At 44.5% G+C, this 72,089-nt stretch overlaps 1 protein-coding gene across 1 annotated transcript; it reads right to left on the bottom strand.

Moving 5' to 3' along the window:
- Window positions 1-19,617: 19,617 nt before the first annotated feature.
- fignl2 (fidgetin like 2) lies at window positions 19,618-68,147 on the bottom strand. Its single transcript, XM_061665166.1, has 3 exons — window positions 68,053-68,147; window positions 66,879-67,019; window positions 19,618-21,653 (listed from the first exon to the last, which is right to left on the bottom strand). The coding sequence occupies exons 2-3, from the start codon at window positions 66,901-66,903 to the stop codon at window positions 19,618-19,620; spliced, it is 2,061 nt and encodes a 686-aa protein (XP_061521150.1). The 5' UTR covers window positions 66,904-67,019; window positions 68,053-68,147.
- Window positions 68,148-72,089: the final 3,942 nt, after the last annotated feature.

The raw sequence follows: 72,089 nt of genomic DNA, 5'->3' as shown, positions 1-72,089 counted from the left end.
CGAGGTGGTACAAGAAGTGGCTGCTCCTTGGGATCGAGTCCAAGTTGCACATCAGCCACCACCCGATGTTGTCGGGGCAGGTCGAGCGTGCTAACCGCACAGTGGTGAGTCTCTTAAAATAATTTGTGACCTCAAACCACAAAGACTGGGATATAAAACTCATTGATACTGATGGCCATCAGAGCCACCCCACACGAGTCCACAGGAGTGTCTCCTTTTGAAATGGCACTACCTCTGCACTTGTTGTACCAACCTGGTGAGGCCAACATAGCCACCGCCTATACAACTCACCAATACATGAACGACCTACACGCCCATTTAAAGGATATCTCCGCCTTTGCCCAGCAACACCTGGGGAAAAGTGCAGAAGGCCAGAAGGCGTATTATGACCAGTAAATCTCACAGGATGAATTCCAAATAGGAGACAAGGTGTGGTATTACCTGTTTGCACAACCAGGCAACACTAACCAGAAAACCCTCCATCCCATATCTCATATATTCTTTCCCCAGTGGGCGGGACCCTACCAAATTGTGAACAGACCTTCGCCCGTTGCTTACCAAATTCAAATGAACAAAGACTGTAACGGCACGCTTTTAAAGTGGGTTCATCGCAATCAAATAAGGAGACATCGTCCCATGGTCCCTGGTGAGGAACCACTGAGTCCTCTCACTGGAATCCCGACGGTCCCAACGACAAGGGACCAGTAGATCCGGTCCCACAGGGATGCTAAATTGTCACAATCGAGGTTTGCAACACCAAATGTGATCAAGACCTGGACACATGATTTTAAAACTGGTTGTCCTCAGAGGTCCAACCTCAAGGTTTGGAACCTTTGAATCTAGACACCAGACCGACCCAAGTCAGTAAAGTCACCTACCTGTTCTTCTTTTGTTGCCAGGGAAAAAGGCTCCTGCTGCTTAGCCTCACGCTGTATCTGCTCACCATTACTTCACAACCAGAAATTATTTGGACGGGACCCACCTCTGGAATCGCCTTGAAAGACGAACTGGGGCTGCTTATCACCAACTGTTGGAGTATTCCTCCGCCTCTAACCGCGAGAAGTGTACTTGAAACACGTCAGGAATGCCACCAAAACTAATTTCCTCGGAGCTACTTCGTCCAGCAAAAATATCAACCATGCTGCCTCCGACACTACACACATGCTCTAACAATTAGAGAAACTTGCTGTCACTCAGGCCAACGTCAGTGGAATCTCCAGATGCTCAAAACATTTTGTCGGAGGCCTACTCATGGCTGCCGCGTCACTTGGCACATTGTTTAGCATAGGAACCTCCACAGTTAACGACATTATCTTAAATACTGTGAAGAAACAAATTGGGGAACTCCAAAGCAAAATTCCTACCATCCAATGCAGCATGGATAGACAAACCGCGAACCTCCAGTCCTTAGGCGAGACACTCCAGGGCACTATCCTGATCCTCAACATTCAACAGTGTCATCCTGAACCAAACTAGACAGAGCATAAGTAAACTGCTGTCGGTGGTCCAAATGGACTACGCTCACACACAGATTGTTACCACATTGATGAATGACGTGTTACGTGAAATATCTTCATCCATAGACAATTTAGCAATGGGTAGAATTCCTCCATACTTGGTACCCCTGAGCTTCGTCGAAAGCATCCTTTCTAAAGCTCTAGCAAGCCCCATTAGTCCTGTCTAACCCCACTTGGCTTTCTCTCTTGGGAGTTCCACCGTCTTGTATATCAACCCTGAGTTCTGAGAAATAGCCTTCCTTGTTACTCTCCCAATTATCGACTCTCGCAACATCTCTTGCTTAAAAGATGGAATTAACCTTGGCATCTGGCAGGGCGACACTTACGTCCGAGTCACTACTCCTGCAGTAGTCGCCTATCATGATAGTAATCCTGATCTGTATCTGGCACCAAATTTGCACAAGTGCATCCTCACAAAAGACATCCATTACTTGCGTCCCAGTAAGCCGTTCATTGGAGCTGTAGTGGATGGGATTTGTGTCCTCAAGTCCATGAAGGATGGGTCACGGCGTAGAGCAGAAGCTACACCTCGCTACCAGGTCACTACTACTCTCACAGAAATTGTTGGTACCAAATGGCTAGTCAACACACCAGCCCTAAGCGCAACTCTGAGTTACAACCACCACAAGTAGACTCACCCTGCCCAATCAAACCACGTGGCTCGACATCCACAAAGATCCCGATTTTGAGACTAACAAATTATCCCTTAACTTCAGCACATGGGAACAAAGTGGTATTGACCGCCTACATCACTTATTAAAAACTAATGCATTCATTTAATGTCAAAGCTCTTTGACTTTGTACACCTGTACAGCACTTCTGGTCAGTAGTTACACAGAAACTCTCCTCAGCTTTGAACTGTAGGATCCTAATTTCTCCTAATCTTTGTCTATTGTGTGATCTAAAAAGTATAGACCTACCAAAGAAACAAGCTCAACCGATACTTGTAATTTTAGCAATCGCTAAAAAACAATACTGTTAAACTGGAAAGATAAACGAGTCACCGACATCAACCAATGGAAAAATTATATACTATACTCATAGAGTATAGTATATAACACTAGAAAATATCTCTGCTAAAGGTAATAACCAAATAGATAACGTTAAGGAAAAACTGGTAACCTTTCACTAAAATGGTAAACTTTTATCCTTGATTCTTGTCTGCCTTGGAAATAATGTCACACCGAAAGGTAATGTGACTAGGGTTGGGCATCATTTGAATTTGAGCGATTCCAGTCCCGATTCCGGTTCCTCATTTCGATTCCGGTTCCAAACAATTCTCGATTCTGATTCTTTTCGGGGGCTAGGTCAAAAAAAAGTTTGATGGATTAAACAAAGGGTGTCCAAATTATGAACATCCATTTCTTTAGAAGCCTGCAGCATAGACTAAAATTAACATTTGACTGGGGGTTCTTTATAAACAGTATCAATATCAAACCTGTGAACTAAAAGGCAATGTGTGTGGAACTAACTCAATCGACTTAATATTCTTAAATCAATGTTTCAGTGAACAGTTAAATATAGCATTGTTAAAATAGTTATTTGGGACTGTTTTATCACGTCAAATGGTTTATATGTGCAAGTTGTAACTTGAGTTCCTGTTTTAAGCTTGTAGCCTTTTATTTTGAAGGGTACGCACTGGAACCCAGCATTTTGGCACGAAAAGTAACTTCACACAACACCAGTGAATTTTGAATATGAAAGTTAACCGAGACAGTAAGAAAAATAGTAATGAATGGAACCAAATCATATACAACGTTGATTCCTTTACCTACCCACCGATGAGGCACAAAGTTAGTGTTTATGTGAATTTTGTCCCAATTTATTGCGATGGAAAGTTTCTAGTTTGACCTTTGTTGAAGTTGTAGCTCAATGTTAAGCTTTTTTTTCTGATATCGGCTCTTACGTTGGTTTGAAGACAAAAATAAACGTGAAACGCTAACCCGTATCAGCTCTCGGTCCCTGGGTGCCGGTGAGGTGCCTGCTGGCCCCATTCCGCAGGAGTGTAGCCTCATACTTCACGAACTCTTCGCATTTTGTTTCACATTCGGCACATTCATATCTCATTTAGGGGGCTGACCCGATACATGATGATGCGAACGCCGGGTTGGGTCCTGCCAAATCTCTGCTGGTCTCTGGTCTGTTGGCTCCCCTTCTCTGCCCAGCCAGTCCTTCAGTTTTTATGCATCATACACCCGACAGTGTCCGGCTGGGGAGGACAGTCGGCCAGTTGCCTTTCTCCTTCTGATTTTAATGCACCACGTACATTCGCACATCCTTTGGGGATCTGGTTGGCCTGGGTGGAGGTGTCGGTTGCGGGTCATAATTGTCCCGTGACCGTCTTGACTCACCACCACCAGTCTCCCTAATTTTAATGCATGACACCCCACCACACATGATCACAGTGCAGTGATCACAGTACATGGTTGCCAGTCGGGTACCTGATAACCATAGTAATAGGGTGCGTGGTGGGTATTCATCATCTTGGCTTGACTCCTGCCCCCCTTTCTGCTGTCGGGCCACGGGGAGATGATGGTCCCCCAGCCTTCCTCTCGTCTCTCCTGGCACCCTCACGTCAATGTAGTCTGACCCCCTTGTCCCCTCCCTTGTGGGCTGGTGAGGTCACTTTGGTTGGGCTGGGGGACTGCCTTGGGTCCTTGGGATTGGGTGCCATGCCCCGAGCTGATTTCCCCACGGGACAGGCGTGCTTGCACAGCCACCCCTTGTGGGTGGAGGGGGCCGGGCACAGCAACTCCATACACCAGTTGACTAACATGCATGTGATATGGTGTATATTCACTAATAAGTTCCATTGACAAGCTACAAGCTTGCATTGCTCATGCTGGGACAACTAACAATAACACAGGTTGTATTAAATTATCAACTCACAGGTTCTTACAGGTGTTTAGACACTATAAAAGGATTCCACCACATCACGCATCAGTAGAGCTGCCTTGCTCATCTCCCACGTCCTGTCCTACCCAACCCTTTTCCGTCCTCTCCCATCTTGTCCTATTGGTTAACTGGTCCATCTCCTCACTGGGTGCCCCGCGCCCCTCGTCCATATAGATCGTGATTTGACTTCGTAATGTTACTTGTAGTCAAATATCTAGACTAACTATCGTTCTGCTGTGGTTGACACCCCTATTCCCTGTATCAGTTCTCTTCCTCTGTCTATCCCCTACAACCCTTTTCTGTCTGGCTGCATTTTCAATAAACATCAGAATAATTAAAAAATATTAATAAATAAAACAGTGGGAGTGTTTCAAACGCCCCTGTTGTACAACAAAACTGTTCCAGCACAAAAGGCATACAGATCCACCATTCTGCATGGCTATGCAGCTGAACAGGACAGGTTAAAAAAACAAACAAGAAGTAATATGATACAACATCACAATATCAATAGTTTGCGATCGCAGTTTGGAAATCATGGAAATAACCAAAGCATTAAGTGGTGAGCAATATTGACAAACTCTGTTTAATATTTCTGTGATACTCTTCTCTTTAAAATAGTATTTTTCTGAGGTAGACCGTGACAGTTCAAGAACATTATCATTTCCAAATAACAGCAACATCAAAAAAGACATGAAATAAATACTTTCATGTACAATATGCCGCAAAAAAAAAAATGAGGTAGAAGTTGTTACAGAAATTATACAAGAACAACGTTACAGATCCGAACAAAGTGTAAAAAGTGAAAACAGTTTTTTTTTCGGACAAAATACTCTTGTTACGAGTCATGGTGAATATTTGTGAATAATCACAATTTTGACTTTGAGTTCACTTTGCAGTATGCAGGCTGGTCACTGTGCTTGAACTGGTGTGGTGGGTGGACTGAAACATAAATCATAGCACTTTCAGGGAAGGCGAAGGGTGCCATGGTACGGGGGAAGAAGATATGACACCGCATAGCCACTGTGCCTTGTCGCTAATGAGACTGCATTGAGAGAGAAAAAAATGATGGCGGAAAGGAGGGGACAGAAGGAAAAATATTACATAATTCTCATTGGGTGAAAAGGGATATGACCAAATGTATTGGGACACCTGACGTTGAAAATGGAGGAAACGCTGATTTTACCTCATCCCAAAGAGGGAGGTGACGGTTCTTGGGTTCCTCTACACCAAACTCATCTAAACATGCCTGATAAAATAACCAAAGCTCTTGCTTCAACATTTAGTTGTCCAAAATCTTTACTGCGAGGGGTGGAGGGAGGTGTCTTGCCCAGTTTGTGATTGGCTGTTGATTATAAGTGATAATAATAATTGATTTGGTGGTGTGTCCCAAGACTTTTGTCCATTCATTGTACGAAGTAGTCCAGGGTGTTCCCCTCTTCTCTTCCCAAAAGTCATCTTTAAATTAATTTAATTGAAGACATCTAAATTGAGCGGCCTGGTGGATGATTGGTTAGCACATCTGCCTCACAGTTCTGAGTAAAATCCGGCCTCGCCTGTGTGGAGTTCCCATGTTCATCCCCGTGCCTGCGTGGGTTTTCTCCGGGTACTCCGGTTTCCTCCCACATCCCAAAAACATGCTTGGTAGGTTGATTGAAGACTCTAAATTGCCAGTAGATGTGAATGTGAGCGTGAATGGTTGTTTGTTTATATGTGCCCTTCGATTGGCTGGCGATCAGTTCGGGGTGTACCCCGCCTCTCGCTCAAAGATAGCTGGGATAGGCTCCAACACGCTCGCGACCTGAGTGAGGATAAGCGGTAAAGAAAATGGATGGATGGACATCTAAATTGTCCATAGGTGTGAATGTGAGTGGCTGTTTGTCTATATGTGCTCTGAGACTGGCGAACAGTCTAGGGTGTACTGCACCTCTCTTGCCCAAAATCAGCTTAGGTTAACAAAAGACAAAATCTTCCATAGATGTATACTCCGGTTTCCTCTCACATCCCAAAAACATGTGTGGTAGGTTGATTGAAGACTCTAAATAGCCTGTAGGTCTGAATGTGATTTTGAATGTCTTTATACGCCCTGCAATTGGCTGACAACTAGCCTAGGGTGTATGCCACCTGCAAAGTCATCTGGGGTAGACTCCAGCTTACCCGCAACCCTAATGAGGACAAGCGCAATAAAAAATGTATTCATGGATGACTATCAGGCCCCTCTGAGAGTAAACATAACAGCGATGAAGTGTAATGCTCTATTTATGTTGGCTTCACTTTAAAGAAAGACACACTCTAAAAACACTTTTACATTGGACTTTTCTGAAAGCTACACAATCTTACTGTTTCATTAATTAATTCACAAGCGTAAGTGTATTTAACTTCTTTACCAAAGTGAAATTAAACTGTTTGAATTAGCTGAAGTTCTAAATTGATATCACAAATTGAATTGACTAACAGCTATAGCCATTACACACAATCAAGTCAATTTCTTTGTCTAACCATAACTAAATGTAATTTGTTTATAAAAGCTTAATAAATTGGTTGAATTAGTTGAAATTTCAAATTCAGTTAAGCTGATTCGTTTCACTCCACTTAAGTACCCTCACAATTGGTTTAAATCAACGATTAAATTGACAACACCCATGCGTTAATTTGAATCTGATCAAATAATTTATGTGTGTAAAATTTGACGGTCAACAATTTTATTACACATTCGCGAACACATTTAAAGCTACATGATAAACCCTCACACCATAATTTGCAAATGCTATTTAATTGTTTAACAATTAATTACCCTGCTTGTACTGTCCATCTATCTCGAATTAGACGCACCGCTTAAACGAACTTACAAGACTAACAATCCTGTTGCGTACAACGTAGAGCTACTGCACACGCAATGCAATTATGGTGGAACTTTCAGAAAGCCCCAGCCAATATGACAATCTTGACACGTTAGAAGAGCTCGTGACCAATCGAACAAAAGAACTCATCACGGGCTATGCAGAATCAGTCAAAGATGCTAGCCTTGAAGTCCTTTAAACATCACACATTAGACCGACCGTCAAATGACCAAATACTTGAAGTGCGGGCCGAACACCAGAAAGCAACTCTTCCGCTGCGTCAAGCTTCCGGTGACATCCAGTGGCTCACCGAACGTACCGAAACGCTCAAAGCAGAACGCTCCAAAGAGATGGAACAGTCCTACAAGCTCAAGACACAGATGGTGGTCCAACAACGGCTCTGGGACCAAGGGAATGAGTTAGCCCATCTCCGGCGAGAGCTACAATTAACTCGAGAGCTGTCCGTCAACTCCCTAGTTCATCCCATCACTCCGGCCCCTGCTACAGACAGCCGGGCGGGGGCCCTCCCTCGCCAGAGGCGTCACAGAGCCCTACAAAACATTTCCAACCTTTGGGGGACACCGGGTGACCCCCTCACGTCAGCGTCCCTTTTTGACTCACCCCTGACTCTCCCTGGACCCAGCGTCGCTCCAGCTATGACTCTAAAAGACTTAGAAAGGTTGCGCGTAACATTTCGAGGTTCGAACCTAAACCAAACATGTCACACGACACAGCCGCGTACCTTAGAGACCTGAATTTCACCTTAAACAATTCCCTTTTGCTACCACTGATGACTGACTGTACCTTATTAAAGTTACATCTAACCGAGAAGTAAGTAGCTTAATTGAACTACAACCAGTGCTGGCCGCTCTCTGTCAAGCATTGTCTCAAGAATTTGATGATCCAAAGGCCGCAACCGGCTTATCTGCAACCCTCACCGTTAACCAGGGGAGATTTGAGACCCCACAAGCTTATTAGTGCCGATTGAGTAAAGCGTCCTTCGGAAATTTAAACTAACCAAATATGGAAGAGGACCAAAATTTCACCCTCCCTCTAAAGCACAAGACTCAAGTGTCTTCTTCACAAATGAACCGCCGCAGATGGAATTAGAGGGAGCTACGTGTGACACGCGTGCAACCCACACACAACGTTCTGGCGATGTTAAAGCCGACAACCAAAATAAATCGTTTAATCCAAACAACCAATCTCGGCCCGCGTATATCAATGGTCCCCGTAATCAACCGCTATCCATCCATCCATCCATTTTCTGAGCCGCTTCTCCTCACTAAGGTCGCGGGCGTGCTGGAGCCTATCCCAGCTATCATCGGGCAGGAGGCGGGGTACACCCTGAACTAGTTGCCAGCCAATCGCAGGGCACATACAAACAAACAACCATTCGCACTCACATTCACACCTACGGGCAATTTAGAGTTGTCAATCAACCTACCATGCATGTTTTTTTTGGGATGAGGGAGGAAACCGGAGTGCCCGGAGAAAACCCGCGCACCCACGGGGAGAACATGCAAACTCCACACAGGCGGGGCCGGGGATTGAACCCCGGTCCTCAGAACTGTGAGGCAGACACTCTAACCAGTCGTACACCATGCCGCCCAACAACACCAATCCAATGAAAATGGAAAATCGTGGAATGACCGTAACTCTAATTTGCGCCAAAAATACACATCAAAACAGGGTACATGCAACGACCAGCCTAAATCTGACTCGTCTAACTGAAATCCTAAAACGACTAGTGACAACTGGGAAAAGGGCCCCCGTGCTAACAGCTCCCAAAGGGAACTTAGTGTTGTGGCAGAAGAATTACTTGAGGTGGTCCGCAGCATGTCCAAAGAAAAAAAGCGGTACACGTCATTAAGACGAGGCCTGACTGGGTTGGACGGAGCCACAGAGGATGCGGCAGGTGAACTGGGGAAGCTCCGTTGTTCCCCTAACGACCCGTCCAATCCCTCTGTGACCCCGAACGACCCCATGACGTCCTCACCTCGCCATAACCTTGTGACGACCGGAGCCAAGAGCTCTCTTCTAAAAGGACAATGGTGCCGCAAAAAAGTCAATTATGTTGGTCACCTGTTTGGCCCGAATGGCATTCAACCCCAATCCAGCCGTATTCAGGGCCTCCTAAACATAAGCGCTCCCACTAATGTGTCCAGACTTCGCTGTTTTCTGGGCTTGTGTAATTATTCTCGGCAGTTCATTGGAGACTTTGCTGATATTGCGCACCCCCTTACCGAACTCCTGAAAAGGACACTCCTTTCATTTGGGGTGACAAACAAGAAGCCACGATTAAGTCCCTAAAAGAACGGCTAACCCCATGTCTTGCATACCCTGACAGCGAAAAAGAATTCTTTCTCGACGCAGGTTTCTCGGAACATGGCCTGAGCGCCAGTCTTTACCAAATCTACGACTGAAACAAGTACGTTGTGGCCTATGTGTGCAAAACTCTAAACGGTCCTGAACTTAAGTACTCTGAATGTGAAAAGGCGGTGCTGTCCACGATCCAGGCCATCATGCATTTCTTCAACTACATTGGAGGCTAAAAAGTGACCATTGACACTAACCACCATCCGGTTGCCTTCCTTAACAATCAACACATTACAGAAGGGACCGTCACCAACGCTCATATAGCGGGCTGGCTCATGGCGTTGCAAAGCTGCAATGTTCAAGTCCGCTGTGCTAAAAACTCCAGACTCCCCTTGGCATCGGGCTTGGCCGCCTGCCAGAATTATCTGTCTACCGAACTGCCCACAGAACCTCCCACCCCTGCATTGCCGCTGCCTCTTTTCACACGCCATCGTTATTTCGATTACAATGCGTCCCGCGACATGATGACGGCTTATGTGGATGATTGTTTCTTCCTCCACCAGGCGCAGCTACGTGCTGGCGTCGACATTGCATGGGTTGGCAACATGCCGTGCGAACCACAACAATTCCAATTGGGCCCACACTCCTCACAATACGCTGAAATTGCAGGCATCCTAATAACTAGCCATCGCAGTGAAACACAAAATCACCACCTTGGTTATCTGCACCGACTCAAACTATGCACGTCCTACCTTACCTTTACCAACGTGGCAAAGCAATGGGTTCCTTACATCGGGGCGAAAACCGGTCAAACACAGGGATCTAATCGTTACATGCAACCATCTAGTTCAAACAATATGCATGTCTACTTGAAGACAGTCCGAGGTCACTCTCGCATTCTGGGACCCGATAAAGTTTTCAACTGACTCTTTGGCAAAGCAATGTGCCCTTCATGGTACCCCATGGCAGTTTGACGTCTCATGGCTTCCCATCCCACCCGAACCATCGGTGACTGTAGTCACGTGGCATCGGGCCGCCTCCGTCGCACCTGTCGTCATTTCCGATGATTCTGCCGGCCCAATACCTTGCGCCCCTACGTCTCGTGACTTTGACTTGACCGCCCAACAATCCAGGAACCCGGCACTCGCCAAACTCTCCAATTGGCTCTCCGACTCTGAATCTAACCCAGTCTCTCCGGACGACCTGACTGCTGACCAGGATCTTGTGGACTTGTGGCTAAAAAGGGACAAGCTGCGTCTGGTCAAAGGCCTACTAGTTTATGTCCCCGAGGACCACTCCCTACCTAGGTTAGTGATCCCTCGGAGCCAAAGCGGGATGATGCTGACCTATGCCCATGATGCAGCTTGTGCTGGACACCGCAGCGTGAAAGCAACAACCACGGCCATGCGCCAAGTAGTATACTGGCCACACATGCAGAAAGATGTAGCGGCCTACATCAAAGGCTGCCTGGTATGCTGCCAATTTCAGCCAACCACAGAGCACCTCTCCAACAAAGAGGAATTGCATTCCCTTGGTCCTACCTCCAGATTGACTGGGTGGGACCAATGGTCAAATCGACACGAGGAAATAAATACTTCCTCACAGTCACATGTGCATTCACCAAATGGATATAGTGCTTGCCTGCACCAAACGACACGGTACAAACTACCGCCTAGTTGCTGATGAACCACATGTTCTCCAGATATGGGTCGCCCTCTCGGATCAACTCTGACATGCGGAACCCATTTCACCGGCGAGGTGGTACAAGAAGTGGCTGCTCCTTGGGATCGAGTCCAAGTTGCACATCAGCCACCACCCGATGTTGTCGGGGCAGGTCGAGCGTGCTAACCGCACAGTGGTGAGTCTCTTAAAATAATTTGTGACCTCAAACCACAAAGACTGGGATATAAAACTCATTGATACTGATGGCCATCAGAGCCACCCCACACGAGTCCACAGGAGTGTCTCCTTTTGAAATGGCACTACCTCTGCACTTGTTGTACCAACCTGGTGAGGCCAACATAGCCACCGCCTATACAACTCACCAATACATGAACGACCTACACGCCCATTTAAAGGATATCTCCGCCTTTGCCCAGCAACACCTGGGGAAAAGTGCAGAAGGCCAGAAGGCGTATTATGACCAGTAAATCTCACAGGATGAATTCCAAATAGGAGACAAGGTGTGGTATTACCTGTTTGCACAACCAGGCAACACTAACCAGAAAACCCTCCATCCCATATCTCATATATTCTTTCCCCAGTGGGCGGGACCCTACCAAATTGTGAACAGACCTTCGCCCGTTGCTTACCAAATTCAAATGAACAAAGACTGTAACGGCACGCTTTTAAAGTGGGTTCATCGCAATCAAATAAGGAGACATCGTCCCATGGTCCCTGGTGAGGAACCACTGAGTCCTCTCACTGGAATCCCGACGGTCCCAACGACAAGGGACCAGTAGATCCGGTCCCACAGGGATGCTAAATTGTCACAATCGAGGTTTGCAACACCAAATGTGATCAAGACCTGGACACATGATTTTAAAACTGGTTGTCCTCAGAGGTCCAACCTCAAGGTTTGGAACCTTTGAATCTAGACACCAGACCGACCCAAGTCAGTAAAGTCACCTACCTGTTCTTCTTTTGTTGCCAGGGAAAAAGGCTCCTGCTGCTTAGCCTCACGCTGTATCTGCTCACCATTACTTCACAACCAGAAATTATTTGGACGGGACCCACCTCTGGAATCGCCTTGAAAGACGAACTGGGGCTGCTTATCACCAACTGTTGGAGTATTCCTCCGCCTCTAACCGCGAGAAGTGTACTTGAAACACGTCAGGAATGCCACCAAAACTAATTTCCTCGGAGCTACTTCGTCCAGCAAAAATATCAACCATGCTGCCTCCGACACTACACACATGCTCTAACAATTAGAGAAACTTGCTGTCACTCAGGCCAACGTCAGTGGAATCTCCAGATGCTCAAAACATTTTGTCGGAGGCCTACTCATGGCTGCCGCGTCACTTGGCACATTGTTTAGCATAGGAACCTCCACAGTTAACGACATTATCTTAAATACTGTGAAGAAACAAATTGGGGAACTCCAAAGCAAAATTCCTACCATCCAATGCAGCATGGATAGACAAACCGCGAACCTCCAGTCCTTAGGCGAGACACTCCAGGGCACTATCCTGATCCTCAACATTCAACAGTGTCATCCTGAACCAAACTAGACAGAGCATAAGTAAACTGCTGTCGGTGGTCCAAATGGACTACGCTCACACACAGATTGTTACCACATTGATGAATGACGTGTTACGTGAAATATCTTCATCCATAGACAATTTAGCAATGGGTAGAATTCCTCCATACTTGGTACCCCTGAGCTTCGTCGAAAGCATCCTTTCTAAAGCTCTAGCAAGCCCCATTAGTCCTGTCTAACCCCACTTGGCTTTCTCTCTTGGGAGTTCCACCGTCTTGTATATCAACCCTGAGTTCTGAGAAATAGCCTTCCTTGTTACTCTCCCAATTATCGACTCTCGCAACATCTCTTGCTTAAAAGATGGAATTAACCTTGGCATCTGGCAGGGCGACACTTACGTCCGAGTCACTACTCCTGCAGTAGTCGCCTATCATGATAGTAATCCTGATCTGTATCTGGCACCAAATTTGCACAAGTGCATCCTCACAAAAGACATCCATTACTTGCGTCCCAGTAAGCCGTTCATTGGAGCTGTAGTGGATGGGATTTGTGTCCTCAAGTCCATGAAGGATGGGTCACGGCGTAGAGCAGAAGCTACACCTCGCTACCAGGTCACTACTACTCTCACAGAAATTGTTGGTACCAAATGGCTAGTCAACACACCAGCCCTAAGCGCAACTCTGAGTTACAACCACCACAAGTAGACTCACCCTGCCCAATCAAACCACGTGGCTCGACATCCACAAAGATCCCGATTTTGAGACTAACAAATTATCCCTTAACTTCAGCACATGGGAACAAAGTGGTATTGACCGCCTACATCACTTATTAAAAACTAATGCATTCATTTAATGTCAAAGCTCTTTGACTTTGTACACCTGTACAGCACTTCTGGTCAGTAGTTACACAGAAACTCTCCTCAGCTTTGAACTGTAGGATCCTAATTTCTCCTAATCTTTGTCTATTGTGTGATCTAAAAAGTATAGACCTACCAAAGAAACAAGCTCAACCGATACTTGTAATTTTAGCAATCGCTAAAAAACAATACTGTTAAACTGGAAAGATAAACGAGTCACCGACATCAACCAATGGAAAAATTATATACTATACTCATAGAGTATAGTATATAACACTAGAAAATATCTCTGCTAAAGGTAATAACCAAATAGATAACGTTAAGGAAAAACTGGTAACCTTTCACTAAAATGGTAAACTTTTATCCTTGATTCTTGTCTGCCTTGGAAATAATGTCACACCGAAAGGTAATGTGACTAGGGTTGGGCATCATTTGAATTTGAGCGATTCCAGTCCCGATTCCGGTTCCTCATTTCGATTCCGGTTCCAAACAATTCTCGATTCTGATTCTTTTCGGGGGCTAGGTCAAAAAAAAGTTTGATGGATTAAACAAAGGGTGTCCAAATTATGAACATCCATTTCTTTAGAAGCCTGCAGCATAGACTAAAATTAACATTTGACTGGGGGTTCTTTATAAACAGTATCAATATCAAACCTGTGAACTAAAAGGCAATGTGTGTGGAACTAACTCAATCGACTTAATATTCTTAAATCAATGTTTCAGTGAACAGTTAAATATAGCATTGTTAAAATAGTTATTTGGGACTGTTTTATCACGTCAAATGGTTTATATGTGCAAGTTGTAACTTGAGTTCCTGTTTTAAGCTTGTAGCCTTTTATTTTGAAGGGTACGCACTGGAACCCAGCATTTTGGCACGAAAAGTAACTTCACACAACACCAGTGAATTTTGAATATGAAAGTTAACCGAGACAGTAAGAAAAATAGTAATGAATGGAACCAAATCATATACAACGTTGATTCCTTTACCTACCCACCGATGAGGCACAAAGTTAGTGTTTATGTGAATTTTGTCCCAATTTATTGCGATGGAAAGTTTCTAGTTTGACCTTTGTTGAAGTTGTAGCTCAATGTTAAGCTTTTTTTTCTGATATCGGCTCTTACGTTGGTTTGAAGACAAAAATAAACGTGAAACGCTAACCCGTATCAGCTCTCGGTCCCTGGGTGCCGGTGAGGTGCCTGCTGGCCCCATTCCGCAGGAGTGTAGCCTCATACTTCACGAACTCTTCGCATTTTGTTTCACATTCGGCACATTCATATCTCATTTAGGGGGCTGACCCGATACATGATGATGCGAACGCCGGGTTGGGTCCTGCCAAATCTCTGCTGGTCTCTGGTCTGTTGGCTCCCCTTCTCTGCCCAGCCAGTCCTTCAGTTTTTATGCATCATACACCCGACAGTGTCCGGCTGGGGAGGACAGTCGGCCAGTTGCCTTTCTCCTTCTGATTTTAATGCACCACGTACATTCGCACATCCTTTGGGGATCTGGTTGGCCTGGGTGGAGGTGTCGGTTGCGGGTCATAATTGTCCCGTGACCGTCTTGACTCACCACCACCAGTCTCCCTAATTTTAATGCATGACACCCCACCACACATGATCACAGTGCAGTGATCACAGTACATGGTTGCCAGTCGGGTACCTGATAACCATAGTAATAGGGTGCGTGGTGGGTATTCATCATCTTGGCTTGACTCCTGCCCCCCTTTCTGCTGTCGGGCCACGGGGAGATGATGGTCCCCCAGCCTTCCTCTCGTCTCTCCTGGCACCCTCACGTCAATGTAGTCTGACCCCCTTGTCCCCTCCCTTGTGGGCTGGTGAGGTCACTTTGGTTGGGCTGGGGGACTGCCTTGGGTCCTTGGGATTGGGTGCCATGCCCCGAGCTGATTTCCCCACGGGACAGGCGTGCTTGCACAGCCACCCCTTGTGGGTGGAGGGGGCCGGGCACAGCAACTCCATACACCAGTTGACTAACATGCATGTGATATGGTGTATATTCACTAATAAGTTCCATTGACAAGCTACAAGCTTGCATTGCTCATGCTGGGACAACTAACAATAACACAGGTTGTATTAAATTATCAACTCACAGGTTCTTACAGGTGTTTAGACACTATAAAAGGATTCCACCACATCACGCATCAGTAGAGCTGCCTTGCTCATCTCCCACGTCCTGTCCTACCCAACCCTTTTCCGTCCTCTCCCATCTTGTCCTATTGGTTAACTGGTCCATCTCCTCACTGGGTGCCCCGCGCCCCTCGTCCATATAGATCGTGATTTGACTTCGTAATGTTACTTGTAGTCAAATATCTAGACTAACTATCGTTCTGCTGTGGTTGACACCCCTATTCCCTGTATCAGTTCTCTTCCTCTGTCTATCCCCTACAACCCTTTTCTGTCTGGCTGCATTTTCAATAAACATCAGAATAATTAAAAAATATTAATAAATAAAACAGTGGGAGTGTTTCAAACGCCCCTGTTGTACAACAAAACTGTTCCAGCACAAAAGGCATACAGATCCACCATTCTGCATGGCTATGCAGCTGAACAGGACAGGTTAAAAAAACAAACAAGAAGTAATATGATACAACATCACAATATCAATAGTTTGCGATCGCAGTTTGGAAATCATGGAAATAACCAAAGCATTAAGTGGTGAGCAATATTGACAAACTCTGTTTAATATTTCTGTGATACTCTTCTCTTTAAAATAGTATTTTTCTGAGGTAGACCGTGACAGTTCAAGAACATTATCATTTCCAAATAACAGCAACATCAAAAAAGACATGAAATAAATACTTTCATGTACAATATGCCGCAAAAAAAAAAATGAGGTAGAAGTTGTTACAGAAATTATACAAGAACAACGTTACAGATCCGAACAAAGTGTAAAAAGTGAAAACAGTTTTTTTTTCGGACAAAATACTCTTGTTACGAGTCATGGTGAATATTTGTGAATAATCACAATTTTGACTTTGAGTTCACTTTGCAGTATGCAGGCTGGTCACTGTGCTTGAACTGGTGTGGTGGGTGGACTGAAACATAAATCATAGCACTTTCAGGGAAGGCGAAGGGTGCCATGGTACGGGGGAAGAAGATATGACACCGCATAGCCACTGTGCCTTGTCGCTAATGAGACTGCATTGAGAGAGAAAAAAATGATGGCGGAAAGGAGGGGACAGAAGGAAAAATATTACATAATTCTCATTGGGTGAAAAGGGATATGACCAAATGTATTGGGACACCTGACGTTGAAAATGGAGGAAACGCTGATTTTACCTCATCCCAAAGAGGGAGGTGACGGTTCTTGGGTTCCTCTACACCAAACTCATCTAAACATGCCTGATAAAATAACCAAAGCTCTTGCTTCAACATTTAGTTGTCCAAAATCTTTACTGCGAGGGGTGGAGGGAGGTGTCTTGCCCAGTTTGTGATTGGCTGTTGATTATAAGTGATAATAATAATTGATTTGGTGGTGTGTCCCAAGACTTTTGTCCATTCATTGTACGAAGTAGTCCAGGGTGTTCCCCTCTTCTCTTCCCAAAAGTCATCTTTAAATTAATTTAATTGAAGACATCTAAATTGAGCGGCCTGGTGGATGATTGGTTAGCACATCTGCCTCACAGTTCTGAGTAAAATCCGGCCTCGCCTGTGTGGAGTTCCCATGTTCATCCCCGTGCCTGCGTGGGTTTTCTCCGGGTACTCCGGTTTCCTCCCACATCCCAAAAACATGCTTGGTAGGTTGATTGAAGACTCTAAATTGCCAGTAGATGTGAATGTGAGCGTGAATGGTTGTTTGTTTATATGTGCCCTTCGATTGGCTGGCGATCAGTTCGGGGTGTACCCCGCCTCTCGCTCAAAGATAGCTGGGATAGGCTCCAACACGCTCGCGACCTGAGTGAGGATAAGCGGTAAAGAAAATGGATGGATGGACATCTAAATTGTCCATAGGTGTGAATGTGAGTGGCTGTTTGTCTATATGTGCTCTGAGACTGGCGAACAGTCTAGGGTGTACTGCACCTCTCTTGCCCAAAATCAGCTTAGGTTAACAAAAGACAAAATCTTCCATAGATGTATACTCCGGTTTCCTCTCACATCCCAAAAACATGTGTGGTAGGTTGATTGAAGACTCTAAATAGCCTGTAGGTCTGAATGTGATTTTGAATGTCTTTATACGCCCTGCAATTGGCTGACAACTAGCCTAGGGTGTATGCCACCTGCAAAGTCATCTGGGGTAGACTCCAGCTTACCCGCAACCCTAATGAGGACAAGCGCAATAAAAAATGTATTCATGGATGACTATCAGGCCCCTCTGAGAGTAAACATAACAGCGATGAAGTGTAATGCTCTATTTATGTTGGCTTCACTTTAAAGAAAGACACACTCTAAAAACACTTTTACATTGGACTTTTCTGAAAGCTACACAATCTTACTGTTTCATCGTAAACTAGAACAAAAAGCAGTTTGTGCAACAAAAACGAAGTTCTGTAGCCTATACTGATATTTCTTGAAGACAATCAATATCCCACCATCAACTACATTCAAAATAAAGGATAGAAACATAAAAGAAAGACATTAATATATTCATATAAACAACGCCAATTCCAATGAAGTTGGGACGGTGTGTTAAACAAATAAAAACAGAATACAATGATTTGCAAATCATGTTCAACGTATATTTAATGATATACATGATATACTTTTCACCTGTGGGATGTTCCAAACAGGTGTTTGATTAGCATTCCTCAACTTTCTCAGTCTTTTTTGCCACCTGTCCCAGTTTTTTTGGAACGTGTTGCAGCCATAAAATTCTTAGTTAATGATTATTTGCTAAAAACAATAAGGTTTATCAGTTTTAACATTAAATATCTTGTCTTTGTAGTGTATTCAATTAAATATAGGTTGAACATGATTTGCAAATCATTGTATTCTGTTTTTATTTATGTTTAACACAACGTCCCAACTTCATTGGAATTGGGGTGGTAATAATACATGCATTTATGGCATCAAACATCAGAATATTGAAATACCTGAATTACATTCAATGTGACTCTTGTACCAAATTCAAGTTTCTCTCCCGAGGATAAAAGCCCAGCTGCAAAGGGTCTTTTAAGAGGTTTTCTCCTCACTTCTCACCAGAGACCCTAAAGATTACATACATTCTTTATTTCTTATTTCTGAGGTAAAGACATTTTTCCTGAGCATTTCAAACAAGACGACATAGAAAACAAACAGAAAAAGACACGATGTGCAGGTGAGACCACAGCAGTTGAGGAGGAATGTGCGTGCCATTCATTGTGGTGGATGTAAAATTTAAGGACAGCAATCCAGTGGGAATAAAACAACTATTTGATCACATTTAAGCGTAAGTGTTGTGGTGAAATCAATAAAGAGACGTGTAAAGAACATTTAACTGGATGGTGTAACTGTTACTGTATTTGGCGAGCAGCTAGCTAGCATAGGGGCTTTTGCCATCCGGTTTGATTAAAACAATTTGGCTTGTTGTGTTTTTGGTCAAAGAATGTTGTTGATCCCAAAGCAAAGATAAACACAAGCTTGAGCATATACATGGAAGTGGACTCTCAATAAATAGGATCCTGAGAGAAGCCGAAAAATGGGGGGATTTTCCAACCCTGATTATCCATTACCTTGGGCCACGTCATCTAACAACAAATCATTAATATTGTCCTGGACCCAGGCTAAACTGGATCGCTGAGCGTATCCAAATAGCTATCTGATTTTCCATTTAGACATTACACCACTCATAAAGGTCAGTTAACATTTCTTTTCTTTGGGTGAAAAAAAGGAAATACTGTGGATATTCATAGCCAAACAAATGCAGGTAAAGAGAATTTGTTCTCAGCTTTGTCGTAGCTTGGCTGGCTCTTTTGGATGCATGATTTCTATTTTTAAAAAAAACAAAAAAACAAGAACCAAACATTCAAGGAGCGGGTCAGAGTACAGTGACTGGCTGACTCCTCAGTGGTTATACAGCTTGCCCCACTCTATACTAGTGTCCGATTCTTTTGTCGTGCTGTGTGGGCACACCTTGCAGAAGGCATTTTCAAAGTCTGTGAAGGCTGGGGGTTTGCCATGGATGGCTCCAGCAGGGGCTGATGCAGAGGAGAGAGCCTGCTGGACGAGCTGCAGCAGTTCCCACACGGAGTAACCTTCAGTGCGCTGCAGCACCACGCTCAGCTCCCGCTCGCTCAGACTGTAGCCATGAGGTGAAAGCGCTTGCAGCAGCACTTGCCTACGCATGCCCACATCTGGCAGGCCGACGTGGTAGCGCTTGGCGAAACTACGATGGAGCGCATCTTGCAGCAGATCTGGCCTGCTGGTGGCACACACAACAATCACCAAACCTGTGCTCAGCTGAGCCTTCTCCAAGAAGTTGCGGAGTGTTTCTCTCAGGCCCTCCTCTTCCATGGTTTCCACTTGGCTGAGCAGCACCACTGATGGCTGCCGTGCGCCGGCCACCTGCAACACAGACCCCAGAATTTGTTCCGCCTCAGCCTTCCCTTTCAAGGTCAACAAGGTGCCACTCAGCCGGTAGAGGGAAGCTCCGATTTGTGAAGCCAGAGAATGAGTCAAGGTGGTTTTACCCCCTCCAGGGGGACCAAACAGCAGGATGCGTCTTGGTGGCTGTATCACTTGACTGGGCCTCAACACAGGCCACAGCAGGTCCTCCTCCAAGGCAACTTTGACATGGGTGAGGCCAGCCAACTCCCCCCAGCTTAGGGCTGGGCTGCAGTCCAAAATTTCCTTGTTAATAAGGTCCAACACACATGGATCCAGGCTCTCCAGAGTATCAAGAGTGGGACCACACAATGAAGAGCGTTTCTGGGCCTTAGAGCGCTGTTGTTGCTGGTGCTTCTCCTGCTGGGTGAAGGCCTGCTTCGCCACTGCGTTATCTCCTGTCATGCCAGCCGGAGGACTGTACTCTCCGGCTGGCCCATACTGAGGAGATACCAGGGGCTGCGAGGAGGGCTTGTTGGGCTTAAAGTTTTGTGGATCTGTACTGCTTGCCGAACTGCTGTAGCTGTTTCCGCAACACTCTGCTTTGTCACTGACGCTGTATGGCGAGTTTCCTCCAGGCTTCAATGGGTCATAGCTGAATTTCCTGTAACAAGCGTTGCCCCCAACTTCATTCTCTTCTCCAGCCATGTCAAAGACTTTTCTTTTCAACGCCCCACCAGACTCCGATGTGCCAATGTTGGTGCTCTGGTAACTGTAGCTGCCTCCTAACACTGATGGCCTGGGGGGAACAGGAGTGGGCGCTGGCAGACCTGAGGGCAAGAATGTTGCAGTGGGGTGGCTATAGCTGGGGGCAATGCTGTTCTGGGCAGGGTATGTGCTGGGTGGGTAGCTGTAGACAGGTGTGGTAGGGCTATAGCTGGGTACCAGAGTGTGGGTGGATTGGAGTGTATGAAGGGAGGCAGGAGGAAGTGCTGCACCAGGTTGTGGACAGTATCCAGATGAGAGATAGCTGCTGTTATAGCTGGAGGGGTAGTCGTTGGAACCACTGCAGGAGCTGCTGCCGCTGTAGCCGGAGTCTGAGAGGTTGCTGTTCACCACCGACACACTGCTAATCCCAGCAGGGCCAGCGCTCGTGGCCATACCTTTTGAAGTGGACAGGTTTTCGTGCCCTCCGCGGGGCACGAGAGAATAGGAGGCATCAGTGCTGTGTGTCATTGGCCAGGGCTCCAGTTCAGTCTTCTGGCCACTGAGGCCCCCAAAGGCACCCGGATCTGGGTAGGTGCCCACAGCATGTGCCCGCTCGTACGCTGAGTCCAGTCCACCGGAGTACTTCTCAGCATAGCGCTTCAACAGATTGGAAGCCGTTAGGGCGGAGATGTCGTCATTGGCCCAAGAGTAGGAGCTGCGGCTGCGACCGGAGTAGGATTCCGACTTGTCTGCCGGTGAGGAGGTGGTGGAGGACACGTCTAGGTGTTGCTCAGGCCACTGGCTGAGGGGCTGGGCATGCTCTGGATTCCAGTGCATCTTTAATAAGCCTGACAAAAAAGAAATTAGTCATTATAATTGTGTTCAAAAATGTTTTGCTTTTCTTTGAAATTCTTTGCTAAGGAACATTCCCATCAAACTGCTTCCTTATGATAGGAGGCACAGTGCAAATAAAAAAAAATGTAATAGCAGTCTGGAAAAAGTAATGACATGGTAACATTGTTTTGTTTGTGGGATTCCCTCCACGCTCAAAAATTGAAAGGTGTCATATGAGCATTGCTCAATAAAATGTAAATTCTAACAAAAAACTCAAACCAGACAAATATATAAATAGTACCCAAAATGCACTTTATCTTTTGCCAGTCATCTTCTAAGGTATAAAATCAACATAGCTGTCCATGTGTCTAGCTAGTGGGAGCGAAACTATTGTTGTGTGTTTTGTTCATGTGTGTGTGTGTTATTATTTGGCTGTAAACAGGCTTTCTTTTGAATTTTGGGGGATGGTGTGTGGAGGGATCGGCCGTGGCCCGGGTTAACAACGTCCGCCACCGGTGCCGTCAGCCTGCAGGGCGCCGGTGGAAATGCAGCTACCGTGGGTCGAAGAAGAAGAAGAGGTGGAAAGCGGGTTCTTTGGCAGAAAGAGAAGAGGAAAGCACAGAGCCTAGAACTGAATATGGGGACTTTCAATGTTGGGACTGGCAGGAAAATCTTGGGAGTTGGTTGACATGATGATTAGGAGAAAGGTTGATATATTGTGTGTTCAGGAGACCAGGTGGAAAGGCAGTAAGGCTAGAAGTTTAGGGCCAGGGTTTAAATTATTTTACCATGGTGTAGATGGGAAGAGAAATGGAGTCGGGGTTATTTTAAAAGAAGAGTTGGCTAAGAATGTCTTGGAGCTGGAAAGAGTATCAGATCGAGTGATGAGGCTGAAACTTGAAATTGAGGGTGTTATGTGTAATGTCATTAGTGGCTATGCCCCACAGGTAGGATGTGACCTAGAGGTGAAAAAGAAATTCTGGAAGGAGCTAGACGAAGTAGTTCTGAGCATCCCAGACAGAGAGAGAGTCGATATTGGTGCAGATTGTAATGGACATGTTGAATGAAATAGGGGTGATGAAGAAGTGATGCGTAAGTACAACATACAGGAAAGGAACTTGGAGGGACAGATGGTGGGAGATTTTTCAAAAAGGATGCAAAAGGCTGTCATGACCACTTTTTTCCAGAATAGGCAGTAACATAGGGTGACCTACAAGAGCAGAGGTAGAAGCACGCAGGTGGATTTTGTGATGTAATCTGAAGCAGGTTACCGACTGTAAAGTAGTGGTATGGGAGAGTGTGGCAAGAAAGCATAGGAAGGTGGCGTGTAAGATGAGTCTGGTGGTGGGGAGGAAGATTAGGAAAACAAAGGCAGCGCAGGGAACCATGTGATGGATGCTGAGACAGGATGAGTGTTGTGCAGCTTTTCGGGAAGAGGTGAGACAGGCTCTTGGTGGACAGGAGGAGCTTCCAGAAGACTGGACCACTGCAGCCAAGGTGATCAGAGAGGCAGGCAGGAGAGTAATTGGTGTATGGTGTATCTTCTGGCAGGAAAGGAGAGAAGGAGACTTGGTGGTGGAACCTCACAGTACAGGAAATCATACAAGGAAAAAGGTTAGCTAAGAAGAAGTGGGACACTGAGAGGACCGAGGAGAGGCGAAAGGAATACATTGAGATGCGACATAAGGCAAAGGTAGAGGTGGCAAAGGCCAAACAAGAGGAATATGATGACATGTATGCCAGGTTGGATACTAACGAAGGAGAAAAGGATCAAAACAGGTTGGCCAGACTGAGGGATAGAGATGGGAAGGATGTGCAGTAGGTTAGGGTGATTAAGGATAGAGATGGAAATATGTTGACTGGTGCCAGCAATGTGCTAGATAGACGGAAAGAATACTTCGAGGAGTTGATGAATGAGGTAAATGAGAGAGAAGGGAGAGTAGAAGAGGCAAGTGTGGGGGGCCAGGAAGTGGCAATGATTACTAAAGGGGAAGTTAGAAAGGCATACAAGAGGATGAAAAATGGAAAGGCAGTTGGTTCTGATGACATTCCTGTGGAGGTATGGAAGCATCGAGGAGAGGTGGCTGTGGAATTTTTTACTAGCTTGTTCAATAGCAATCTAGCGCGTGAGAAGATACCTGAGGAATGGAGGAAAAGTGTGCTGGTGCCCATTTTTAAGAACAAGGGTGATGTGCAGAGCTGTGGGAACTATAGAGGAATAAAGTTGATGAGCCACACAATGAAGTTGTGGGAAAGAGTAGTGGAGGCTAGACTCAGGACAGAAGTGAGTATTTGCGAGCAACAGTATGGTTTCATGCCCAAAAAGAGTACAGCAGATGCATTATTTGCATTGAGGATGTTGATGGAAAAGTACAGAGAACGTCAGAAGGAGCTACATTGTGTCTTTGTAGATCTAGAGAAAGCCCATGACAGAGTACCCAGAGAGGAACTGTGGTACTGCATGCAGAAGTCTGGACTGGCATAGAAGTATTTTAGAATAATACAGGACATGTACGGGGGCAGCAGAACAGTGGTGAGGTGTGCTGTAGGTGTGACAGACACATTTAAGGTGGAGGTGGGAATGCATCAGGGATCAGCCCTGAGCCCCTTCCTGTTTGCAGTGGTGATGGATAGGCTGACAGATGAGGTTAGACGGGAATCCCCGTGGACCATGATATTTGCAGATGACATTGTGATCTGCAGTGAAAGCAGGGAACAGGTGGAGGAACAGTTAGAAAGATGGAGGCATGCACTGGAAAGCAGAGGAATGAAGATTAGCCGAAGTAAAACAGAATATATATGTGCATGAATGAGAGGGGTGTTGGGGGAAGAGTGAGGCTCCAGGGAGAAGAGATAGCAAGCGTGGAGGACTTTAAATACTTGGGGTCAACCGTCCAGAGCAATGGTGAGTGTGGTCAGGAAGTGAAGAAACGGGTCCAAGCAGGTGTGAACGGGTGGAGGAAGGTGTCAGGTGTGTTATGTGACAGAAGTCTCTGCTAGGAAGAAGGGCAAAGTTTATAAAAGAGTGGTGAGGCCAGCTATGATGTACGGATTAGAGACTGGCACTGAAAAGACAACAGGAAGCAGAGCTGGAGGTGGCGGAAATGAAGATGTTGAGGTTCTCTTTTGAAGAGAATATAGAGTTTCAGTGGGTAACTGGTTTGGAGGATAGACAAGGATGTTTATTGGAGTATAGCATGCGTGGCATAAATGAAGATGTTGAGGTTCGCTCTTGGGGTGACCGGGTTGGATAAAATTAGAAATGAGCTCATCAGAGGGACAGCCAAGGTTTGATGTTTTGGAGACAAAGTTAGAGAGAGAGCAGACTTCGATGGTTTGGACACGTCCAGAGGAGAAATAGTGAGTATATTCGTAGAAGGATGATGAGGATGGCGCTGCCAGGCAAGAGAGCAAGAGGAAGACCAAAGAGAAGGTTGATGGATGTCGTGAGGGAAGACATGAGGGCAGTTGGTGTTCAAGAGGAGGATGCAGGAGATAGGCTTACATGGAAAAGGATGAAGCCCTGCGACGACCCCTAAAGGGACAAGCCGAAAGGAAAATAAGAACAGTGTGTGGAGGGGTACACAAACCCTGTCAGGATGTTAAAGGGGGAGCATGGCTTCAAAGCTCTGTGGGGGGAAAAAAATGCTGTTCAAAAAGACAAAACGGCTCTGTATTTCCTCTATGGGTTTTCTCTGGGTACTCTGGCTTCCTCCCACATTCTAAAAACATGGATTTTAGGTTGAATGAAGACTCTAAATTGTTCATACGGTAGGCGTGAATGTGAGTGTGAATGCTAATTTCTCAAATGTGCCCTGTGATTGACTGGCGTCCAGTCCACGGTGTACCTGCCTTTCGTTCAAAGTCAGCTTTAATCGACTCAAGGTACGTCGTGATTTGCTTTGGGCTTTTGCAGCACCACTATCCTGCGCTACCTAGCAAACACTGCTCACTTTTCTCAGAGAAAAAGAGGATGCTGCAGGTGAAGAGGGGGGGAAATTGGGGCATGGGTGAAAGCAGGTCTGCAAGCTGTATATGCTGCTGTGCAGTTTTCCCATCATATGTTGGAGCACTGATAAGATCCCGCCACAATTTTCTGAATACTGTCAGCATCTGCAGGTTTCCCAGAGGAGCAATTGTTATCTTCCAGAGCATGCTGCCCTGAATGTCTCCTCTCTCTGCCCTGCACCCCTATTTACCACCCACCAATACACCCACCCACCCACCCAGCATACAACAGAGCTCCACAGGCCCCAAGGTCGGCTGGACAGAGTGAGGGGATGGAAGGTGGAGGGTGAGTGTGCTGGTGGACAGTGGTTCGAGAGATTGAGAAAGAAAGATGCGGTGGTTGGGTTTGGAAGTGCATCATAGTGTGCTATTAATCAGCACAGTCTCCCATCGAAAATTGGAAAAGTGGAATGTCTGTTCTTGTGGCCAAAGCACATTGCTTTGACTTTGACTGGAAAGTATGTTTAATCAATGGATCCCACTGCAAGTGTGTGATTTTCTGGAACAAAATAACAGCACAGCGGATGAGGGGGCCACGAGCGTTTACCTGCATGCCTCACAAAAAAGGTCTATCAAAAGTTTTTTTTTTAATATATATATCACCACTAACTGCAGTGTAGTGGTACACTCGCCTGACTTTGGTGCGGGCAACGTGGGATCAGTTCCCACTCAGTGACGGTGCAAATGTGAGTGTGAATGGTTGTCCGTGTCTATATGTGCCTGCGACTGACTGGCGACCAGTTCAGGGTGTAGTCTGCCTTTCGCCCAAAGTCAGCTGGGATAGGCTCCAGCGTCCCGCGACCCTAACCAGGATAAGCGGTGTTGAAAATGGATGGATGGATGGAACTCTAACTGCGGCGGCACGGTGGGCGACTGGTTAGCACATCTGCCTCACAGTTCTGAGGACCAGGGTTCAAATTCCGGCTCCGCCTGTGTGGAGTTTGCATGTTCTCCCTGTGCCTGCGTGGGTTTTCTCCGGGTACTCTGGTTTCCTCCCACATCCCATAAACATGCGTGGTAGGTTGATTGAAGACTCTAAATTGGCCGTAGGTGTGAATGTGAGTGCGAATGGTTGTTTGTTTCCCTGTTTGTGTCCTGCGATTGGCTGGCGACCGGTTTAGGGTGTACCCCGCCTCTTGCCCGAAGATAGCTGGGATAGGCTCCAGCACACCCGTGATCCTAGTGAGGATAAGCGTTACAGAAAATGGATGGATGGAACTCTAACTACATTCACTCTGTGTGCCGACTTGCAAACGTTATCACAACTACTTCATAAAGACTTGTGCTACCTCATGCTGAGGTACTAGCTTGACATTCCACACATAGCTTGGCATTATTGATCTGTCACAAATTAGCCTGAGGTGGAGAGGAGTCAGCGAGAAAGAGAGAGAGAGAGAGAGCAAAAGCGGTGCATAAAAAAAGCCACTGGCCTTACTGCTTTTCATGATGATTCATTATTCATGACTGTCTGTGCATCTGGAGCCAGGCTTCTTATTGCATTGTAAATCAAATCTCGATATCTGCAGCCGGAGATTTCACTCACTGCTAAACTACTCCTTCTTTACTCTCTCTCCAAACCTCCGACTGTGTGTTTTCAGATTACGCACATTATCTATTCAGTCAGATGAGACCAGCAGACCAGATGGCTGTGGGATTATCACGTCCTTCATATTCAAATCCACTGCCTTAAATTCCCAAAGGCAAAAGTAGTTCAAGTACTTCCCTTAAGCTTTCGGCTCTGACAACTGCCACGGCCAAGACTTGCCAGAACCGCTTCTCACACTCATCAAACCTGAGACACCCCAATGACTGCGTATGTGTGTGGACAGAATCCCAGCTCTTTGTCCGGGCTACTATGTCCTGCAGGCCCTTCCCATCTGCAGCCTGACCAGTTTCTGAGCAGCCCCAATAATAGGACCTGTGTGTGACAGAGATGGATGAGAGCCCAGGGGAACTCATAAAAGCTCCAGCAGGGAGGGAGCCATGGAAGGAAGGTGGGAGGAAGAGAGGGCAAAGTCGACAGCAGGCGCTACGTCCTCTCGAAGCGGGCCAGAGCGGACATTAGAGTACTCGGGCTAACTGCTGTCCACTCCATCATCAGCGTACTGCCACTGCAGAATGGACTTCTTTCACAGTAAATCCCCACTACTCCCTCCCACCGCCATCGACCAATGTGCTGGACAGCTGCCCAAATGCCCCTCAGGAAGTGTTGAAACGGAGAATAGTTACTCTCTAAAGGTACATACCGTAGTTTGTTATGCATGTACTGTACTCTGTGTGACCAATGGTGGCGCATTTAAAGTGTTAGCAATCCAAAAGCTATCATCTATGCGGCAGCACTGTTGTGGAGATGGAAACCAAGAATAAAATTTTTCAAATCAGGACAATGTGCACATTCTCTCACTAGATTTAACTTGGGCTGCAACATTAGATGTTTAGCCTGTCTCCAGTTATCTCTGCGAGACGAGCTCTTTTCAATATCAGGTCACTGGGTAATAAATCAATGTTGATTAATGACATCATTACAACCCATGATCTGGACGTTTTGTTTCTAAATGAAACGTGGTGAACAGAAGGTAGCTGTAATACCATTTTAAATGAGGCAACACCAGCAAATTTTTACTTTATGAAAAAAGGCAATGGTATTGCTGTTATTTTTTAGTCATTATTTCAGTGTAAAGAAATTATACTGGGTGATTTGAGCTCTTTTGAATATCTCTGTTTTTTACTTAAAGGTGACCCAAAGGTTATTGTTTTAATAATTTATAGTCCTCGAAGATACAACAGAAAATTAATGGAGGACTTTTCAGAACTGCTGTCATTATTTGTTATTTGTACTGACTACAACTATTTTGTCATAACGGGAGACTTTAACATTCATGTTGACAATAACATGGGAAAAAAAATAATCTAAAGAACTCTATGCTATACTCGACACATTTGATCTCTCTCAACATATTAAGAGTCCAACCCACACTTAAGGTTACCTCTTAGACCTGGTCATCTCTAACGATGTTGAAATTCTATCAATTGACATTAAGGATATGGCTATCCTTAATGTCTTTGAATTACAGATTCTTCCAAAAGTTCAGACAACCTCTGTCTATTAAGAAAAGGTACATAAATGAGAACATCGCCACTAAGTTTATGGAGACCGTTGCTGTGCCACAAACTGTGAATGCTGAGTCAGTTGATGATCTTTTGGATAATTTCATCTGTAAAATCTCAAATGTCATGAATGTTGTCGCTCCTATTAAAACTAAGACAATCTTGAGGTGACCAACAACATAGTGGAGGAGCACAATGATGGTAAAGACCTCTAAACCAAAATGTAGGAAAGCAGAACATAAGTGGCGAAAAACTAAACTCCAAATTGACTATGACCTCTACAGACAAAGTCTTCGTAATTTTAGTCAAGAGTTAGTCAGGGCTAGACAGCAACACTTTTCTGAAATCATCAGTAAGAACGTCAACAATACTCGAACTCTGTTTGCTGTGGTTGACAAGCTCACAACCCCGTCGAATCAGATAGCTCCAGAACTCCTAACAGCAGATAAACGCAATGAATTTGCTTGTTATTTTAGTGGAAAAATACAATCAATCAGGTTAAATATTAGCACAAATCAGCAAAATGATATAATTATACTACATCTGAAACCACCCAGGAAAAACTCGATTACCATGTCAGAATTTGATACAATTGAGAAAACGGTTCAGCAGCTGAAACCATCAACGAGCTGTCTTGACTCAATACCATCTGACTTTTTCAAAGCTATTGTGAAGTCTGTGCTAGCTGATTTGCAGCAAATAATCAATTGCTCACTTCAGTCAGACGAGTTTCCAAAAGCTCTTAAAGTAGCTGCCATTAAGCCTCTGCTAAAAAATAGAGCGCTGGACGCTTCCATGTTAGCAAACTATAGACCCATCTCAAATCTCCCTTACATAGCCAAGATTGTTGAGAAAGTTATTTTTAACTCAGCAATTTCTTGACCTTAAATGGACTCTTTGACAAATTTAAATCAGGGTTCCGGACTCATCACTGCTCTTATCAAATTGCTAAATGAAATAAGGTTGAATACTGACCCAGGAAAGTTGTCTAATCTGGTTTTATTGGACCTCAGTACGGCTTTTGATATGGTAGATCATAATATACCACTGAACAGGTTGGAAACGTGGGTAGGACTAAATGGAACAGTCCTTAAATGGTTCAGGTCCTACCTGGAAGAAAGGAGTTATTTTGTAACCATTGGAAGTGCTCAATCTGATTGAACGGCAATGACCTATGGGGTCCCTCAAGGGTCAGTTTTTGGACCCCTCCTGTTCAACCTGTATATGCTACCCTTGGATCAAATTCTTCAGAACTTTAATCTTGACTATCATAGCTATGTAGATGACACACAGTTATATCTAGCAGTGTCTCCAGATGACTACAGTTCAATTGAGGTGTTGTGTCAATGTCTAAAACAGATACATATCTGGATGAGCCAACATTTTCTTCAATTAAACCACAACAAAACTGAGATCATTGTTTTTGGCAATAAAGAAAAGAGAATTGCTGTTACTAAATACCTGGAGTCACTCTCTTTAAAAACCAAAGACCAAGTCCGAAACCTTGGTGTTCTGATAAATTCCGACCTGACTTTCAACAGTCATATCAAATCAATTACTAAAACTGCCTTCTACCATCTGAAGAACATATCCAGAATGAAGGCTTGCATGTGCCAAGCAGACCAGGAGAAGCTTATCCATGCTTTTATCTCTAGTAGACTTGACTATTGTAATGGTCTTCTGACTGGACTCCCTAAAAAGAGCATTAAACAGCTGCAGCTCATTCAGAGTGCTGCAGCTCGTGTACTGACCAGAATAAAGAGGTCACAGCATATTACTCCAAATCTAAAGTCTTTACACTGGCTTCCAGTCAGCTTTAGAATATGTTTTAAAGTTCTGCTACTGGTCTATAAATCACCAAACGGCTTAAGTCCTGAATACATGAATGAAATGCTAATGGAATATAAGATCGACAGACTCAGGTCTCATAGTGGAGTCCAAAGCAAACATGGTGAAGCAGCTTTTAGGTGATGCTGCACACATATTGAATAAGTTGCCAACAGAAGTGATGTCAGCCCCAATTGTGCATGCTTTTAAGTCCAGGTTAAAAACTCTTCTTTTTTCTATATGATATTTCTACCACTGTGCTCTGTTTTAATTGTATTTTTATTTATTTTATTTTTCTTCTCTTTGTTTTAAATGTTTATAAGCTGTTTTTTTTCTTTGTTTTTAAATGCTTTTTATCATGTAAAGCCATTGTGTATGAAATGCGCTATGTAAAGAAATTTGCTTTGCTTTGCGAAGTAAACATTTAAAAACGCAGGTCTTTCTGCTGACCAGTGACCTCAGCTGGCTGCAAGAAGAGCTTAAGGATATGCACATTCAAACTTCCCACTGCATGTGTGAGTGTTGCATGGTCCCAGGGGGGACAGATGTTTCTCTGCTGACCACCTTACTGTCTGTGCGGCCATTGTAGTGGACGAGCATCCAGCTGACGTTGGCCCTGAGACAAAGGCTGAGGGATCCTATTGTTAGAGGCCTTTCTAATTATGGAAATCTTATTAATCTATTCAGCAGCAGTCCACAGAGAGCTTTTGTGCGCGCCTGGGATTTATTGAGGGAGCAGCGTGAGCTGCATCCTTTTGTCAACAAGCGTGATGAAGACAGTGGCAAAACTCACTTTAGCCAAAATGGGCTTTGTGGAGGGCCCGGTGTTCAAACTAGACCAGGGCATTTCTCTCTTTTATAGTTTCTTGAATGTGGCTCAACAAAGTGACTACATTTATATGCACAAATGAATGGGGTTATTAACAGTAAGTTTGGTCTCTACATTTTTTCACACATATCTGTGAAGTGCCAGTTTACATGCACTGTAATCTGTTCCATCGCGTGCTGCATTACAGCTGGGGAGGATGCCCCGGAGGTAGAGGGAGAGGACATGAAAACGAGGTAAGCACCGAAGCATCCAGGCTCTGCTTGCCACTAGCCCACACAGACCCACAATAGCATCACTCATCCTTGCTAATGTTCGCTCAGTAGACAATACAATGAACCACATACAGCTCCTGAACTCTGCACAGCATTATGTGACAGACTGTCAGTCTTCTACTTTTTATGGAATCGTGTCTCACTGACAACATCCCGCACTCCTCTATGCAGCTCGCGAAGCTCACATGCTATCATTCTGACTGAGTCTCTGTGGAAGGAAGTAGACTCGTGGAGGGACAGTCTGTGTTTACATCAGTGATGTTTGGTGCCAGAATGCTGCTGTTGTGGATAAGCGCTGTTCTCAGCTGGTTGATTTTATCATTAAAGCTGAACTAAACTAATTTTCGTGTTTTGTTTCTAAATACATTAAATATGTTTGACGGTAAGTGCAGGAACTGTGCAAAGACTGAGAACAATTTAGTACGGAATTGTTGAGATAGGCTTTGGACTCATTCTTCATATCTTTCGGCCGGATTTTTGGGGCAGAGCTTGACTGACTGGGAGCATTTCCTGGTGCTTATATAGAGGAAAGGCGGCCGTGACTGAGGACAGCATACGGCCATTAAAGGGGGACGGGTGCGCGTGAAGGAGGACGCTAAAGGCACGCCCCCAGGAGGTATATAGTGCCGGGGTGTGCATTGTTGGCTAAGGACCCCGAAAATGGCACCTACGAAGAGACACACTTACGAAGTACAGTTTAAACTACAAGCTATCAGTTACGTGGAGGAACATGGGAATCGAGCAGCCGCGCGAGAATTCAAGATCAACGAATGCATGGTTCGCAAGTGGAGGAAGCAGGAAAACGAGCTTCGCCAAGTCAAGAAGACGAAGCTGAGTTTCCGCGGAAAAAAGGCGAGGTGGCCCGAGTTGGAAGATCAACTCAAGCAATGGATTAATGAGCAAAGAACAGCCCGGAGAAGCGTCTCTACAGTCGCCATTCGACTGAGTGCAATAAGTCGGAGCTTGCCATCATTCCGGGAGGCTTGACGAAGGAAGTCTAACTGCTTGAAATCGGTCTAAAAAGGGCGTTCAAAGTGAAGTTGTGAGCGGCGTGGGAGCGATGGATGACAGATGGCAAACAGCTTTACTGAGAGTAGGAGGCAGAGCTGGGCGAGTTAGGCCACAATTTGTGAATGGATTGTGGATGCTTGGGCTAACGTGTCTGCTTGCAGTGTTGTTCAAGCTTTCGTGAAAGCCGGCATCATTTCTGAGGAGCCGCACGGCAACGAGACAAGGAGGAGATGGAACCTGGCGTGTTTGATTGAGAACTTGCCCAGCTGTTCATTTTGGATACAGAAGATGAGGACTTTGATGGATTTGTGGATGAGGATTGATACAAAAAATAACGTGAATACATTGTTAAATACTTCAATAAAGTACAACCGAACTCAGTTTTGCTCCCGCTACCTTTTTAAAAACATTGTTTTAGCGTGCATGCATGCTACCGTATGTTTTAACCTAGCGTATGTCTGACCATGCCTGATGCCAAATAATACGGTGCGCCTTATATGTGTGTTAAATACAGAAATAGACCCCATAACTGAGACTGCACCTTTTAATACGGTGCACCTTATGGTCGTGAAAATACGGTAACGAAGTAATATAGGAAAAGAAGACAACAAAAGACAAAGCATTAGCTGTAAACAAGATGAGGAAAGTAAAGCATTATACGATTAGGACAATGACACTGGATTCGAGTGTTGTATGGGTCAGTAGTGCTGGACCCTGTGAGGGAAGGACAGGACAATATCAGACAGGATTGTACGGGACAGGGACAGGAGGGGTAGCATGCAGGACAGGCGTCGTGAACCTGACTGTACAACTGAAGTGTGGTGGGAGTGGCAATGTAAATTATAAACATCTGTAGGACCAGAGTGTAAGTGAAGGGATACCCAAGAAAGTTGCATAGTTTTAAGTTATTTGTCGCAATGAGTTGCCCCACACCCAGTGAATAAGTCCCAGGGGTGTGTGTCTGCAGACACATGCAAGTGAAATGACACCATTTCGCATGCACTATAACCGTCAGAAGTGTCCTGTAATTGCTGTGCCTGCACCGCGGGGGCTGAGCACCCCAGGCCACCCAATCGAGAGGCAGGGCCGCGCCCAGGAGTCTACCCGAGAGCAGCCCAGTGGACGGGACACCTCCCACACCGAGGGATCCAGGTTGGCCCTACCGAGGCGCCCCGAAAACTGGCCACCCACAGGAACCTAACGAGGCTATCCCCCAGGTCCCCTCTATCAGCCCCAGGCACCCCCCATCCCCAGGAGACCGAGACGCCCACCACCAACCCGCTAAACCCACAATGTAGCCAGTCCCCGCCCAGCCCGAAGGCAAGACGGTGATGGTGTAGAGAACAGTGATTTAATTACTTGCTTTGGAAGTGGAACCATCACTAAACATTTTCAAAAGGTTGCAAAATGTGTATGGGTAAGTGTGTGTCCAAGATCAAAGACGAAGAACAAGAGACTGCTTTGAGTGACCGCCTTAACAAGCAAAGGGGCAGCAGACCATCTTCAGTTGTTATTCACTGATCAGAAAGATCGTAGTCACCATTGATTACATCACCCTCGTGTCATCATTGATGACATAACCCTAACCTTATCCTCATTTTGCAACCTTTTGAAAATGTTTAGTTGTGGTTCCCTTTCCAAAGCAAGAAATTCAGTCACATTTCTCTGTTTGTGATGGGCATCCAAGAATGTTGTAATTTAAAAAGTGGCTGACAGGAAGAGGACAGACTTAAATAAAACTTTTAAAAACAAAACTTCAAACAAGTATTTAAACTACAAACCGTGGACATTTCTGGCAAAAAAGAAAATCTATTATTAGTTGCTGAAATTAAATCAGGCTCATATCGCAGCTACTATTTAAATATGCACTAATAATGCAGCCCTATGGGGGGCACAAGCCAGTGCAAACTGTAGCCTGGTCCCAAGCCCAGATAAATGCAGAAGGTTGCTTCAGGAAGGGCATCCAGCTTAAAACTTTGCCAAACAATTATGAGCGTTCATCTAAAACATTCCATACTGGATCGGTTAACAACGTCTGCCCCCGGCACCGTTAACCTGCAGTGCGCCGGTGGAAATTCAGCTACTGTGGGTCGAAGACGAAGGAGAGGTGGAAAGCGGGTTCTTCGGCAGAAAGAGAAGAGTAATGCACAGAGCCTAGAATTGAATATGGGGACCTTGAATTTTGGGACTATGACAGGAAAATCTCGGGAGTTGGTTGACATGATTATTAGAAGAAAGGTTATATTGTGTGTCCAGGAGAGCAGGTGGAAAGGCAGTTAGGCTAGAAGTTTAGGTGCAGGGTTTAAATTATTTTACAATGGTGTAGATAGGAAGAGAAATGGAGTCGGGGTTATTTTAAAAGAAGAGTTGGCTAAGAATGTCTTGGAGGTGAATAGAGTATCAGATCGAGTGATGAGGCAAAAACTTGAAATTGAGGGTGTTATGTATAATGTGATCAGTGGCAATGCCCCACAGGTAGGATGTGACCTAGAGGTGAAAGAGAAATTCTGGAAGGAGCTAGACGAAGTAGTTCTGAGCATCCCAGACAGATAGAGAGTCGTGATTGGTGCAGATTGTAATGGACATGTTGGTATAGGAAATAGGGGTGATGAAGAAGTGATGGGTAAGTATGGCATCCAGGAAAGGAACTTGGATGAACAGATGGTGGTAGACTTTGCAAAAAGCATGAAAATGGCTGTAGTGAACCTTTTTTTCCAGAAGAGGCAGGAACATTGGGTGACCTACAAGAGCGGAGGTAGAAGCACGCAGGTGGATTACATCTTGTGCAGACGATGTAATCTGAAGGAGGTTACCAACTGTAAGGTAGTGGTCGGGGACCGTGTGGCTAGACAGCATAGGATGGTGGTGTGTAAGATGACTCTGGTGGTGGGGAGGAAGATTAGGAAGACAAAGGCAGAGCAGAGAACAATGTGGTGGAAGCTGAGACAGGACGAGTGTTGTGCAGCTTTTGGGGAAGAGGTGAGACAGGCTCTCGCTGGACAGGAGGAGCTTCCAGAAGACAGGACCACTGCAGCTAAGGTGATCAGAGAGGCAGGCAGGAGAGTACTTGGTGTATCTTCTGGCAGGAAATGAGAGAAGGAGACTTGGTGGTGGAACCTCACAGTACAGGAAATCATACAAGAAAAAGGTTAGCTGAGAAGAAGTGGGAGAATGAGAGGACCGAGGAGAGGCGATAGGAATACATTGAGATGCGACACAGGGCAAAGGTAGAGGTGGCAAAGGCCAAACAAGAGGCATATAATGACATGTATGGCAGGTTGGAATCTAAAGAAGGAGAAAATTATCTGTACAGGTTGGCCAGACAGAGGGATAGAGATGGGAAGGATGTGCAGCAGGTTAGGGTGATTATTTTTTTTTTTAAATCAGTTTATTTGAAAGGGGACAATGCTTAAGGATAGAGATGGAAATATGTTGACTGGTGCCAGCAGTATGCTAGCTAGATGGAAAGAATACTTCGAGGAGTTGATGAATGAGGAAAATGAGAGAGAAGGAAGAGTAGAGGAGCCAAGTGTGGTGGAACAGGAAGTGGCAATGATTAGTAAGTGGGAAGTTAAAAAGGCATTAAAGAGGATGAAAAATGGCAAGGCAGTTGGTGGTGATGACATTCCTGTGGAGGTATGGAAGCATCAAGGAGAGGTGGCTGTGGAGTTTTTGACCAGCTTGTTCAACAGAATTCTAGCGGATGATAAGATGCCTGAGGAATGGAGGAAAAGTGTGCTGGTACCCATTTTTAAGAACAAGGGTGATGTGCAGAGCTCTGGGAACTATAGAGGAATAAAGTTGATGAGCCACACAATGAAGTTATGGGAAAGACTAGTGGAGGCTAGTCTCAGGACAGAAGTGAGTATTTCGGAGCAACAGTATGGATTCATGCCTAGAAAAGATACCACAGATGCATTATTTGCCTTGAGGATGTTGATGGAACAGTACAGAGAAGATCAGAAGGAACTACATTGTGTCTTTGTGGATCTAGTGAAAGCGTATGACAGAGTACCCAGAAAGGAAGTATGGTACTGCATGCGGAAGTCTGGAGTGAGAGAGAAGTATAACCCCAATTCCAATGAAGTTGGGACGTTGTGTTAAACATAAATAAAAGCAGAACACAATGATTTGCAAATCATGTTCTACCTATATTTAATTGAATACACTACAAAGACAAGCTATTTAATGTTCAAACTGATCACCTTTATTGTTTTTAGCAAATAATAATTAACTTCGAATTTTATGGCTGCAACACGTTCCAAAAAAGCTGGGACAGGTGACAAAAAAGACTGAGAAAGTTGAGGAATGCTCATCAAACACCTGTTTGGAACATCCCACAGGTGAACAGGCTAATTGGGAACAGGTGGGTGCCATGATTGGGTATAAGAGGAGTTTCCCTGAATGGCTCAGTCATTCACAAGCTAAGTTGGGGTGAAGTTCACCTCTTTGTGAACAAGTGCGTGAGAAAATAGTCGAACAGTTTAAGGACAATGTTCCTCAACGTACAATTGCAAGGAATTTAAGGATTTCATGACTCTAAATCACACATGTCAAACTCATGGCCCAGGAGCCAAATCCGGCCCACCACATCATTTTATGTGGCCAGTGAAAGCAAATCAAATCATGTGCATCAACATCAAATTGTCTTTTGTAATAAATAATAAAGTTGAAATATTGAAAGCATATTTTTTTGGTTTGTTTTTTTACCAAAACCCTTTTTACAGTAACTGAGCAATAGTTGAACAAACAATTATCCTAGACTTCTGATTTAAAACCCTCTTATCCATCAATTGGTTGTGTATATATAATAATATGATGAGCCACAGTCGTAACGGGCCTCTGAAACCATAACTATAATATGGCCCGCAACAACAACAAAAAAGTTTGACAACCCTGTCCTCCTTTATTCGGAGGCAATGACGTCAACAGGAATAATTTTCAGATTCTTATGTGTTTTTTCATTAACGTTATCTATGTTATGTTAGTATTTCTTGGAAGATAAAAACATTCCTCGTGGCTGTTACAGCGCAAATCTGACTGCAAAAAGTGTTTTCGGTGTCGAAAATCACGTTTGTAGGATTCGGACACAATAGAAAACTATATGGACGTGATGCAATATTATTATTCTTGTTTTCTGAGAAGTAAATCTGACGATGCGCTTGCTCTCAGTGTGTCCCGGAAAAGGAAAATGAAAAAGGCTGCCATTGTCTGTTGTTTACTAACTTAAAATCACTGGATGATCGTAATTTCAGCAAGTGCTGGTGATCCTATGCTAAATTACTTTGGATATTGACTATTTTTGGAGTTGTCGGCAAAGTATTTTGGTGAAAATATCAATGACTGTGTCAAGCAGCAGCCGTTGCCGACATCCCCTTTAGCTTCTGCCGTACCAGTTTGCTAATCTTCATCGGGTCCACATATAATCAACAGTAATAATAATAGATTAGGACAGCACATACAGTACATCAATACAGTAGTTACACATGATTCATTGATACAGTAGTTGTCAGTCGGTTAGGAGCAATGTTCCCTCTAATTTTTCATGTGTCTGGGCAGACACACAAGCTCCTTGAGCGCATTGAGGACCACTGTGAGCAACATCAGATGTGCCCGCTGTGGCCACACACCTGTATGACACCTGTTCAAAACCTTGGATCATAGAAAGTTGCATGGCTTATCTAAAGAACCAAATTACAGCAGCAATTTTCATTGGTTAACCGTTAATAAAATTGATTTGACCCACTTGAAATGAAAATGCTTTAACCACAGGAGTCCTGCTTTGGCCTTTGGCTTGTGATACAGTGTAAATTCCTGTAACTCTCTGTATGTAAACTAACTTTGGAGTACCTCAAAATACATGTCAAATAAGTAAACAACATTAACACAAAAGACACCAAATAATAATTTGATATGAAATCAAGTACTGTTAAAACAAAAAAAATGTACTGTATTTTAATTCTCAAGCAACACCTTTCAGAAGAAGAGTATCAGATTTGTATTGCAGATTTGAAAAGGACAGTTTCACTCCACACACCCACCCGGCCGCACCCGCGACCACAACCATACCTCTGACTTCTGCGTTAACCATCCATGAACAGGATGTGAGACGCATCTTCAAACAACAGAAGATTAACAAAGCGACAGGACCGGACCACGTGTCCCCGTCCTGCCTCAAAGTCTGCGCGGACCAGCTCGCTCCAGTCTTCACTCAGATCTTTAACAGATCTTTGGAAATGTGCGAAGTTCCATCCTGTTTCAAACGCTCCACCATCATTCCAGTCCCCAAGAAACCTGCAATCTCTGGTCTGAATGACCACAGGCCTGTCGCTTTGACATCTGTGGTCATGAAGTCCTTTGAACGTCTCGTGCTGGACCACCTCAAGAGTGTCACAGGTCCCCTGCTGGACCCCCTGCAGTTTGCCTACCAAGCGAACAGGTCTGCGGCATATGATGCAGTCAACATGGGACTGCACTTCATCCTAGAACACCTCGACAGTGCAGGGACCTACGCGAGGATCCTGTTCGTGGACTTCAGCTCAGCGTTCAACACCATCATCCCTGAACTCCTTTCAACCAAGCTTCTCCAGCTCAGCGTCTCACCTGCCATCTGCCAGTGGATTTACAGCTTTCTGACGGGCAGGACACAGCAGGTCAGGCTGGGGGAGGCCACCTCATCCACACGCAGCATCAGCACTGGGGCGCCCCAAGGTTGTGTCCTCTCTCCGCTGCTCTTCTCTCTCTACACGAACGACTGCACCTCAGCGAACCCGACTGTCAAGCTCCTGAAGTTTGCAGATGACACCACTGTCATCGGCCTCATCAAGGACGGTGACGAGTCTGCATATCGACAGGAAGCGGAGCGGCTGGAGCTGTGGTGCGGCCGACACAACCTGGAGCTGAACAGAGATGAGGTAGAGATGATCGTGGACTTCAGGAGGCATCCTTCGCCACAGCTGCCCCTCACGTTGTCCAGCTGCCTTGTGTCAACCGTCGAGACCTTCAAGTTCCTGGGAATTACAATCTCTCAGGACCTGAAGTGGGCGAACAACATCAACTCCGTCCTCAAAAAGGCCCAGCAGAGGATGTACTTCCTGCGGCTTCTGAGAAAGCACGGCCTGCCACCGGAGCTGCTGAGACAGTTCTACACAGCGGTCATCGAATCAGTCCTGTGTTCTTCATCACAGTCTGGTTTGGTGCTGCTACAAAAAAGGACAAACTCCGACTGCAACGGACAATCAAAACTGCTGAAAGGATTGTCGGTGCCCCCCTACCCACCATTGAGGACTTGCACGCTGCCAGAACTAAGACAAGGGCGTGCAAAATCCTCTCGGACCGTCCGCACCCCGGTCACCAGCTCTTCCACCTCCTTCCCTCAGGTAGGCGCTACCGATCAACGCAAACTAGAACTAGTAGACATTCCAACACCTTCTTCCCTCTTGCGATCAACTTCTTAAACACCTAACCTATAATTCCATTACAACAAGCTGGCAATTTTTTGACTTGAGTTCGTTGTCACATTTCTGTGGGGCCAATTATGTGTTACTCGTGCACTCACTGTAGTTGTCTCGCCATGCTGCACTATTTGCATATACTGGCCACTCTTGCCAGAGTAGCATCTGCTCCATTTGCACACTGATTGAGGAGTATCTGTAACATTTGCACAACCAACATTGTCCCAGATGATCGCACTACTCGTCACTTTAAACCGCATACACTCCTTGAAGTCTCAGCGCCCTTTGCACAATGGTCATTGCACCGGACTATTGCAATATTAGTCGTTCGAACTGCTCTAAGTGCTAGAGGACTCTGCATCTTTTTGCACAATTGTTTTTTGTCAATGTCTTTATGTCCCCAAAGTGTTCTGTAAATTGACTGTCTGTTGTACTAGAGTGGCTACAACTACCGGAGACAAATTCCTTGTGTGTTTTGGACATACTTGGCAAATAAAGATGATTCTGATTCTGATTCTGATCAAAGAGGATATAATAAAGCCAAATAACAGGGATGTCAAACCCGCAGCCCGAGGGGCACATCCGGCCCGCCACATCATTTTATGTGGCCAGCGAAAGCAAATCATTTGCCTCAACTTACATGATTCTGTACCAACATTTCACATTGTAATATATCATAAATAATAACATTGAGATATTGCAAGCATTTTGTTTGGGGGGGGGGGGGGGGGGGGACCAAACCCCTATTTTTACAGTAACTTGAACAATAGTTGAACAAACTATTATTCTTGACTTCTGATTTGAAAACTTATCTATCATTTTCTTGTGTATACATAATACTATGACGAGAAGATTTCACGGTCATAGCAGCCCTCTGAGGGAAACCGTACCAACAGTGTGGCCCGTGACAAAAATGAGTTTGACACCCCTAGAATAGACAATGTTAAATTTTTATGATAAATGTTTGATATATGGATTTGCTTCATCATGCTGTCACCTTTTTAAACAGAGGTTTCATATTATACAGGTATGCTGCGCTATCTTTGTAAGATTTTGTTTAAACTGATGGAGCATGAATGTATTACCTCATCTGTGTAAACACACCCTCCACCCGGCCTCCTTTTCTTCTCTTGTGAATTAAATGTTGTTACCATAAATACTTGAAGCATGCGAAAAACGCTGGATTCAATATTCCATTGATGAACATGTACAGTATACATGCCAATAGCCTGGGCGTGCTAAGTGAGCTTTAAAAAGTCAGTCAAACACCCTCATATTAGGGAGTTTAGACGCATTTTAGAAGTGCGGTTTAAATTTGTATTTCCAATATTTGTTTTGACTCACTGATGGTGACTTTGGTGCGGGCAGCGTGGGTTCGGTTCCCACTCAGTGATGGTATGAATGTGAGTGCGAATGTGTGTTCGTGTCTATATGTGCCATGCGACTGACTGCCGACCTGTTCGGGTTGTAGTCCGCCTTTCGCCCAAAGTCCTGGGATAGGCTCCAGCGCCCCCCAACCCTAACCAGGATAACCAGTGTTGACAATGGATGGATGGACAAATATTTGTTTTCTTAATGTACATGTAAAGATTGTGACCTACAACCTTTACTGCTGTAGGAGAAACCCAAGCAGCTACTATGATTATTACTTGTAATCATGTTTTCCGATAACAAGGAATTGCTGGTTGAGATGAAACATTATCTTGGCAGGAAGCCCAGAAATGGAGGGCTCCGATGCTGTTTCACTGTTCCCAAGAGGTTCCCATCTCCTTCCTCTCATGGCACTTTTGTTTTTCCTGCCCCAAGGCGCAAAAGAGACACGGATCCAGCATGCCTTCTGGGAGAGTGCACTATTAAACTGTTTTAATTGTAAACCAAAGGGCAGTGGATCAATCCAATCAGGGACTCCTTTCAGGGTTGAGCATCACCTCAGGACCCCATTAACAGCAAACAACCAACATCTCCAATCCATCACGAACAGGGGCTCACACACATACGTGTGTATGCTTCCTCAAATTTTGTTGCTGATGTTGCCTCTTCAAAATGACTGATTACAGATTATTTTATAATGTACAAATGAACTTAACACTCATGTTGTATAAAACTAACATAAAATATTAGTTAAGAAAAGGGAACAAAATGAAGATGAAATGTCTTCTATGGAAAATAAAACATGTTTCTTGCACGCACCATAAAGTTTGGTCATCGTGCGCACAAGAGACGTCTGAGAAAGCTTTTTCACACTCATTTCTGAAATCACGGAACATACCTGATAGCGTCATCGACCCAATAAAAGAAGGTGAAGATTGTTGACTTGGTCACTGTCACTGCCTTGCTCATTTCCCACACCCTGTCCTGTCCTGCTCTTTTCTGTCCTCTCTCATTGTGTTCTATTGGCTAGTTGTTGCATGTCCTCACTGTCTCCCCCCCCCCATACACAAATAAGAACATGATTTGACTGTTGTAACGTGGTCAAATATCTAGACTAACTATTTTTTCAGCTGTGGTTTGCACCCATATTCCCCTTGTCCATTCTGTTCCTCTGTCTGTCCCCTAAAACTCTTTTTCTGTCCGGCTGCATTTTCAATAAACATCAGAATAATTAAAACATTTGCAAATAAGCAGAGGGAATATTTCAAACTCCCCTGCTGAACACCAAAACTGTCGGCATACAGATCCACCATTCTGCATGGTCATGCAGCTGAACAAGACTGGTAAAAAAAAAAAAAGAAGAAAAACCCTTTAGTCACATAAATGAATGAACCTAAGAAGAAACCCAAACCGTCTCCCACATATAGACATATACTTGCGTGGACGGCAACTGAGGCTATCCCGCACACAGTTTGCCTTTATACTCGAGCGCAACCCACGCGCGCTGTTTTGAAAGTGTGCTGCAGTTCTCCTCCAAGTCAGGGGTGTCCCTATGGCTGGTATTGGCTAGGACGCCACAGGGTGGAGTTACCTCTGCATTTCTTGGCCATTTCCAATAGCCGTTTTTACTTTCCTTTCCGTAACAAAGAACAAAGCAACAACAATGGCGACCGTGGAACAGAGTCTGCTAGAACAAATGGACCTAGATGACCAGATGATACATTTAATTATGCTGCAAAATCGATCGAGAAGGCCACCTAGGCCTTAGTAGGGCCTCTGTAAAAAAACTGACTAAACTTTTAATGTTCAACTAGAGCTAAAATTTAGTTTGACGTTTCCTTTTTTTTGTCCAGGCAAAGAATGACATTCACAAGCAACAAATAGGCATTTTGTTTGTTAGAATATGGTTGAGTACTGTCAAACAAGACTGTGCAGTGCATTTTTGAGGAAATTCAATAAAAATATAGCAAGTCAAAAGCAGATTTGGAATGGCACAAAAACATCAGTGCGAGGCTAAAAAGATGTGTCCTGTCACAGATGGTGTACATCGGGCAAAGTGTTTTCAAATCAGTTATAAAATCTATACCCGTTTTAATATTTAGACTTTTTTTTAGGAATTACTCTTACTTTTCAATATGTAGCCTACTTAATTTCATTTGCCTAGGACATCTAGTTAATCAGTTATTCATGCAAGTGACTTGCTGTGGCGAACTGACAGAAAAGCCAAAAGTCTCTTCTTCTGCTGCTCCTGCTGCTGCTGCTGCTTCTTCTTCTTCTTCTTCTTCTGTGGTGGTGTGTTTCAAAGAAGTGTGAGGGAGATTTGGAAGAATAAATTTGTATATTTATGTAAATACTTGTTTTCTCACAGTGTGATTATTGTATCTTCACGGTGTAGGCTTTTGGTGTATAAATAGAGGTTAGTCTTGTTTTTGTACGGTTTGTGCGTGCCTCGTGGCCAGATGGCGCCGCCTGAGACGCCACCGTCTCTGAGGCATGGTGTGCGGATTGTGCCACAGCCTTGCTTCACAGTGGAGCAAGTGCTGCTGGCTGTTGGCGAACAGGTGGGATATTTACATATCTCAAATGCATCCCGCATGAATAAAGCAGTGGTCTTCTTTTTTAAACATCAAAAACATGTAATGGAACTTATAGAGAATGGATTAATTCTAAATGACGAGTTTATCCCAGTTTCCCCGCTGGCCGTACCGTCAACATGGATCACTGTGTGGGCGTCCCTCCGTTTATTTTGAACGAGGCACTGGAATGGGAGCTGAAGCGTTTTGGTAAGTTTGGTAGTGGTTTTCGTAATGTTGGGCTAGGATGTAAGGATGAAAAACTGAAGCATGTTTAGTCATTTAGATGACAGGTTTTCATGTTTTTAGACTCTCCGACGCAGACGTTGCATGTTTCTTTCCGTGTTCGTCATGAGGCAGGAATGTAAACTGTGTATGCAAGCTCGGGAAGCATTAAATGTTTTGAGCGTGGTCATAAACGGGTCACGTGCCTGCATAACAATGCTATAGTGAGACCTGCTGCAGCTGATAGCCACGAGGCAGCCACGAGGCAGGTCCGGTTGTGGAAGCTAGGGTCGTTGACGTTGAGGGGCGGATGGCTGAGCCTGACCCCGTTGCCGTGGGCTCTATGAGTGTGAATGCTGTGTCGACGGCGGAGAACCCCGGATTGGTGGCAGCGAAGGTAGAGGAAAATAGTGATATTATTGAGAATGTTGAACGTAAGAATGAGATGCAAATTGTAAAACAGAATCGTATTGTTGATCGGATGAAAATGGCGCAGGCTAGTGATGTGAGACAGCAGCTGAAGGCTACTGACAGGGTAAAAACACTGATGATCTTAGCATAATAGAGCAGGTTCGGGATGGTGATGGTAGCCAGGCTATGGGGCTGGAGACTAATGGTGACTCTGATGGTGCTTCAATTGCTGACAGCGTTTTCCAAAGTAAGGATCTGTACCCTCTGAAAGAAATAGATAGATTTTTTGGAGGATACATTCGATAAAACGGTTGATGTACCAGAATATTTTCCAGATGTTAGAAAGTTTGTGTAGACTGTGAGTACCCTATAGAAGGTGGTAGGAACAGATTTGCTTGATGACAATAAGAGATATCATCTGAGGAGGGGGGACTGGAACTGTTGTGCTGATCCCACTTTAGATAGAATAGGACAGGAGCTGGGCGGCACGGTGGACGACTGGTTAGAGCGTCAGCCTCACAGTTCTGAGGACCTGGGTTCAATCCCCGGCCCCGCCTGTGTGGAGTTTGCATGTTCTCCCCGTGCCTGCGTGGGTTTTCTCCGGGCACTCCGGTTTCCTCCCACATCCCAAAAACATGCATTAATTGGAGACTCTAAATTGCCCGTAGGTGTGACTGTGAGTGCAAATGGTTGTTTGTTTGTATGTGCCTTACGATTGGCTTGCAACCAGTTCAAAGTGTACCCCGCCTCCTGCCCGATGACAGCTGGGATAGGCTCCAGCACCCCCGTGACCCTAGTGAGGAGAAGCGGCTCAGAAAATTGATGGATGGAGGACAGGAGCTCCACACCCAGTCATCTTGGTTTTTTGTCCCAGATGACCAAGGAGTTGCACTTAGCAGATGTGTGGAATACGAAGCATCCGAACAACAGACAATATACCTGAATGAAAGTTTTTGATGGCGTGGTTACTGCAGCCAGATTTGACAGATTTTGTACGTCTGTGGCTTTAACACCAGGGCAATTAATTGTCAAATTTCCCCAGTTGGTTTTACAGATCATCATTTGGTATTATTGGAATTCATTTTGTCACGCGTAGACAAGGTGAGATCATTCTGGCATTTTAATGTTAAACTTTTGCATGATTTTGTTTTTTTGTGAAAATTTTAAATTGTTTTGGAGTAATTGGAGAGAGTTTTTTCCCTTCTTAAATCAGTGATGGGAGGTAGGAAAAAGTCAAGTGAAAGTGTTTTGCCAACAGTACGCATCCTTCTCTAGTATTAATACTAGGAAGGCTATAGAGAAACTAGAAGAGGACATTGAGGTTTTGGAGAGTGTGGCTGCTGAAAATACAGAGCAGTTACATACAAAAAGACAGCAGTTGACTTTTTTTCTTCAAGAGAAGGCTAAAGGAGCTCTGGTCCGGTCACGTTACACCACACTGAGGGACATCGATGCACCTACCTCCTTCTTTTTTAACCTGGAGAGGTCGTTTGGACAGAGGAAACAAATGATGTGCCTTCAGCGGCCCAATGGGGCGCTGACTTCAAATTCTGCAAAAATGAGAAGGCTAGCGGTGTCTTTCTACTCCAATCTGTCTGAGGCAGAACGGTGCGATGGAAAGGCTCCAGAGACACTACTTCAGGGTGTCCCTCAGCTGGGATCTGATGTACAAGATGTCCTGGGCTCTGACATTACTCTGAAGGAATTAACGACTGCGGTGACCCAGTTGACCTCTGGTAGGGCCCCAGGTTTGGATGGAATACCAGCAGATTTCTAGAAACATTTCTGGAATATAATTGGGATTGACTTGTTGGAGGTTTTCAAGGACTCCTTTGGGAAAGGGACTCTTCCAGCTTCCTGTCGGCGTGCAGTGATCTCTCTTCTGCCAAAAAAGGGGGATTTAACTTTGCTCAAGAATTGGAGACCTGTAGCCTTACTATGTACGGACTATAAAATGTTATCCAAAGTTTTAGCAAACAGACTAAAAGTTTATATTGACTTTGTAATTGGTGCAGATCAGTCGTACTGCGTCCCTGGCAGATCCTTGTTGGACAATCTATTTTTAATGAGAGAGATTTTTTATGTGTGCAAGGCATACGGTGTTGATGTAGGCATCATTTCCATTGATCAAGAAAAAGCATTTGATCGTGTGGATCATTCTTTCTTATTTTCCACATTGCATGCTTTTGGAGTTGGGGAGCTTCTTCTATCATGGGTGAAACTGCTGTACAAGAGTGTATGTTGTGTAGTTAAGGTTGGGGGAGGACTGAGCAGACCATTCATGGTCGGGAGAGGGATTAGGCAAGGCTGCCCTATCTCCTATCTATAGTTTTGCTATCGAGCCTCTCCTATTTAGACTTGGGAAAAATCTGAACGGTCTATGTCTGCCAGAGATGACTTATAGCCCTCCCATAGTCGTGTCAGCCTATGCTGGTGACATTAATGTAATGGTCCAGGGTCATGGGGACATAGAGGCACTGAGAGAAAGTCTAATGCTATATGAAAAGGCTTCTTCAGCTAAGGTAAATTGGGAAAAGAGTGAGGCATGTTGGGTAGGTAATCCAACACAGGGGACTGTATATGGTCTCCCTGGTGGCCTTACATGGGGAAATAGTGGGTTGAAAATTCTGGGGTTTTATTTGGGTGACGACAAGATGGTTGCTAGGAATTGGGAGTGAGCGCTGGGAAACGTGCAGGCTAAGTTGTCTAGATGGAAATTGCTGCTACCACAGTTCTCCTATAGGGGAAGAACTCTGATTGTAAACAATCTTGTCGCCTCTCTTCTGTGGCACAGACTTCAGGTGTTAACACCCCCACCAGGACTGATTAAACAGCTACAGAAGATGCTGGTGAACATTTTCTGGTCTGGTCTGGATGAGAGCGTTGGTCCTGTATCTCCCTGTGACGGAAGGGGGGCAGGGCCTTACAGAAATTGCCTCCAGGATGGCTGCTTTTCATTTACAGATGGCACAGAGGCTGTTGTACAAAGACTCACTCTGCTGGTCAGCAATCACTCATCTTCTGCTCCGGAGGGCCGGACGGCTGGGTTACGACAAACATCTGTTCCTGTTGTCCTCTGGCTACGGTCTGGATGGTCTGTCATCTTTTTACAGCTCTGTCTTTGACTCTATAAGAAGCGCTGTCAGGGAGGCAGGGATTGTGAAGATGGGACATGCAGAGATGGGCATCTCAGGTGAAGGGTTCATTTAAATATGAATTGCATATTTAAATATGGGCGTGGACAGGGAGGAGTCGCTCCTCCAACATGTGCGCTCATTTCCATGTTGATTGGGATGTACAAAGGAAATGTGCTTGGATTCATGCGTACGCACAGATTCATACATCTGGATATTTTTGTGGATACGACGTTTTCTGGATTTGAGCGTACGTCATGTTTCAGTAGGAAATCCACGCAAGTCTTTGTACATGAGGCCCCAGGACTTTGTACGGAACAGTGATTTAGCTCACCAGTGGAGTGAGGGGGCTGAGTACGTCTTTCCTCCAATTGGCGTGATTCCTGCTGTGGGGGAATGGAGGGAGCAGAGTGGAATCATACTGTCCCTAAAAACTCCACAACTTGGGAACTTTAGCTCCTGTAGTGGAAAGCGGCTGTATGAGAGTTGTGTAAAGGTGCTGAACAATGGATCACTCAGTGGAGTCAGAGAGTCAAGGTGAACAGAGGTGTTTGGTTTGGAATTTTCCCCAAAAGGAAGCTGGTAGGTACTATATAAACCTCCTGTTGAAAAATGGATGGGTGAATCCAATGGAGGATTATAAATGGAATAATAGCTACGAACAGATACAGAGCTCACTTTGATCCTGGCACTGGGGAAGGTTGTCCATTTTGTTTACGGGCAGAGACGTTGGACCACTTAGTGCTTCTATGTCCCCGGTTGGCTGGTATTTTTAAAATGTTAAAGGAGTGGGTGGGGGGTTTGGGAGAGGTTTTCTCTTTCCAGCTTTTTATCTTTGGACCAACTTCTTCCAGAAAAAGAAAGAAAACTGTGGTGTTAATGAATTTTATGTTTGCCAGTGCTAAATTGGCTATATGGAAAAGCAGGAAAAACAAGATGGTTGGAGCTAGTTGGACTGATCCGCTTCACTGTCTGAGAGGGTTGGTAGCAGCCCGTTTAATGGTGGAACACACCTTTTATACTGTCACCAATAATCTTGGATGCCTTTGTGGACAGCTGGGCTATTGGAAATGTTTTGTGCTTGGTAGGTGAATATGGCAAGAACCCAAGACACTTAAACTCCTGGCAGGCGCTCATTCCTGACCTGACCTGACCCTTTTCCGACTGAGGACCATGGCCTCAGACTTGGAGGTGCTGATTTTCATCCCAGCCGCTTTATACTCAACTTTGAACTGCTCCAGCGAAAGTTGAAGATTGCAGTTTGATGAAGCCAACAGAACCACATCATCCTATTTTCACATCCATAACAAATTTTTGGATAAGTTATTTTCAAATCAGAAGTCACAAAACGTCCAAATGAAAGCAGCGCATCCGTATGTACTTATTTGATGTCTTTGATGTCGAACAGGACAAATGATAGTCGATGTTCGCAAAGGATGGGGACTCGAGTCATTGTGACTTGCACTTGAGTCGACTCAAGTCACTGTTTTCAAGACTTGTGAGTTGAGTTGACTTGATAAAAACTAAAAGACTTGACTCAGACTTGGGAATTAAAGAATTGGGATGTGACTTGACTTTAGACAAGATTACTTGAAAGCCTTGATTGTTGTTCATTTGATATGTTTGGTTCAAAGATAAAATAAAATAATTAGTTTGCAAGCGAACGCTGGGAATGGCACTGACGTGATTGGAGGATTAGCTTGCCAATCAAGCAACCCCCACCCCCAGCCCCCCACACACTAACACACGCACACTATGAAGAAGCACGCATTCTCATATCAGACCAGCGACACAATCGTCATGTTCGATATAGCGGGAAGGGTGCAGCCTTTTGGCAATAAAAACTACAATTGTGATGTAAAATGGACACCGAGACTACAACATTGAACTTTGTTTGTCATTTGAAGACCCATTCTGCCCAGTAAATATCTTTAAATTCCTTAGTCCATTCTTAAAGTTGCACGAAACAGATCCAAAAAATATCATGTAAATTCGACACACCACAGAAAATAGTAATGTTATCAAACCTGACAAATTTGAATGAATAAAAATAATCACAATGTATATAATATCAGGTTTCAAAACTTGAATAGTAAGGGGCACCTCTCAGCTCTCAAACGCTGTGTGGTTGTTGAATGGATGTGCCAAAAGGAATCAAACATACTGTGGGGGTGATAGCTTACACAATTTAAAATCACGTTACGAGGCTCAACTTCAAAATTTAATGGTTATTGTGGACTGTAATCATAAAAGTAAGCACACAAGTCAACTTACTCTCATTGTCACAGCCGAACACGGCACCTGACGACAGCGGGACAGTAGGAGGAAGCCAAGGTCGATAGACAGTCTGCACTGCCCGATTCACTAGTTTCAAGTTACCTACGAAGTCATGCTGTCTCTGGTGAAAGTTTACAAAACTATCCGTCGTAACTTTTATTTAGTAAATGAGAAAACACACAGTTGTGCTCATGTGTTTGATTACCCAGGCAGAATTAGAAGCGATGACAATGTTCAAACAGTATATCATGCAGCCCTAATTTCATCAGTGATCAGTGAGTTGACTGCTTTCAAACTTAATGCTGCTGCACACAGAGTGACGCAGCTGAAATAAACAGTACTGTTGTGTGCCTGATATGGAAACTGTTTTCATTAATGGCCGATAAGTCTGCCACTGGTTTTGCCATGATTCCAAAATTTCCGTCGTAAGGTTGCAGCTTATAGCCAATCAAAATGCACATAAGCTTTCCTTCAGGTTAAAAATATATTTTCGGGTTTCAGCTAGACAAAATGGCCGCTGCGCCACCACGAAGCCATATAAATAGAGTTTATAAAGCATCAAATATGTGTTTTACATCAATACTTAACTATATTCAATGTATAATGTGCCTGTGGATGAAGAAGTGACGCGTCCAACCGAAATGTACGGGTACCTTGTTGGAGGTACTGTACATTCAAATGGATGGAGTGAGTCCTTTAAAATATCCACATCCTCTCTCTTTAGCAACTCATTTCTTCCTTAACTCTTAATCTAACTTTTTTATGGTTTAGTAAATGTGATAAATACAATATACTGTATATACAGTATCAAACGCCTATATAGGATCGCTGTTAAGGGCGTCCATTTATGCGGGGGTGCGTCTGCAACTCTCATTTTTATGCGATGGACCCTACCACGCCGTCAAAATGTTCTCTTATCGGATGTGCTCTGGCGCCGAGAGTGATCTCAGTTATTGGTGATGGGTGCCCTTTTTTTTAGGCTTAGTCACCTGCCCCTGAAAATTACTGGGTAGGGCAGGGTGTTTGTTGAGTTGCCCAAAAAGAAATGTTTATTTTGCAAAGGCTGTACTCGGCCTTCAAACTGTCTATTATCTTTCAAATGTGTCAAAATTTGACTTTGTTTTTTTAGTGCTAATTTTTTCACCCTAGGTGCGTGTACTCTCTCACTCTTAGCAAAGCTCTCTCACACTCTCTTGTCTCTCCCTTGCTCCACTTTGTGTGCTTAATGTGCTGCGTTTCTGTAACCTCCCCTTTCCCATTCTGCTTAGTGTCGACACGGATGTCGCCAGACATCTTGGCCAATCACCCGGCTTTAACAGAAAAATGAGGGGGAAAAAAACATCGGCTACTACTCACGAGCCGGAGCCCGTCATTCACTTTAAAGAGTTGGCTCTTACAACCGTTTGGATCGCTACTGACACATTACTAAAGGCTCTTTCACACTGCAGCTGGCAAGGCGTCTCACGCCCTCGACTTTCCCATTCGTTGTGTGTGTACTGAGGAGGTGTCACATCAATGCAGAGGCATCTGACGCTTAGGGTCGCGTCATCGGATAGAAACATTTTCTGTTCTAGAGCATTGATGCAGTGACATCAAAAAGCTTCTCCAATTGGACCGGGGCTGGCGCAGTGATTTCTGAGGGCTATTTTAGCGGACTTGTACTGTAAACGGCAAGGGGAAAATGGAGGAAGACATAATAATTGCCGTGTCCAACTATCCCGAACTTCGGGCCAATAGAAAAATGATCTACCGAGATGTCTCTGCGGGAAGCTTTCAAACTCAATTTCAAAGCTCCCTGCTCAGCCTGAATTACACATCAAAATACATCTCTTCCTTGAACAAGAATGCTCACAAATGAGAAGTTGGTGTGAAATTAGTATGGGATAATTCTATTCCCTTATTTTTTGCTGCTGCATCACTCCCTCCTGCTCAAAATAAGCAAGTTGCTGAGTTACGGTCCACTCAGCGGGGAAGGCCTCCCGGACTTCCTTCTTGGCTGTTGTGTCACCACTTCCAAATATGGGATGGCCGCACCCCCGTTGCCGTCATCGTTGAGCTTTGACGTGGGGGTCCTTTCACACTCAAATTGGACAACCTTTTGCTTCAACCTTGGAGTTTGGTAGGACCGATCAATTAATTTTGAAATATAGTTTCTATTAATTATTTTCATGGCGGCACGGTGGCCGACTGGTTAGAGCATCTACCTCACAGTTCTGAGGTCTGGGACCGCCTGCGTGGAGTTTGCATGTTCTCCCTGTGCCTGCGTGGGTTTTCTCCGGGCACTTCGGTTTCCTCCCACATCCCAAAAAGATGTATGGTAGGTCTCTAAATTGTGCCTAGGTGTGAATGTGAGTGCGAATGCTTGTTTGTTTATGTGTGCCCTGTGATTGGCTGGTAACCAGTTCAGGGTGTACCCCGCCTCCTGCTCGATAGTAGCTGGGATAGCCTCCAGCATTCTCTCGACCCTTGTGAAGATAAGCGGCTCAGAAAATGAATGAATTATTTTCATAAACCATATTGTATTTTGGTTAGACCGTCAGCCTCACAGTTAGAGCGTCAGCCTCACAGTTCTGTGGACCCGGGTTCAAACCCCGGCCCCGACTGTGTGGAGTTTGCATGTTCTCTCCGTGCTTGCGTGGGTTTTCTCCGGGCACTCCGGTTTCCTCCCACATCCCAAAAACATGCATAAATTGGAGACTCTAAATTGCCCGTAGGTGTGACTGTGAGTGCGAATGGTTGTTTGTTTGTATGTGCTCTGCGATTGGCTGGCAACCAGTTCAGGGTGTACCCCGCCTCCTGCCCGATGACAGCTGGGATAGGCTCCAGCACACCCGCGACCCTAGTGAGGAAAAGCGGCTCAGAAAATGGATGGATGAATGGATGGATATTGTATTTTTGGGAATGAAGTTTTTCACACCTGGATTTGCCTTTTCTCCTGTCAGATCTTCTCCAGTTCTGTCAGGTTGGATGGTGAATGTCGGTGGACAGCCATTTTCAGGTCTCTCCAGAGATGCTCAATTGGGTTTAAGTCAGGGCTCTGGCTGGGCCATTCAAGAAGAGTAACAGAGTTATTCTGAAGCCACTCCTTCTTTATTGTAGCTGTGTGCTTTTTGTCATTGTCTTGTTGGAAGATGAACCTTCGGCCCAGTCTGAGGTCCTGAGCACTCTCGAGAAGGTTTTCGTCCAGGATATCCCTGTACTTGACATTTTTCTCAATGTCTTTCAGTCTCAAAAGTGTTCTCTGTCAATTGACTGTCTGTTGTCGTACTAGAGCGGCTCCAACTACCGGAGACAAATTCCTTGTGTGTTGTTTGGACATACTTCGCAAAATAAAGATGATTCTGATTCTGGTGGAGGGCTGCAGTGATGGTTGACTTTCTAGAACTTTCTCCCATCTCCCCATTGCATCTCTGGAGCTCAGCCACAGTGATCTTTGGGTTCTTCTTTACTTCTCTCACCAAGGCTCTTCTCCCCCAATTGCTCAGTTTGGCCTGCTGGCCAGCTCGAGGAAGGGTTCTGGTCGACCTAAACGTCTTCCATTTAAGAATTATGGAGGCCACTGTGCTCTTAGGAACCTTAAGTGAAGCAGAATTTTTTTTTTATAACCTTGGCCAGATCTGTGCCTTGCCACAATTCTGTCTTTGAGTTCTTCAGGCAGTTCCTTTGACCTCATGATTCTCATTTGCTCTTACATGTACTGTGAGCTGTAAGGTCTTATATAGACAGGTGTGTGGCTTTCCTAATCAAGTCCAATCAGTATAATCAAACAGCTGGACTCCAATGACGGTGTAGAACCATCTCAAGGATGATCAGAAGAAATGGACAGCACCCGAGTTAAATATATGAGTGTCACAGCAAAGTAAATACTTCTGGCTGTGTGATATTTCATTTTTAAATTTTTTAAAATAAATCTACAATAATTTAAGAAATTCAGTTTTTTTTCTGTCAATATGAGGTGCTGTGTGTACATTAATGTGGGTAAAAAATGAACTTAAATGATTTTCAGCAGATGGCTGCAATATAACAGTGAGTGAAAAATTTAAGGGGGTCTGAATACTTTCCGTATAACTGTAAATGTGCACAGTACCAGAGGAGAGTAGAGTAGGCAAACATTGGACTCAAATAAAAGTAAGTTACTTTTGAATAAATAAACTCATGTAAAATATTAAATAAATAATAAAATCATTACATTATTAATTTAATTTAATAATAATAATTTAATAATTACTTGAGTAAGAGTAAGAAAGTACTTAAAAAACAGAGTAACTAGTGAGTAACTTCAGATTTTTTCAATCAGAGTATGAACATCAGATAGAATAAAAATAACTAAATAAATATAAATGTGCATTTCAGATATTGTTGAACAATATCACTTAATCTAAAAAATAAAAATTGTATGAAATAAAATCTTTGTAAAATGACAAATTAAGGCAAATTCAACTACAAGAAATGGTCTTATACTGTTTCTACTTGTTAAACAGCACAATACTATAGGCTCACCAGGCAGATTACAAAAACAGGAACAAGGCTGCAGTGGATATAAAAAGTCACTCCCCTTCAAATTACAGGTTTTTGTGTTGTAAAATAATTTTGACAAAGATAAATCATTCTCAAACATTTTCCACCATAAATGTGACCTAGAATTTGTACAACTCGACTGATTTATTTTTGTATCTTTTTGAGAGGAAAATTCAATAAACAACTGAAATAAACTTGAATGTGATTGACTTGGACTTGACGTTTAACAACGAGAGAAAGAGAGTGCGAGAGATAGAGCATAACATAGCCGAGAAAATGCATGTTTTACAGTTACTTGTGACCATAAAACAGAGCTAATGTTTCCATATGCACAGCCAAAACAAACAGCTAAAACATCTGCAATTTACCGCAAGGTGTTTTCTCAAGTTAGAAGTGGGCTGAAACATCCAAGTTTGGGCAGTAGCAAAAGTACGCTGCATGTTAAAGCTGTTATTTTTCGTAGTCTGTAATGCAAACACCAGTTGGGCGGGGTTGTCACGACTCACTTTGACTGGGCCGCGAAGCCCAATAGAAGACTTTGTGTGCGGACATGAGACATTCTTGTGTTGTTTGATTGGTGAACTTGAGTCAAACATCACAGTGGTAATCATGGATTGGAGCAACGGCGCCCGATACAGAAGTTGAAAACGAAAATCTAAAAATATATCTTGTACGCAATTCTTAACCCGGCTGTCAAACTCCTGAAGTTTGCAGATGACACCACTGTCATCGGCCTCATCAAGGAGTCTCTTACAGTCTCTCAGGACCTGAAGTGGGCGATCAACATCAACTCTGTCCTCAAAAAGGCCCAGTAGAGAATGTACTGCCACGGGAGCTCCTGAGGCATTTCTACACAGCGGTCATCGAATCAGTCCTGTGTTCTTCCATCACAGTCTGGTTTGGTGCTGCTACAATAAAAGACAAACTCCGACTGTAACGGACAATCAAAACTGCTGAAAGGATTTTCGGTACCCCCCGACCAACCCTTGAGGACTTACACGCTGCCAGAACTTAGACAAGAGCGTGCAAAATCCTCTCGGACCCTCCACATCCCGGTCACCAGCTCTTCCTGCTCCTTCCCTCAGGTAGGCGCTACCGATCAATGCAAACTAGAACTAGCAGACATTCCAACAGCTTCTTCCCTCTTGCAATCAACTTCTTAAACACCTAACCTACAATTCTATTGCAACATGCTGGCATTTTTTTGTCTTTTTGTCTTGAGTTTGTTGTCACATTTCTGTCGAGTCAATTATATATTACTCGCGCACTCACTGTAGTAGTCTCACCACGCTGCACTATTTGCATATCTGTTGTTGACCAATACTGGCCACTCATGCCAGAGTAGCATCTGTTCCATTTGCACACTGAATGAGGAGTATCTGCAACATTTGCACAATCAACATTGTCCCAGATTATCGTACTACTCGCTTGAAATCTCGGCGCCCTTTGCACAATGGTCATTGCACCGAACTATTGCAATATTAGTCATTCGAACTGCTCTAAGTGCTAGAGGACATCTTTTTGCACAATTGTCAAAAAAAAAAAAAAAAAAAAATGTACCGGCATTACCAGATAACTAGCAACCCTTTATTGCTCAGTGACTGTTTTTCTCAATGTCTTTATGCCTCAAAAGTGTTCTCTGTCAATTGACTGTCTGTTGTCGTACTAGAGCGGCTCCAATTGCCGGAGACAAATTCCTTGTGTGTTTTTTGGACATACTTGGCAAATTAAGATGATTCTGATTCTGATTCTGACATGGGTGAAGCATGACGTAAAAATGTTATAATACACCGAATGCCAAACACTAATAAGCCTCAGACACTTGTTTGAACAATCAACAACAAATTTGGTGAACATGTCTCTCATAATAGGATGCACCAAAAAAAGTCTCAAGAAAACATCCCCGCAATTGGACTAGAAGTTGACCATTTTGCTATGCAGCAGCCGGACGGCGAATTCCAGAGCTTGTACTTTAGTTAACAAACTCTGACAAGGAAATCTGTCCAAATGAGCTCCAATTGGAAGCAGGTAGAATAGACAGATGTGCAATGCTAAATTGCCAACCTTTTTTGTAAAGCACTTCAGCATGACTTGGCTGACTTAATGACAAAAGTTCCTTCAATCCCGCTTCTTGTGGAAAGTAAGTATGCACTAAATTGATTGCGATTTCGACACTGTGTCAGAAGGCACTATGTTAAAAGGCCTGGTATATTGGACACAGCTGTCATTAGGGCAGATGACAGGCAGCAAGGAGAGGGGAGGCCAGAGAGTGGCATCAATCATTTGGGTGATGGATGACTTGGACGATGTAAACGTGTACAAGCAAATGATCTGTTTCTTGAGACATCTCCAAAATAAAGAGCTGAAGTTTAAGCTGCAGAGCGAGAGGCGAGTGGGCTTAAGAATCTGTTCTATATCAGAGTTAGTTATTTTGATTTGTTGTCCCGTCAGGATACCTTTAATGTCCTCTGTTCACAACTTCTTGGTGATTTCCAGCCCCACGGGGACATAATGTGTGGGATCACGTGGCCTATTGCCACAAAGATGTTCACTGAAATCCGAGGTCAGTCCTTGAGGATGGAGACAATGTGGACGCCAAACAACAGGGGTCAGTAATCATTAATCAGCCGTGCATAATTAGCCAGTGGGCGGGAATATTGTGATAAATCCATGGGTTAGTCACAGGGCCGCCATCAATCAGAAGAAACACAACCGCACACAGTCGCAGTCGGCCGTTCATTCCCATTGGCACATCTGCTCCCTCTGTCATGCGCTTCAGAAGATGCACTCACAATATAAGTGTGAAGAGTTTTCACACCTGCTGCCAAGTGCCCAGTTATATTTGAATGAAACAAGAAAAGAAAATTAGATTAAAATTGAATTAAAACACATTTTCTTCGCAATTGCAAGACGTAATGGTATTATCAAGAAATGGTAAGTCTTTGTATTGGTAGTCGGTCTAAAGAAAAAGGGGTATTGTGCTTGCCAATGCAAGCCATAAATGCCATAAAATATGAAACCTTTTTACATTTTTTAAAACCTGTATTTAACCAGGAATAGTCCCATTTGCAAGGGAGTCCTGGCCAAGACAAACAAACAAAACAGTGAATGCAGACTCAGAGACAATATTTCAATGTTGTTTATGGTGCCTGTGGCATTTTTAATACCTTTGAAGGGTGGATGTAAGGATTATGTGTTAATTTTTAAGGACAATTAAGGCCTTCATTTTGTGGAAAATCTATAATAAGGTTTTTAAGGATTACCCAGAAATGTGTAGCCTATATATATAGCAGAGGTCAGACCAAGTCATTGCTTTGCAAGTCTCAAGTTAAGTCTCAAGTCTTTGCCCTCAAGTCCCGAGTCAAGTCCCAAGTCGAGACAGTTAAGTCCCGAAGCAAGTCGCAAATCCTACACTTTGAGTTTTGAGTTCTTTCGAATCATTTTACCATCAAAATAAAATATGTATTTTAATATATGTAATATTTACATTTAATTAATGAATATATTATATACAAAATTTATGTACAGGGTGATTGAAAAGTAACTCCCTATTTTAAAATACTTGTAATTTATTCCTATGTTGTAATATTCTTTCTATATTTAATTTTTTTTGTGTATGATCCATGATTAAAGGAGCAAGTCTATTCTACCAAACCAACGACTTTGGGAGAACTTGAAGAGCGAATACGAGAAGTTATGTCTTCCATCCCACAAGAGTTCCTTGTGAAATCAGTTAATGCGGTTTCCAGGCGGCTTGAGAAACTGGTGGCTGATGCTGGCACCCATATCGAATTTTAAATAAAACTCCATGCAATACACTTTCTTGAAGAATTATAGTTCAGTAATAAATTACAAGTACTTAAAAATAGGGAGTCAGTTTTCAATCACCCTGTATTTAATATATTTAAAATCCATATTTATCAAAACACATTTGTTAAACAAGTGCATTGAACCTTTATAAGAAAACTAGCACCTTCAAAGCCAATCGTCAAGGGGTCGGGCTTAGTTTATTGCCCCTTCAAAACCGATTGATAGTAGGTTTTCAGGTATTCTATAAAAAACCCTTGCTATTACTTACTTTTTCTCACTTTATTTCTGAAGTGACATTAAACAGACCTGTCACAAATTAAAATTTCCACCAAGTAGTGCTGCAATTAGTAATCGCGTATTCCACTGACAATTCTATCAGAATAATCAAGTATGAGGATAAAACATAGTTTTGTTTGGTCAAAATGAGTTTCCTCCGCAGGGTGTCCGGACTCTCCCTTAGCGATAGGGTGACAAGATCAGTCATCCGGGAGGGGCTCAGAGTAGAGCCGCTGCTCCTCCGCATTGAGAGGAGCCAGATGAGGTGGCTTGGGCATCTGTTTAGGATGCCTCCAGGACGCCTCCCTGGTGAGGTGTTCCGGGCACGTCCCACCGGAAGGAGACCCCGGGGACGACCCAGGACACGCTGGAGAGACTAGGTCTCTCGGCTTGCCTGGGAACGCCTCAGGATCCCCTCGGAAAAGCTGGAGGAAGTGGCTGTGGAGAGGGAAGTCTGGGCTTGCCTGCTGAGGCTATTGCCCCCACGACCCGACCTAACCGGAAGAAAATGGATGGATGAATGGATGGATGGTTAAAGAGGAATTATGAATATACAAGAGAAAATGAGTCATTTCACTCAATAATGAACGACCAATTGGTTTCCTCTTTTAGATAATCAACAGTAGTTTTCTTAAATTCACATTGTGCATGTAGCAGGAAACTGCATTTTCCTGTCTACAACCATTTGTAGTGAGGCAATTTCAAACACAAATAATAAAAAATTTTCAGTTTAAGTTGGCATTTGGCGGCACGGTGGACGACTGGTTAGAGCGTCAGCCTCACAGTCCTGTGGACCCGGGTTCAATCCCCGGCCCCGCCTGTGTGGAGTTTGCATGTTCTCCCCGTGCCTGCGTGGGTTTTCTCCGGGCACTCCGGTTTCCTCCCACATCCCAAAAACATGCATTAATTGGTGACTCTAAATTGCCCGTAGGTGTGACTGTGAGTGTGAATGGTTGTTTGTTTGTATGTCTCCCTGCGATTGGCTGGCAACCAGTCCTGGGTGTACCCCGCCTCCTGCCCGATGACAGCTGGGATAGGCTCCAGCACGCCCGCGACCCTAGTGAGGAGAACCGGCTCAGAAAATGGATGGATGGATGGAAGTTGGCATTTCTTGTGAGTTTCAAAAAGGCATTAATTTAAAAAAAGAGGAACACATGTTTGTCAGCTTGTCTTATAGGTGCAATTTTATCCAACTGTGGTATCTCAATCAGAACACTAGGGGGCACTAAGTAAAAATATTATGTCGAAAACAAGCAAAGAAAAGGACACAAAGAAGAATATAGTTTCATGTCGAATAGATGCTAGCTGTGTCCTGATTGATACAGTACAAGACTGATTCTTGAGAACACTACACAGACTAAACCAGACTGTAATGTACAGGCAGCCCAGACAGGGCACGGCCAGCCCGCCCTGTAACTATTTGCATGACCACCAAAGCTGCATTCCCCTTGGTCAGGCGGTACCCATCAGCTGCCTTAGGAGTCCCACAGGCCAAAAAGGCCCGACAGGACTCGTTCTTCAGGTTGACGACATCCCTCACCGTTGGTGTCCACCAACGGCTTCGGGGATTGCTGCCACGACAGGCACCAACCACCTTACGGCCACAGCTCCGGTCGGCCGCCTCAGCAATGGAGGCGCGGAACAACTCGGACTCGATGTCCCCCGCCTCCCCCGGAACATGAGCAAAGTTCTGTCGGAGGTGGGAGTTGAAACTCCTTCTGGCAGGGGATTCTGCCAGACGTTCCCAGCAGACCCTCACAATACGTTTGGGCCTGCCACGTCGGACCGGCATCTTCCCCCACCATCGCAGCCAACTCACCACCAGGTGGTGATCAGTTGACAGCTCCACCCCTCTCTTTACCTGAGTGTCCAAGACATGAGGCCGCAAGTCCGATGACACGACCACAAAGTCGATCATTGAACTGCGACCTAGGGTGTCATGGTGTCAAGTCCATGTGTGGACACCCTTATGCTTGAACATGGTGTTCGTTATGGACAATCCGTGATGAGCACAGAAGTCCAATAACAGAACACGGCTCGGGTTCTGATCGGGCGGGGCCCGTTCCTCCCAATCACGCCCTTCCAGGTCTCACTGTTATTGCCCACGTGAGCATTGAAGTCCCCCAGCAGAACGATGGAGTCCCCAGCGGGAGCGCTCTCCAGCACCCCATCCAAGGACTCCAAAAGGTATTCTGAACTGCAGTTTGGTGCATAGGCACAAACAACAGTCAGGACCCATCCCCCCACCCGAAGGCGCAGGGAGGCTACTCTCTCGTCCACCGGGGTGAACCCCAACGGAAGAGAGAGAGGGTTGGACTTCTCGACCTCACACACCAGCTCGGGCTCCTTCCCTGGGATCGCCACCTGCCGGGGATCGGATCGCCAAGGTCCACCGCCCAGCTCGCACTGCACCCGACCCCTATGGCCCTTCCCACAGGTGGTGAGCCCATGGGAAGGGGGACCCCCGTTACCCTTTCGGGCTGTGCCCGGCCGGGCCCCACGTACAGGCCTGGCTCCAGAGGGGGGCCCCTGTGTGATTCCCACAATTCAATGTGGATTTTCAATAATTAACCTCCTTATTGTTACGTTAAATGTCATTGTCGTCTCTTTGTATGTTAACAGTGGTGCTTGGAATGTATACCTTATTTCGCTGTCACATTTATTATTGATTTATTCTATTTATGTCTGTTTTTTTTTTTTTTCAATGAAACCATTACTTTAGATAGTGTGTGAAAGAATGACCTCTTGGTCAATTCCTCCACCAGAGTGTGCCCAACAGGGTGATATGGTTAAAAGATATTAAGAACTAACTACACATAATTAGTATTCGGGTTGAACACCTCTATCTAATAAATAATCAGTAAGACCTTCAGCATTATGTTATGACTTATCACACTTACCTGTAGTAAAACAGTAAGTTGCACATAGCTACAAAGTGTTGGTTTCTTTTCTAGTCAATGGGTTCAAGTCCAAGTGAAGACATAAGTCATTGCTGTTTAAGTCCAAGTCAAGTTGGGTCAAACAAGTCCAACAAGTCCATATTGTCAAGTCGAGCCTAAAGTAATCAAATTCATGACCCGAGTCAGACTCGCGTCCAAGTCATGTGACTCGAGTCCAGACCGCTGATAAATAGTGCTGGTCTGAATGAGGATTGTGCCTTGAGTGTTATTCAAGTTAAAAAATAAAATGCAAAAGTTTTTGTTGTTGTGCTAAGCATTTGGGGTGGGGCTACAGCCAAACTGCTTGAGGAGAATTGTGCCTTGAGTGTTATTAAAGTTAAAAATAAAATGCAATACAATAACGTACTTCAGAAAATATGAACTCAAAAAGAATCCATTTGAGAATAATGTCCAGTTGAAAGCATAATCTCTGTCTTGTGAAAACTTGTTGTTGTGCAGGGTATTTGGGGTGGGGCTGCAGCCAAACTGCTTGATGGCATTTGCTTAACATTGATTAATTGACAAACCTGTTTAGAATTGCTAATGACTGTGCAGAGGAAAAAAAAAAAAAAATACGCAAATTCCCATCTGCAGGCCTACTCAATTTACAGCCCCTTTTAGTACACACTCTAATACAAGAAAGCCGCCTGCGGAATAATTGCTGGATGCGTCACTTAATGCTTGTAATTTCAGAAACAACTCCCCCATCCCCCACGCCTGCTAACACACGTCCACAAATGGCAGGAGCCTGTCTGCTGCCCCCTCCACTTTAAGAAAAACAGGCTCCTTATTTTGTGTGACTGCAGGCAGGCTTTGGGTCATTTTGTCCAGTAATATATCAAAGAGCAGCTGTCCTCAGGCCGCGTGATGACCAATCACTCTTTTCATCTGCCCCGCTCACCTATCTATGTACGTGATACAATGCGGCCGACGGCGCCCGCGTTGCATCACGTGACCGACCCATAGGCGCATGGGTCGCACGCGCACAGAATGCCGCGGAGATCATCTCTCGTGATTGGTCCGTTTTAGTCACATGCTGTGATGACGTACCCAGCTTTCCCCTTGGTTCAACATACTACTGATGCCGACGCCTTCTTGATCGATTTTGCAGTATAATTAAACATATCATCTAGGTCCATTTGTTCTAGCAGACACTGTTCCACGGTCGCCATTGTTGCTGCTCTGTTCCTTGTTCCGGAAAGGAAAGGAAAAACGGCTTTCGGAAATGGCCAAAAAATGCAGGGGAAACTCCACCCTGTGGCCAATACCAGCTGTAGTGACACCCCTGACTTGGAAGAGAACTGCAGCACATTTAAAGGCAAACTGCCTTTAAAAACTGCGTGCGGGATAGCCGCAGTGATGTCAGCACGGTCACCGCCCCCGCGAGTCTAAAGAAGCCTTTAGGCTCATGTATGATCCAATGTTATAAACTCTGCATGGAAGCCAAACAAACACAGGACGCTCGTGTTTGTTCCTCTGTGTCGATTTGCGACCGCTGTATAATAAACACCTGATAGCAGAATAATCCAAATGCGTTATTTCTCAAGTGTAGTCATTTACTAATTAGCTGTCTAGTGAAGTGTTGCCACCCAAATACGCCTTCTTAATTGGGCCCTTAACAGGGGCAGGGGTCTCCTTAATGAGCTGATGAACTTTTAGAGAATGAGAGCAGAGGTCCTCGCAGGGTCCTGGGCACCCAACCTCCTGTTTTTGTGGGCACACGCGCACGCACACGGCCACGCCCACACACACACACAGAGACTAGGGGCTAATTAGAGCCCATTCACAACCCACACTAATGTGTTTACTCAAGGGCCTCACAAGCCCCGCCACCAAACCACTCATGCCACTCGGTCCCACAATGGTGATGGGCACCAGCATGACCCTACAGCGTAAGATCTGCTCCTTCTTTCCTCAATGCAAGCCACTTCATTGAGAAAAATCACTTGCAGCAAACATAAAAACAATGGAGTGAGGGAGAAGGTAGAGGGGTCAGACGGTTGTAAAAACTTCCAGAACTGTGCTGCTGCTCAGTTCATCTTGTGTGCGCTCTTAAAATAAAAGGTATCGCTACACCAGCAGGGGCCCCGAGCAACAAGAGTTAGGGCACTCATGGGTTGGTGGCCTGGGACTGATTTAAGAGCTTGTTTGAAGTACAGATTACAGATTCTTTGCACCAAATCCCTCCAGGAGTATCCATGACCCCTGGAATCTCTCTCAGGTTTCCTCACAGGTTCGGCGGAGGCCTGATCACTACAGCTTGAAATCCTATGGCCGCAGACCAGCAAGGCTGCGATCGTACATAAGAATAGCAACTGAGTCACTGCCAGTACTGAAGCAAAAAAATGCTTACTTGAATTCAAAGTATACCGCATTAAGAAGCAGGAAAGCTCCACATTCCCAAATAGAGAATTCCATTGTTGAAGTCATTATCTTCACAAGTACCTCACAGTCCGATTTGTGCAGACAAAAATCACAACTGCAGTCTTTCGCTCAAAAGACAGAGAGCTACAGTGTCACCAGCGAGCGCAGGGGCGTGTTTGCGTGTCACCGGTGTGCGAGTAAATAGCGCGACTATGTAACACCATTGTGCACGTTCCGACACACACATGCAGATGTTCTACAATGATTCCCACCCTGCAGAGGCAATACAGAGCACATCTGCTCAATCCGGTGACAAAAAACACGGAGCAATCGAACAATGACAATAAATCAAGACACAAAGAATTAGTGGGAAGTAGAGCAGAATGTTCCCAAGAAGGGAGAGCGTCTTCCTACACTGCCAATGATTCCGCTGGCAGTTTGTGAAATGCTTTGACTTGGCGTCCACTTCGGCACTGGGGAGTGTGTTGGGTCAATACGGTCTAGAAGGCTGCAGGGAGCTAATGGAATAACCAGTAAAACACGCCTTGATGGGAAGCAGCACAAGCATGCATCCACTTCCCCGCAGCAAATGGATGTTTTTAGACTCATTCTGAGCTTTGCTAAACGTAGTTGTTTCAGGGGCAAATGGCCGTTTTTCTTGGTAGAAGTTGCACACCCACACACATACTGCAATCTTGCTAATTAAGTGCTTTTTATGCAAATAACCCTGACTCGTATAATATGTTCTGTATTATTCGGTAATACTTTTGAAATGGACCCTTATGTTTGGTTTCTCCCTCTTGGAGCTGTCATGCTGATAAAGCTCCTTTGAGGCGAGTTACAGGAGAGGAGGCGGCTGAGGCAGCACCATGCTGGCTGCGAAACAATGCTGTTTTCGACTTAAATGAAGCCCAGTGTGTGTGTGTGTGTGTGGGGGGGGGGGGGGGGGGGGGTCTAAATGAGGCGTTTGGGGGCAAGGCCAGAAATGAACCTGTCAGTTATTAGGTCAGCTCTGACTAGAGTAAATAGAGCAGTGTGTGTGTGTGTGTGATGCAGTCCTAAGAACCAATATGACAAAAGTGTTTGGTAATGCAAAAACATCAACCTCCTTCCTCCGTAGGTGATGAAACATTCAGACCATGGCAGGGAAAATGCCTGTACAGTGGAACCTTGATTTAGGAACGTCGCAATGTTCAAACTATTCCATTTACAAACCACAGATCGAACAAAAATTTTGCCCAATGGTCGAACTATCTCACAGTGTGCAAACGTTCCATACATCCATTTTGTACTAGGCGCCAACTGTGGGGAGGCGGCTCACTCTCAGACGCTCCAGCTTCGCAGTCGGTCATTACTTTTCTCAGCAAATGCTTTGCATCGTGTGCCTTCTTGGTGTTTTTAGCCTTTATTTTCACATTTTGCTAGCTCAATATGGGTCCAAGAAAAGTCACAGACAAGCGTGGAAAGAGGAAGCGACTCACTGGGGTCTTAAAAATATGATGGTCAAAGATATCAGAGCATATTACTCCAATTCTAAAGTCTCCACACTGGTTCCCGGTCAACTATAGAATGGACTTTAAAGTTCTGTTTTTCGTCTATAAATCACAAAATGATTAAATACATTCAAGGAATGCTAATATAATATATATATATTATAAACCCAGTAGGGGTCTGAGAGCTACAGACTCAGGTCAGATAGTGGAGCACAGAGACCAAAGCAAACATGGTGAAGCAGCTTTTAGCTGTTGTGTTGCACACAAATGGAATATGCTGCCAACAGAAGTAGTCAGCCCCAGGTATCAATATTTTTAAGTTCAGGTTTAAAAACAAATGCTTTTTCTCCTGCTTACGATTTAGCATTTTAGAGCATTTCCATTTTTAAAGGATCTTTCTTGCACTGTATGTTTGTGAGGAGTATATCAATGACGCATGCATTGCAGAGCTTGCTCGCAAATATGGAAAAAATAAGCCCACAATTTCCACTATTGTGGAAAAAAAGGCATTTTTTTGTTCCTGCTGACATGGCCAAGGGAGTGACTTTATCTTCCGAAGGAGAGGAACGTCTGGACCAAGTCGAAAAGCTGTTGCTCAGTTGGATAAATTAAAAACACCTAGCAAACATTTCCAAGACTATCATTTGCGAGAAAGTGAAGCTCTTACATGCAAAGCCCATCATGTCAAGAAAAGAGGAAGCTGCAAGTCAAGAAGTCAAGGTAAATTGGATTTCCTTTTCTATTCTTCATAATTGCAGCAATCTGCATGTTAAAGTTAAGGGTTTTTGTGATTTCCAATTTTTTTGTGACTATGAACACACCAGAGGGACTTGTAACAATGTTTGGGTGCATGTCGGCAGGGCAGCTGCAATTGACTGAGGAGCACAGTTCTGCTTATTGTTGTTGTTAACTTGTTAAAAAAGACTTTTGATCATTCACCCCTTGTCATGTTTGATACACAGTACCGTATAGCTTTATATTGTGTTCAAATGTACAAACATTTGCTGAAATAAGGACTTTTGTCAAGGCTGTAACCAGTTATTCAAGTATACATTATTTCATAAAGATAAATTATGTTCAATTTACCAAGTTTTCAATTTTCAATCCCCGTTCAAGAATCAAATTAAGTTTGTAAATCGAAGTTCCACTGTATGTCTTTTCTCATCTAGTCACAAGCTACATAACAGCGTCAACGCCGGCTTGCTTTTGAGTTGTGGAGTTGGGGGGTTAGGGCTCATTGATTAAGGCAAAGTCCAACTAAAGCCTGACTTGGCTGGTTGTTTGTTGTGACATGCATGCAGAAGTGGTGAGGGAGAAAGAAAAGGTGCAAAGTACTCACTATAAGGGACAATGGGACTCAGCATTCTGTGGAGCTGGTCTCACTGAAGAGGAATGCGGATGGGTGAATGCTGGTGACGGTTAGCGTTTGTTAGGCTGTAGTCCATCACTGGCATGTGCTTGCACGGATAACGCGACAGCCCTGCCAGGGAAGGACAGAGTTGATAACATTTGGACCAACAAGGCATCAAAAAACAAAACTCAACACACAAACAAAATCCGATATTCGGTGTGAGAGAGTTGTGGAAGAAGCCTGAAGTCCTGTCAGTTGAGTGAAAACAAAGCACAAACGGACACACACAAGGGTGCTCATTATGGTCAAGCATGAAGCTGATTGTGAAGCTGCGTGCACCCTCAAAAGAAGGCTTTCTAAAATCTGCCTCACAAAAAGAGACACGCGCATACCACAGCTCCACGCACTGAGCCTATAAAGACGGCATTCTTTGCACACCAAACAATTTGGCCTCTGCTGAAATGCAAAATGCAAAACAAAATGTTCATAGTCTAAATGTAAACTCTTTCATCAATTGAAGAAATTTATGTTTGTGTTTCTTTGATTAATGAAAATGCATATCTGAATATCCCATTTTAGTCATGTACAGATTATTTTGATCCCACACTTTCTGTTTTACCCAGATTTGAGACACTGCTGTGTGGAAATCTCCACAATAAATAGACTTCATAATAGTAAATTGTTGAAAACAGAAGTATATTCCAAAACTTTACTCCATGTAAATTTCTATTTGAATAATAATGTCCTTCTAGTTAAGAATATTTAACTCAAAACAATGTGGACCATTCGTTAACTTTGCATATGACCGCCCGCCCATGTACATTGACTCGTGTCAATGAACGTGAAAATGAAATGATGCAATGAACACAGCTCTTTGACAGTCCAACATGTACGAGTCAGCCCACAATAACAAACTACAGCTTGCAGTTTCAAAGCAAACGGACAAGTTTGGAGGAGGTGGAAATGTCAGCGCCTGACTCCTAACTTCCTTCCTTCCTTCCTTCCTTCCTTCCTTCCTTCCTTCCTCCCTCCCTCTCTGGCTTGCTCTTCCTTCCTTCCTTCCTTCCTTCCTTCAGCAGCCAGCCAATGTGACTTCTAAAGTCATGAAAGCAGATCATGACAGAGAGAGAGATAGAGAGCTCAAGAAGGCATGCAGCTTTACCTGTTCATGCCTGCATGTCCTCCATCCCATCTGAAAGCAGCGCTTGGTTAATCCCGAGAGCAGACCGGACCAGGCCACTCTGTGTGTGGGTGTACACTGCTTTGCTTGCTTTTGCTTGCTTTTCACATATGGGACAGAACTTTACACTCACCACCCCCCCTCTCTATCTCTGGCTTGCTCTCTTTCCCTCCCTCTCTCTTTTTCTCTACCCAGCACTGGCCAGTGACGAGAGTGAACACTCCCCTCCCCCATGGATCTACCGCTCCCCCGCCCACTCTCTCTCTCTCTGACAGAGAGAGAGAGAGAGAGAGAGCGCAAAAGAGGGAGGGGATGACAGCAGGAGGGTGGATGGATAGATTGACTGACCAATCTGCTCTGAGGTGCACTGTTGAGTTGAGTGAAGAAGAAGAAAAAGGATATGAGTGTCTGGTTTTGAGTTTGACTGTGTCGGAAGAACACTTTTGAGTAAAGACAAAATAAGAAACAAATCTCTCAGTTACAATTTAGTGCCTGTGTCTGAGTTTGTATCAATTGTGGCTCAACCTACCATGCTTGTTTTTGGGGATGTGGGAGGAAACCGGAATACCCGGGGAGAAGATGCAAGCTCCACACAGATGTGCTAAAGAGTCATCCACCGTGCCGCAACACAAGCTGTCTCTCTGTCTCGCTTTTATATATATATATATATATATATATATATATATATATATATATATATATTTATATAAATATAAATATATTTATATATATATATATATATATATATATATATAAATATATATATATTTATATATAAATATATATATAAATATATATTTATATATAAATATAAATATATATATATATATATATATATATATATATATATATATATATATATATATAAATATATAGGTAATTCTGTCATGTGTGGGGAGTAGCTGGACCCAAGAGCAGGCGGAGGCAGATGTAAAATGATGAACAGTTTATTGAGGAAAGGTTATGGAGGTGGTCCTGGATGTATTGCCAGGCGGCGGCGTGGATAGGTGGCAGGCAGTGAACAGAACAGGCGGCTGGCTTGGTGGCAGGAATGACGTGGGTCAGGAACACAGGGGAGCACTGAGAATGAGGAGACACAAGAGTTAACAAGGGAAGCGAGGACGCAAAGAGCCCTCCAGCCCTCCTACTATAATGGAACTGCAGGGCAGTGTATGACAGTACCACCCTCTCAACGGATGCCTCCCGGCGTCCTGCCAGGCTTCCCCGGGTGAGCCGCGTAGAAGTCATCCAAAAGAGTCGGATCGAGTATAAGCTTCCGGGAAATCCAAGACCGCTCCTCTGGTCTGTACCCTTCCCAGTCGACAAGGTACTGGAACCCCCTCCCCCTAGGCCTCATGTCAAGGATGCGCAACACCGTGAAGGCCGGATGGTCGTCAATAACCCGGGGGTGGGGGGGGGGGGGGGGGGGTAGGGGCTTTGGCCAGAGGGCTTAGGGCGCAGGTGGAGGATGAATTTTCAGAGAATGTGGAAGCTTCAATTGGACGGAAGTGGGATTGATTATCTTGGTAATGGGGAAGGGACCAATGAAACGCGGAGTGAGTTTTCTGAAGCGGGAGGTCGTGAGAACAAAGCCAGACAGATTGGTCCACATTGTATTCTGGCATCGGGGAGCGATGACGGTCCGCGAGCTGTTTATTGTGTACGGCGGACTGGGTCAACGCCGCTCGGTTGTATTTCCACACTGCTTGGATTTTCCGGAGATGATCCTTGACAGCGGGGACTGCCACTGCCTGGTCCTGTTCTTTGAATAATGGGGGTTGGTAACCATAGCAAGCCATGAATGGGGACATACCGGGAGCGGAACTGGTGAGGGAGTTGTGGGCGTACTCAATCCATGGGAGGAATGAGCTCCAGGAGGAGGGGTTGCATGCTGCAACACAACGGAGGGCAGATTGAAGGGATTGGTTTGCTCGCTCCGTCTGGCCATTGGTCTGCGGATGATATGCTGATGACAAGTTGGCTGCTGTGCCCACCGCTTTACAGAATTCCTTCTATACCAGGGATGAGAATTGAGGACCTCGGTCAGAGACAATATCGATGGAAATACCGTGGAGTCTAAAGACATGCTGGACAAGGAGGTTAGCAGTATCGAAGGCGGATGGTAGTTTTGGGAGAGGTACGTAATGGATGGATTTGGAAAAGCGATCGACAATAGTGAGAATGATAGTTACCTTCAGAAGGAGGTATACCGGTCACAACGTCCGGAGCAATATGGGACCAAGGGCGGCAAGGATAGGCAATGGACACAGCAGCCCAGCTGGGGAGAGGTGTGAAGACTTCCCTCGGGCACAGACGGAGCAGGCTTGGACGAACTCCCGGGTGTCTTGAACAAGGCTGGGCCACCAGAAATGTCGCTGGATGAACTGAATGGTGCGGGTGATGCCAGGATGACCGGTGAGTTTGGAGTTGTGAGCCCACTGAAGAACATTAGAGTGTGCGGAATCCGGTACGAATAGGCGGTTTGGAGGCCCGGTCTTGGGATTCGGGTGAGTCTTTTGTATATATTTAATAAATATATTTATTACCAAAGACCAACAAGCACCACATTATATATTTAGAATAGAGAAAATGTGAAGCTCCTTAAATTCCTCTCAAATGCTGCTATTGTATGTTTTTTACTTTGTTGGTTCTTTCTTTATGATTAATATGAGTGTCCAGCATATATGCAAATATGGTTGGTGTGACAATCAAATTTTCATCACGGAATGAATAAAATATCTATATATCAAGAAATATCTGTCATCCATCTATCAATACAGCTATCTATCTATCATTTAATAGCATTGTTCCCCACTTTGTCACAATACAGCACGACAGTGATTAAATACATTGTACATTACACATTTAAGTTCTATCTCACCTCTGTAGAAATCCTCTGAAGATCACCTCGGCCCAGTGTACTGAGATACACTGCCACTATGCTCTCCATAGACAGTAGGGAGGGAATCTCGGAACAGAAACAGAAGAGAAAAGTTAAGCTTTAGTTTACCAGGTAAAACAAAAAAATATATTGATCAGGCATCATAGGGATTAACACAATTGTCAATCATATTAAACAGCACAACATAAACATGTATTTACCTGATCCTTGATGTCTGTGAACTGCTGCATAATTCCCCGAACAAAGACCGAGTCGATGGGCTGCGTCTGTCATGGTCTGTGTTTTGGTTTGGGTTGTTTAGTTTTGTTCCATGTTTTCCTGTGTTCCATGTTTGTCGTATGCTCATTAGGTTGTTGTGTCCACCTGTTCTCGTCTACTTTGTGTCGACCAATCAACTCTCTCCAGCCACTCGTGTCTTGTCCAGGTGTTCCTCGTTGTCTCGTCAATTTGTTTGTATTTAGTTCCCTAGTTTCTTTCAGTTCTTGTCGGTTCATTGTCGTTGTCACATGTCTTTGACATGTCATAGTCGTCAGTTGTCTTTATCATTGTGGTATGTCATTGTCAGGTGTCATTTTCCCTTTCTATTCCACGTCTTACTCACAGGTCATCAGAATCAGAATCAGAATCATCTTTATTTGCCAAGTATGTCCAAAACACACAAGGAATTTGTCTCCGGTAGTTGGAGCCGCTCTAGTACAACAGACAGTCAATTTACAGAACACTTTGGGGACATAAAGACATTGACAAAAAACAATTGTGCAAAAAGATGCAGAGTCCTCTAGCACTTAGAGCAGTTCGAACGACTAATATTGCAATAGTCCGGTGCAATGACCATTGTGCAAAGACTTCAAGGAGTGTATGCGGTTTAAAGTGACGAGTAGTGCGATCATCTGGGACAATGTTGGTTGTGCAAATGTTACAGATACTCCTCAATCAGTGTGCAAATGGAGCAGATGCTACTCTGGCATGAGTGGCCAGTATATGCAAATAGTGCAGCATGGCGAGACAACTACAGTGAGTGCACGAGTAATACATAATTGGCCCCACAGAAATGTGACAACGAACTCAAGTCAAAAAATTGCCAGCTTGTTGTAATGGAATTATAGGTTAGGTGTTT

The sequence above is a fragment of the Phycodurus eques genome, chromosome 1 (genome assembly GCF_024500275.1).
Source record: "Phycodurus eques isolate BA_2022a chromosome 1, UOR_Pequ_1.1, whole genome shotgun sequence".
In the NCBI taxonomy this organism is placed as follows: domain Eukaryota; kingdom Metazoa; phylum Chordata; class Actinopteri; order Syngnathiformes; family Syngnathidae; genus Phycodurus; species Phycodurus eques.
The sequence above is the reverse complement of the archived record's forward strand: the minus strand, read 5'-3'. Positions and strand labels throughout refer to the sequence as shown.

Bases quoted from the DNA above. Each gene is read 5' to 3' on its own strand.
- fignl2 (XM_061665166.1), bottom strand. From the start codon at position 66,903: ATGCTGAGTCCCATTGTCCCTTATA. The intron at 21,654-66,878 runs GTGAGTACTTTG...CTTTTTTGTCAG, and splicing joins GAGTCCCATTGTCCCTTATA to GCTTATTAAAGATGCACTGG.